Source organism: Camellia sinensis, chromosome 8 (assembly GCF_055761805.1).
Source record: "Camellia sinensis isolate YWXY chromosome 8, ASM5576180v1, whole genome shotgun sequence".
NCBI classification, from domain to species: Eukaryota; Viridiplantae; Streptophyta; class Magnoliopsida; order Ericales; family Theaceae; genus Camellia; species Camellia sinensis.
In genome coordinates, this window is record NC_138968.1 from 108,876,591 (window position 1) to 108,948,679 (window position 72,089).

The 72,089-nt window shown below is 39.2% G+C and overlaps 2 protein-coding genes and 1 long non-coding RNA gene across 5 annotated transcripts; 2 read left to right on the top strand and 1 right to left on the bottom strand.

Moving 5' to 3' along the window:
* The first annotated feature begins 16,355 nt into the window (after window positions 1-16,355).
* LOC114277472 (uncharacterized) lies at window positions 16,356-33,988 on the top strand. The gene is made up of 13 exons (XM_082883097.1): window positions 16,356-16,789; window positions 19,123-19,201; window positions 19,292-19,381; window positions 19,470-19,535; window positions 20,650-20,709; window positions 23,191-23,284; window positions 24,586-24,680; window positions 26,969-27,079; window positions 27,195-27,331; window positions 27,427-27,466; window positions 30,915-30,977; window positions 31,315-31,505; window positions 33,712-33,988. The coding sequence occupies exons 1-13, from the start codon at window positions 16,455-16,457 to the stop codon at window positions 33,860-33,862; spliced, it is 1,512 nt and encodes a 503-aa protein (XP_082739223.1). The 5' UTR covers window positions 16,356-16,454; the 3' UTR covers window positions 33,863-33,988.
* Window positions 33,989-34,494: 506 nt separating this feature from the next.
* On the bottom strand, window positions 34,495-47,122 carry LOC145797033 (uncharacterized). 3 transcript variants are annotated; one of them, XM_082883098.1, is made up of 6 exons: window positions 46,663-47,122; window positions 44,173-44,251; window positions 43,993-44,082; window positions 43,839-43,904; window positions 42,053-42,112; window positions 34,495-34,931 (listed from the first exon to the last, which is right to left on the bottom strand). In XM_082883098.1, exons 1-6 carry the CDS (start codon window positions 46,995-46,997, stop codon window positions 34,542-34,544), a joined length of 1,020 nt encoding a protein of 339 aa, XP_082739224.1. In that variant the 5' UTR covers window positions 46,998-47,122; the 3' UTR covers window positions 34,495-34,541. The 3 variants fall into 3 exon arrangements, with proteins under 3 accessions (XP_082739224.1, XP_082739225.1, XP_082739226.1); XM_082883099.1 differs by lacking the exons at window positions 34,495-34,931; window positions 42,053-42,112 and adding an exon at window positions 42,729-42,773 and having other exon boundaries at window positions 46,663-47,121; XM_082883100.1 differs by lacking the exons at window positions 34,495-34,931; window positions 42,053-42,112 and adding an exon at window positions 43,502-43,714 and having other exon boundaries at window positions 46,663-47,120.
* Window positions 35,478-36,276, top strand: LOC145797035 (uncharacterized). The gene is made up of 2 exons (XR_014337985.1): window positions 35,478-35,609; window positions 36,068-36,276. It is a non-coding gene; the product is annotated as an uncharacterized LOC145797035 (long non-coding RNA).
* Window positions 47,123-72,089: the final 24,967 nt, after the last annotated feature.

Below are 72,089 nucleotides of genomic sequence, written 5' to 3' on the forward strand. Positions count from 1 at the left end.
CCAATGAGTTAATTGACAGCGACTAATAATCTGTTCATTCTCTTATTTTCAGATCACATGGCAGCCGTGGGACACGATACCATCGGGGCTTCGATTCCAGTATGACACAGCTAGGGTCATCACTCGCCATCATGTCCTTCTCGAGGGCCCAATCTGTCGTGCCTAGTTCTTGGGCGAGCGTTTTGCGTGCCAGACGTTAGGACTGCCTGCCGCATTCATACCGATGGCGCCTCTAGTGTCCATAAGGGCGACGCACAGACTTTCTGCTGAGGAGGTGATCTAGTTCATGATAGGACTAGATGCGGACTATTTCCGTGTAGAGGGCGATTATGCGACCTTTATCCAAACACATCTGATGCCGCCTCTGACTGGCGTTCGTGGAGGTGAGGGAGCAGGAGCTCTAGCTGAGAGAGAGAGAGAGAGACAGAGGGCCTAGAGCGACTAGGACTTGTGGTAGGAGAGATTCTCAAATGAGGCAAAGAGCGGGATGACCAGAGCTGCCTACTTCACTGACTTGCTGGGGACGTTCTGGGAAGACCTATCAAATTCCCATTGAACCTGCACCAGCTGGTCAGCTTGTCGAAGTTCGAGGCTCGATTCTGATATGTACCATACTTTACATTTTGCACATTCAATTCATTTCAGTTATGCTTTATAGACCACTGATCATCTCAACACATTTACAGGCATCCATAGAGTACACCGGGCAGGCTCTTAAGCTGGCAGCTTCTCTGATGGGAATGGTACAGACGAGCATGAAGCTGCTCAGCCTCTACAGGATTCCGGTAACTTCCCTCAGTTTGCACTTCATGTCATCAAATTTTCTGCTGATACATTAGCACTTCAATTGTTCCACACTACACCGATCTGACACATTGTACTAAAACACTGCATAGATACACTGCTCTCATATACTGCATACATACACTGCATTGATACACTGCATCTGATATACACCACAACTAATGTATTCTGACAAACTGCCCTTTTCAGATCCCTTTCCAGACCCCAGCTCCACTGGATGTCCCAGCAGGATCCATAACAGGACCTTCGGTACCTCCTCCTGCAACATGGAAAAGAGGGAGACAAGCTCCGACATGCAGCCGAGGCAGAGTTAGGGGCACCTGCGGCGAGAGTGGCCCTTCAGAGCCCATTCTAGGCGAAGAGGATAATGAGACGAGCGAGGATGAGGGTGAGGCAATGAGCCTATAGTCAGAGTCATCTGAGGATGGAGACGATGATGCCGACTCAGATTCTTCTAGTGATGAGGCTGGAGAGATGGAGGAGGGCTCTGGTTCAAACAGTAATTCAGATTCAAACAGCGGTGCCGATGGAGATAGTGCCCCAGAGTCCGCTCCACCGAGGAAGAGGACGAAGAGAGCCTCTCGAGCTTGAAGCGGCTGGCGCCAATTTAGATGCTTTTGCTTTGTTTTCTTTTTGCTAGTAGTGTTAGCACATTGTACAGCTTTAGGCAGTTTTATTTTCTTTGTAAAACTTGTACTCTTTTGCAAAAAAAAAAAAAAAAAGAAACCATGATTAGAAAGAAAATTCAGCTTTTGGTTTAAAAAGTGTTGCATTTTGCATTCTAAGCATCGCATAACATCGCATAGCATGAAAAGGAGTGAGATTGATCTTTGTTGAAAACAAGGCATTCAGTTTTACATTGTCTTAATCAAGTAGTGAACCGACCAACAACTGAAAGAACAAACAAAGTAAACAACTCGATAAACAACACAAAGACTTGATAGACTAATCAAATGTAAATACAACTCGATAAGCAAGACAGGAACTTGGTAAACAACATAAATACAACTCAATAAACAAAACCAAATGATTACAACTTAAACAAACATACTCAAGTCCACAAGGACCAAAACAAAACCTCAAGAGATATGAATAACAGAATTCCACTGCAGAAAACAACTAAATCTTCACAAAGGAGGTCAGTGAGCCTAAAAGGGAGGCTGCTAGCCATGAAGGATGGCCTGCCGGCCATTATTTCCCCTCTGTCGGCCATCAATGTGCCCCTGCCTGCCATTGATGAGCCTGTGTCAGCCATCAATAAGCCCTGCTGGCCATCGATGAACAGAACCTCCAAAACGTTGACACCTGGCCTCCACTTACTGCCTTATCTTCTACAAAAGCTCCAGCTTCGTGGTTTCTTCATTCCAGCTCTATTTTTGCCCCAAATGGAGCCATTCTTTGTCGAAAAACTCTCAAATTGGATTGTAACTTTAGATGGCTCGAAAAAGTTAAATTTTCGAGGTTTCGGGCTAAACGCACTATTCCCGCTAAGTCATACCCCACTGTGTTTTTCATTCCTCCACGCCGCGACTAGTTGTTGGAACCCGGTTACGGACGTTTTCAGCATTGGCGGACAAGAGATATATCCCACAATTGGAGAATTCCAAGCTTTGATGGAATCCCAGCGTTACGAGGAGATCTTGCCCCAGTCACGTTTCAGCCACATCCAGGCTTTAGGAAGGATGTGTGGGCTCACTTTACACGATGCCCGGTCTCTGGTTCACAACGGAGAGCTGGACATTCCAAGCTTGATTCATCGATTTTCTGATGCCGGTGACCTCGATGATCGTCTTTGGCAAAGTTTTCGATAGCATGCCCTCTGCCTGTGTATGTTGGCCCATTTTCTACTTGCCCTTAGCTTCGGAGGGTCTAGCATTCGCTTGATCAAAGTTGCCCAAGGCTTGAAAGAGGGCAAGAGCTGCATTGGCTTGACACTAGCCGAGACTTTAATGGGTTTAGGTGCTTTCCATCGTCGGGAGACAACCAAGTTCGCAGGAAGTCCACTACTCTTGCAGGTAATGTTTCCCATCCTTCTCACATGTGTTTCTCACATCACTCGGCCTTCAGGCTCTATTTTTCTCTTAAAACTTTTCTTTCCACGTACACCTCTCTATTCTTTAATCTCCCTTATTTTTCATTCCTTCCCAGATATGGCTTATGGATAAGTTGAAAGTAGTGGACTCTTACCCAGTATATTTAGCGCGCGGCCATTTCTTTCGCCCACAGCTAGTTGATTTTCCAAACGAGAGATAGTGGTGCCACTGGATGTGCAACAGATCTGCTGTTGACATTGCACGGCGTTGCTCCTGGTTTGATCTGCCTGAAATGAGCTACAGCATGTCCCAGCAGCCTGGCATTCAGTTGATTGGCTTGACACACTGTGTCTTCTACTTTCTATTCTGATTCAGGCGCCAGTTCGGACACGACCAGACTTGCCCGAAAGAGGGGGTAGAGTACCCGACTTCCTTTCCAATCCGAGGCTCACAACTAGCTCGATACCCTACTGCATGGAGGAGGACAAGAGAACTTCTGGCTCCCGCTCCCAATTTCAGTTGCGCCCTTTATGGCGAATGCATAGCTTAGCTTGAAGATGAGGCACAAACCGGGCCTACTTTGGCATCTAAAACTTCCACAAGCTCTGGGAGGGGGCGCAGAAACACCTGACTCAACCATGTCCCAAGTTTATTGCTTTAATCTGTATTTTCAAGTTTTCCTTTCGAATGTAATAAAAAGCAACTTCAATTTGTATCAAGAGTCGGAGAACTCTGTATTGAAATCAATGAAATTAAAGATTATGGGTACTGAAAATTTTTCGTTTGGTCCAAAAATGGTCTAAGTTGTAAAAGATTAATTTGAACAAAATCAACTTTTATTAAAACTTTTCAAAACCATTTTCAATAAGGATCACAACTGGACACGCCTAGAAACTATCCTTGAGATGTACAACCCTGAATCCAATAACTGGAAAGTTGCCCATTGTTTGAATAACACTGCACTGGAGATTACAACCGAACTCTTGGATGCAGAAAAGACAAATATGACCAGAACAATCTCATGGATACAGTTGATTTGGAAGTGTTTGTGGCTGGACTTCAGAATGAAGTTGTCTACGTATCCCAAAGATGGGAATCAAGCCTTACGTAGTTTGGTTCAGGTCCACTCGGGTATTAACATTCTCCTTTTGCGCTCTAACTTTTGCCAAGGCCGCCCTTTCTGGGTTTTCAACCTTGTGAGCTCAATTTTTCTTTTTTATAATTTTTTGTGCTCTAACCTTTGCCTAGGTCGCTCTTTTAGGTTTTCGGCCTAGCGAGCCACTCAAGGGTAATATCTCTTCAACTTGTCCATGTTGATTGGTTGGGAGAATTCAAGGCCATCTAAGTCCATAAGAACGATAACTCCACCCGACTAGATTGACTTGATAATGTAAGGACCGTCCAATTAGGTCTGAACTTGCCCCTAGGGTCGTGAATGAGAGCTCGGTTGTCTTTGAGCACCAAATCCCCTTCTTTCAGATTCCTGGACTTAACTTTCTTGTTGAAAGCCCTAGCAATCCTGCGTTGATAACTTTCGACATGGTACAGTGCTTTTAGTCTTCTCTCGTCGAACAGCATGAGTTCCTCGAACCTGCTCTGCTGCCAATCCGCTTCTGCTATCTGGCACTCAGCCATAACCCGCAGCGACAGAACTCCAACTTCAATCGGCAGAACAGCCTCCATTCCATAAACTAGAGAATATGGAGTTGCCCCAGTAGATGTTCGAATCGATGTTCTGTAACCCTAAAGAGCAAATGGTAGCTTATCTGGCCAGTCCCTGTAGGTTTCCACTATCTTTTGTAAAATGTGCTTGATGTTCTTGTTGGCGGCCTCAACAGCTCCATTGGTTTGCGGCCGATATATGGATGACTTATGAAAAGTTAGGTTGTATTTCTCCAACAAGTCGATCACTTCCTTCTTAAAGTGAGAACCATTATCCGAAATAATCTCATTCGGGACCCTATAGCGACAGATAATGTTATTCCTAATGAACTTGGCTACCTGCGATGCTTTCAGCATTGCGTAGGATTTGGCCTCGACCCACTTTGTAAAGTAGTCTATCGTCACTAGGATGTACTCATGCCCGTTCGACCCCTTCGGAGTAACTGCCCCGATAACATCAATTCTCCAGACTGAGAATGGCCATGACGAAGTCATGTTGTACAACTTCGACGGCGAGATATTCATGCGATTTGCATGAATTTGGCATTTGTGGCATCGCTGAACAAAATCGATACAATCCTCCTCTATGGTTGACCAGTACTAACCCAATCTGAGAATCTTCCGAGCTACCATCACCCCGTCCATGTGCGACCCGCACTCTCCTCCGTAGATGGCCTCCATTAGGCGCTTCAACTCTTTTTCATCAACACACAGTTTATGCATTCCTAGATGGCCCCGTTTGTAGAATTTACCCCCGCAGATGATAAACTAAGCAGCCATTCGCCGTATTGCTCTCTTGTCTTTGGCATTTGCCCCTAGTAAATAAGCCTCATTTTCTAAGAAGTTCCAGATATCATGGTACCAGTGGTTCTGATCTTGTACTTCATCTATTGCGGTAATTAGCTCGTAAGCCAGCACATACCTCTGTTCAATAATGATCAGATGCATCTGGACTTTCAAAGGAATGTCTATCATGGAAGATAGAGTTAATAGAGCGTCTACGAACCTATTGCTCTCTCTTAACAGATGCGTGAAAGGTTAGCTTCTTAAACTTAGAAATCAGAACGTCCAGGGTTTGGCGATAGATTTTCATCATTTCTTCTTTAACCTTCCAGTCTCCTTTCGCTTGAGACACAACCAGGTTCGAGTCCCCAATGACGTCCAAGCGTTTTGCCCCTAGTTCCAGGGCGGCTTCTAAGCCAGCGATACACGCCTCATATTCTGCTTCATTGTTTGACACTCTAAATCGGAGTTTGAAAGCTAAGGGTATGTAGGAATTGTCGGGTGCTATCAGCAACACCCCTATCCCATACCCATATTGGTTAGACGCTCCGTTAAAGTACATAGTCCAAATCTCTTCTTCAACTTGCAGAATGGCCTCATCCAGGAACAGATACTCTACTGCTTCATCTCCCTCCACTGGGTGATCAGCTGGGAACTCCGCTACCGCTCTCCCTTTCACAGACTTGCCAGTCACATACTTCAAATCAAATTTGGAGAGAAGAAGCAACCAACGGGTTAGCCTACCCGTAAGTGCTGGTTTCTTGAAGAGATATTTGATGGGATCTAATCTCGAAACCATAATTATGGAGTGAGCTAACAGGTAGTGCCTCAACTTCTTAGTAGCCCATACCAAGGCCAAGCAAACCTTCTCGAGCGGAGTGTAACAGGTCTCATATTCCAACATCTTCTTGCTCAGGTAATAGATGGCCCTCTCCACTCTATCCTCAGATTCCTGCACAAGCGTATAGCTCATTGTCGTGTCGGTTATTGACAGATACAAAATAAATGGCTTCCCCGGCTCTGGCGGTGACAACACGGGTGGGTTCTGTAGATACTGCTTGATTTGTTCAAAAGCAACCTGGCATCGGTCATCCCATTGGAATTTCTTTCATTTCTTTAGGAGACCAAATAGTGGTTCACAAGTCAAGGTTAATTTTGCAATAAATCGTCTTATGAATTGTACTTTACCTAGAAAGTCTTGCGCCTCGTTTTCAGTCCTTGGTGGTGGCATTTCTAAGATGTCCTTGATTTTGGAAGGATCAACCTCAATGCCCCTTTGCGTGATCAAGAACCCCAGCAGTTTCCCTACTGTGACACCAAAAGTACATTTCTAAGGATTCAGTCGCAACCAATATTCCCTAATCTGTTGGAAAAATTTCTTCAAGGCGGTGTAGTGGCCTTTTCTTTCCTTGGACTTGACAATCATATCGTCCACGTACATCTCAACCACTTTGTGGATCAAATCATGCAAGATCGTGGTTGCAGCTCGCTGATAAGTAACCCCAGAATTCTTCAAACCGAACGGCATCACCCTATAGCAGTAGGTTTCCCACAGCGTGGTGAAGGCAGTCTTCTCCCTATCCTTGGGTGCCATCAAGATCTGGTTGTACCCAGAAAACCCATCCATTAATAATTTCTTTACCAACTATATTAGTGTTGTCACGCCCCTAACTTGCCCCTAAAAGTTTGGGCATGACCTAAACAGAAAAAGACACTTAACCTGGTTCCATAGAGGGGCCTGCTCGGAAGCTATAAAACATAATTGATAAAACCAGAAAATGTAACATCCATTGAGCTACTAAATCATGCCAGGATCAAAAACATTTCACAGGACAAGTACATCAAAAGCCAAAATACATTTAAGAGTTAGTTATTTACAGGCATATACAAAACCAACCCCGAGGTGGGGTATATACCAAAATCATTAAGTACATAACAACTTAAGCTAATAGCAAAAGTGTGAGTCATCATCTAACAACTCCACAAAAGTAGGGTTCGACCCCAAGCTTGGCTGTGCCTAGGCTGACAAAAGTATGACGATGCCGAGCTAAGATCGACCTCCTGGTTGATTACCTACAGAAACAGACATAACATAGGGTGAGCCAAGCTCAGTGAACAATAGTACTAGTATGCTTGTAAACATATATAATGCTGAAATCATGTAATTAGTCTGTCTCTGTACAGCTTGTTGGGACAACGTAATCGGTTATAATTGTCATAGTGTGGCCCCTGGCCTAAGAACTTCACATATTCAGAAAAGGGTCCTTGGATTCATAAATTACAGTTCATCACATAGACCTTTGGTTCTTTTTGTTTCATAAGCTTACAACAGTGTAAGTTCATATTTCACACATCGGTCCTTGACCTCATAAATTCATCATTCACAAACGGCCCTTGGCCACATTGGTTCACAATTCACAAATGACCCTTGGTCACGTAGTTTCACATTAGGCTCGTAGCCACATTGACTCACAAATGGCTCTAAGCCACATTGGTTCACAAATGGCTCTAAGCCACATTGGTTCACAAATTCACAATTGCCTTGATACATTTCATTAGTCACAAGCTTCCACATAAGATTGCCTTGATACATTTCATTAGTCACAAGCTTCCACATAAGATGTGTACAACTTCACACCATTTTTCAATGTTTCCACAATTTCGTATTGAATCACTTATAGCAAATATATCATTTCATGCCAACACGAGTTTGATAGTGGAGTTCGTAATGTCAAGATATAACGTCTATACATAATGTGATAAAACTTTCAACAAGGGTCACAACGTCAATAAAATAAATACTGAGTAGAGATACATTGAAGTACTATCACTCACTGTATTGTGTCGGTGCACTTCCTCTTGAGGCGTTTCCTACACACATGAGAAATTACATTAGTCTCTTTATCCTTGTTAAATCAACATTCGGTTCACTTACTTTAATTGATTTAACGAACATTCAAACAATATAAATTGTAGGTTTTGACAACATTAGAGGACCCAACACGCAAAACGGAGCATCCCGATTTTTCTGGCTTGAGCCGCACGTGCGGCTAGGATCTCCCGCACGTGCGGCACACCTCCCGCACGTGCGGCATTGAGGCCTCGCACGTGCTTTTTTTGCAGTGTTGAAAGCCAGACTTTTGCCATTTTCCCGCACGTGCGGCAGTGACTCCCGCACGTGCGGCTGAGGTTCCCGCACGTGCGGCCTTGGGCCCCGCACGTGCGGCGATTCTGCACTAAAAGTCCGAAATTTTTGCATCATTTCTTCCCCTAGAAGACATGTTTAGGCCTCAAAAATCTAGCTTTAAATTACCAATATATATGCTCAAAGCATGTAAATACATGTGAACAAAGGTCAAATTACAGCTTTCATTTGAGTAAAAACAAATCCAATCATAAATCCACAACTTAAATCTACTCCAATTCACAAGACTCCTACTTGTTCTCACATCTCAATTCATAACATAAAATTATATCACATACTTGAATTCAAACAAGTCAATTGAAGACATAGAGTGAGGTCTCCCATAGGGACTTCAAATTGAATCAAAACATGCATGGTAAGGTCATTTTATTCATTTACTTCTCAAACTTACAACACCACAATTCCAACTCTTAGGAATAAGATCATAGAAACATCTTCACATAAATTATAACAAGAAGGGTTGTGGATAGAAATTAGACAAACATGTACATACCTTAAGCCCAAATCTCAACCTTCTTGAGGATCTTCTTTCTCTATCCCTTCACTTCTCACTTCTCAAGTCTAGAGTGATGAGTTCTCTCACCCTTTTTTTTTTGTTTGTCAAATGACCAAGGTCATATATATATACATCTATAAGGAGAGAATAAGACGAAACTCTATCGTTTACACATCCGAAAATTGAAATTCCACAGAAGTGCTTAATATTACTTAAAAATTATGCTGGTTCCAAATATGTGAACAATTTTGACTTATTAAGCCGCTAAGGCCCTCAATTTCTACTTCATCGTTCTAATAGCAACAGATACATTTCTTTCCTAACAAATACAATTCATTTCATAAGGCATCACAACATAGTTACTTGAACTTATTTTCTTGTATAGCTTCATCTTAGTCACTTAATAGCACAGAATAAAGGACGAACATATATCACAAGCATATATGAGGGTCGGGTTGTTACAAGTGTGATAAAAGAATTTAATCAAATATTTCAATGTAAAAAGTAAAAGGATAAAATTTTTATTTTAATTATTTTTTAGAGTTTAGCTACTTGCATAGATCAAACAGCTTAATTGAATTAGTACTTAAATTTCAGTACATACCAAACAACTTTTTAGATTAAAAAATTCAGCATTCAATTTTTCATACTTAATTTTCAATTTTCAGTTTTATCAAATAGCACCTTAGAGCATCTCCAATGGAGCTGTCAAACAACTAGCCAAAACTATAATTTGGCAAGAGTGACAAAATGAGGGTCTCCAATGACCTGCTATTCTTCTTGTCCAAAAATAGCAGATGCCATTTCTATTCTCAAATTTGACAGGAGGTTTGGCATTTGCCAAGCACGCCACATCATAAAAAATAACAGATTTTGGCTTCGCAAATATTCGGAACAATCAGTCAATAACAAATTTCAGAATAGTCAGTCAATCCAAATTTCACAAATTTATATAAGTAACAAATTTGAGAATGATCAGTCAACACAAATTTCACAAGTTTATATAAATTTCTGAAGCAATCTAGTTCAAATTTAGAAGATAAATACCTTAATTCCAACATGATTGATGACAAATTTGGTCTGAATCTGTTGTATTTTTTTCAACTAATTTGGTTTGAAATAGACATGGATCTAAAAAGAAATGGGTTTGTCTAGACTTAGAGGTAGATCTTCGTAGCTCTACCTTCGTAATAGGCTCTGGACTTGAATGAGGCTCTGGACTTGATCAACAATAACAACAACAAAAATAAAATCAACATGGGGAGAGAGAGAGAGAGAAAGGGGGTAACTTAAAAAATGAAGATGAGAAAAATGGATGAACAACTGATTGGCTCATCATAGGCTCTGGACTTGATCAACCAATTGGGTTTACTAAAGATGGTGATATGGATGAGTGCGAGGGAGAGAGAGAGAGAGAGAGAGAGAGATATACTCAGCCGATGATTCCAAAATTCTCATCTCAGCCATTGGATTGTGAAAAAATCAACGATGTAGATGGTGTCTTGAAATGCAATATAACCGTCGCGCTCTTTTTTTCCTATAAAAAAAAATTAAAAGAAAAATTTGCAAAACAGAAAGAACAACGGCAATATTTTGTCTTAACTGTTATTATAAAAATAAAATTAAAAAAATAGTCATATACTTTTTTTCCGTAAATCCAAACTGTCAATCTCAATTCCATTACACAGCAAATAAATTACATTTATCTTCTTCTCCTCCCTTTATCTCAATTTCATTTCACAGTAAATCTCCCAAATTACATTTTTAGTTTTTTCACACAATCACTGTGGAAGGTTCATCAAAAAACAAAGAGAGGAAATCATTGACCATGGATGAAGATGTGTTAATTTGTAAATCTTAGTGTCACATTTTTAAAGACCCAATTGGTAATTCACAATCATATGCTCACTTTTAGTGGAGAATTTATGAAAATTATTGCTTGCTTTAGAATGATTAGTTAAGAACACATGTGTCTATCCAATCTCGATGGGGTATAATCATGAATGTTCCAACAAATTTCGTGAGTGTTTAGCACAAGTCGAAAATTTTCACCTAAGCGGGATGTCTCAAGTTGATATAGTGGGTGTTTGGGAAGTGGCTTTTCTTTTTTTGCTTTTTGGCTATTTTAGTAGGCTATTTTAGTTTGTGTTTGGAAAGTTTGGTTAAATTTTTGGGTTGATTTTTGTATTGAAAAATATGTTTGAAATGATGTTTAAAGTTGAAATGACAAATTTTTCCCTAACCTTATTTTTTCCAAAATTGACCTATAAGGGTAAAAGCGTCATTTCATTGTCTAAAGCCTACATTGTTTGTGACAGTGTAGGCTAATGTGTTGCTGGACAGCCACTGCTTTTCCATATTTTTCTTTTTTTTTTAAATCAATGGGTTAGGTGGGATAATTTAAGGCTAAAAGGCTTTTTTGTAATTTGGGGCTACAATAGCCTATCTTCCTTGTTCCCAAACACCACCATAGTAAGATTTCATCTTAATTTATTATGTTAGTTTTTTTATTTTGTATTGTATAAAAATTAACAAATTAATTAATTTAATATTTTCTCTATATAGATGCTTCAAGCAAAACTTTTATACTATCAAGATGAAAAGAAATATTTTGCTTTTGAACATCGTTGGCCAATCTTGCAAAACAATATCAGGTGGCAAGATATAACTCCTACGAACACAGTGAAGTCAATGATACATACACCGTTTTTCAGCCTCCGATTCCCCTATGGATAACTGTATTTCTCTTGAAGATGACAACAGTCCAAGTGTTGGTAACAATCCAACTGTTGGTAATAATCCAATCAGTGAAGGTAGTGTCTTTGTAAGGGATAAAAGGCCTATGGGTAAGAAAGTTGTAAAAGAATTATTTTGGAGAAATCAAGTCGTTGAAGCTGAAGTCCACAAATTTAGCAATGTGTTGGAAATATTTAATCAACACCTTACTGAAAAAGAAAAGAAAAAAGTTGAAAGATAAGAAAAAAGGATTCAAGCACTGCAGGAGATGAAAGAACTTGAGAACAAAAACAAGAACATGAGACCAAAGATGAAGAATATTTGATAATGACTATGGACATTTTTCATTTGGACCCTTAGATGAAAGCGTATTACATAATGCGAAAAAAATGAGATTTTTGCCAAGTGGTAAGTAAATGTCAGCAACCCAAACTATTATTTTTTCCTGCCTCCTGATAAATAATTACGGGAGAATGCATTTTTTAATTTTCCAATGATATTATTTTTTTAATGTAATTTGTACTCTTTATTTGCAATTTCATTTTTATTTTGCAATATAATGTAGTGGTCCATTTAATTTTGAGTATTTTTTATGTTCCAATGTGATTTTATTTTTTTGTAGTGGTTGTTTTTTGGTGGGGGTGAATTATATTTAATTTTTTTCAATTTATTTTTCATTTTTTATATTTGTTTAGTCAAGTATAATGTAAACATGTAATTTTTTTTTTACAAACAGTTAAAAAAAGGTCACAAAAGACAAAAAATAAAATAAAAAAATACTTAAAAACTTATATATGAACAATACCTACAAACTTAAAAGGGAAGTTGGTTGAGATTTGTCAAAATAGCATGTGTACTATTAGAACACTATTAGTGTATTTGATAAATTACTATTATTCATTGTCAAATTATATCAATAGCAATAGTATTATAATAAATACCATTGGAGATGATCTTGTATACCAAAATTTTAAATTTTTTATTTTTATTTTTATATATTATATAAAAGGGATTTTTATTGATAAGTCTAATTTAGAAGTGTTTTAACCCAAGAAGTCCATGAAGGAATTTTTTAACCCATTTAGTCCCATGTATGTATAGTTTTATTCCATAAAGTCCATTTTCTTGATTTACACTATTTTCTTGGACACTTATGCCCTTATATTTAATTTTGATACCCTTATAAATATTTTTTCAATGATTAGCAATTTAATGATGTGAACATTCATATTTTAAAATTCACATTTGTAGGAATGTAAATTGGCCAGTGGACAGCTTGAAACCCGCCCGCGAGCCAGGGCGGGCCCGACCCGTTGACAATGTAAATATTCACATTGACATGTTAAAATTCACATTAATAGGAGTGTAAAATTGGCCCCCATCCCGTGGCGGCGCGAAGCCCGCCTGCTGCCTATGGGCGGCCCGGGACGGGCCCGGTCTGACCCGTTGACAATGTGAATATTCACATTGACATGTTAACATTCACATTGATAAGAGTATAAAATTGGGCCGTGGCCCATGGGCGGCCAAAAGCCCGCCCGCAGCCCGGGGCGAGCCGAGCCCGGCCCGGCCCGTTGACAATGTGAATATTCACATTGACATGTTAACATTCACATTGATAGGAGTGTAAAATTAGCCCGCGCCTCGTAGCTGCCCGAAACCCGCCCACGGCCCGTGGGCTGGCCCGGCCTGGCCTGTTGACAATGTGAATGTTCACATTGACATGTTAACATTCACATTGATAAGAGTATAAAACTAGATAGCAGCTTAGGGCGGGCCCGACTCAGACCGGCCCGGCCCGTTGACAATATGAATATTCACATTGACATGTTAACATTCACATTAATAGGAGTGTAAAATTGGCCCCCGTCCCGTGGCGGCGCGAAACCCGCCTGCGGCCCATGGGCGGCCCGGGGCGGTTCCGGCCCGGCCCGTTGACAATGTAAATATTCACATTGACATGTTAACATTCACATTGATAAGAGTATAAAATTGGCCCGCGACCCATAGACGGCCAAAAGCCCGCCCGCGGACCGGGATGAGCCCGGCTCGGCCCGTTGACAATGTGAATATTCACATTGACATGTTAACATTCACATCGATAAGAGTGTAAAATTGGCTCGCAGCTCATGGGTGGCCCGAAGCCCGACCGTAGCCCGAGGCGGGCTTGGCCCGACCTGTGACAATGTGAATATTCACATTGACATGTTAACATGCACATTAATAGGAATGTAAAATTAGCCCGCGCTCCGTGGCTGCCCGAAACCCGTACACGGCCCGTGGGCGGCCCGGGGCGGTCTCGGCCCGGCCTGTTGACAATGTGAATATTCACATTGACATGTTAACATTCACATTGATAAGAGTATACAATTGGCCCGTAACCCGTGGGCAGCCCGAAGCCCGACCTCGGGCCAGGGCGGGCCTGGCCCGTTGGCAATGTGAATATTCACATTGACATGTTAACATTCACATTGATAGGAGTGTAAAATTAGCCCGCAGCCCGTGGGCGACCCGAAGCCCAATCGCAGCCCGAGGCGGGCTTGGCCCGACCCGTGACAATGTGAATATTCGCATTGACATGTTAACATTAACATTGATAAGAGTGTAAAACTTGTTCGCTGCCCGAAGCTCGCCCGCGGCCCGGGGTAGGCCTGGATCCAAACCCGGGCCGCCCACGGGCTTCGGGCCGCCCATGAGACGCGAGTCAATTTTACACTCTTATCAATGTGAATGTTAACATGTCAATGTGAATATTCACATTCTCAACAGGCTGGGCCGGGCCTGTCTCGGGCCGCCCACGGGCCGTGGGCTTGTTTCGGGCAGCCACGAGGCACGGGCTAAAGTTACACTCTTATCAATGTGAATGTTAACATGTCAATGTGAATATTCACGTTGTCAACGGGCCAGGCCCGCGTCGGCCCGGGGCCGGGCTTCGGGCTGCCCACGGGTCACGGGCTAATTTTACACTCTTATCATGTTAATGTTAATATGTCAATATGAATATTCACATTGTCAACGAGCCGGGCCGGGCTTGCCCTGGGCAGCGGGTGGGCTTCGGGCCGCCTACCGGCCAATTTTACACTCCTATCAATGTGAATGTTAATATGTCAATGTGAATATTCACATTGTCAATGGGCCGGACCGGGCTCACCCTGGGCCGCCCATAGGACGCGAGTCAATTTTACACTCTTATCAATGTGAATGTTAATATGTCAATGTGAATATTCACATTGTCAACAGGTCGGGTCGGGCCCGCCCCAGGGCGCCCATGGGCCGTGGGCTAGTTTCGGGCAGCCACGGGGCGCGGACTAATTTTATACTCTTATCAATGTGAATGTTAACATGTCAGTGTGAATATTTGCATTATCAACGGGTCGGGCCGGGCCCGCCCAGGGCAGCCCACGTGCCGCAGGCGGGTTTCGGGCTGGCCACAGGCCGCGGCCTAATTTTACACTCTTATCAATGTGAATGTTAACATGTCAATGTGAATATTCACATTGTCAACGGGCCGGCCCGCCCCGCCCCGACCCGAGCCCGGGTTGCCCACGGGTCATGGGCCAATTTTACACTCTTGTCAATTTTAATGTTAATGTTAATATGTAAATGTGAATATTCATATTGTAAACGGGCCGGCCCGGACCCGTCCCGGGCGACGGGCTGGTTTCGGGCCGCCCACGGGCCGCAGGTCAATTTTACACTCCTATCAATGTGAATGTTAACTTGTCAATGTGAATATTCATATTATCAACGGGCCGGGTCAGACCTATTTTTTTGGCTTGTGGGCCAGCCCGACTCGAATTTTTCCAGGCACTCACGAGGATCGACATGAGCCGGGCCCCTACACATTGACGATATAAACATTTATATTGACGGTGTGAACATTCATATTAAGGGTATTTTGGTAATTATGTCACCCATAGGACTTATTGAAATATAAGAAAATAATGTAAACTAAATTGAACATAAGTAGATGAAAATGATATTTTGGTCTTCTTATTTCAAATTAGACCTAATGATATAGTCAAAAAAAAAAATATAAATTAGATGAAATAAAACTCTTAAAAAATAGATTTATCAAAAAGACTCCCTATATAAAACAATTAACAGAATTAAAAAGATACAAAACCTAATTGAAATTGTCGAATGACATGACAATTCCTCCCAAACGGAGCATCCGTGTCACCCTTTATTGCCGTGTGGCTAACTATGGTGTTTTGAAAAGTCAATTAAAAATTAGTCTTTTAATTTTTTTTTAATTTAAATATATACATATATATATATATATATATAAAATGTATGAGATAGAGATGTAATTTAAAATAAATTAAAAATTAATAAAAATATTAAAAACTCTTAAAATTCAATCAAATATTCCACATAACCCACATAAAAATTCACATTATGGCGTCTCACACCACATTTAATAAAATCTCCAAGGTCTTTATATTATTTAAAAAGAATAATATTAAGGATACCAAATTTTTTACTAAATAAATGTTTAAATGTCTTACATGAGTGTGTGATCTACAATTTTATAGATCCCATACATATAAAAAACATTTAATCATTTATTTAGTAAAAAATTTAATACCTCTAACATTTTTCATTAAAAAATTAAAAGGTGTTTTAACCCACTTCCAAGCGAGGCCCGTATATAGCTGCTGCCGACTCCCTCCCTGTGTCTGTCTCTCTCTACTTTTCTTTCTACACTCTCTCTCCGTCTTCTCTTTTCTCCATGGCCAACCCCTTCCTGAGTTTGACTTCACATCGCGAAACTCACATTGCTAGAATGGGCAGAATTAGGGTTTCCCAGACTCTTCCTTCAGCCCCTGATCAACCCACACCCTCTGATCTTCCAACTGCGATGCTCATTGATGGAGAAGAATTACATATTGGCGGAATTGCAACGGTTGTAAACAATGAAGCTTCGCCGGCTTTGTCGACGAATGCAGATACTGAAACTGAAAAGAAAAGCTGTACAAAGAGGGATTTGAGTGAATACAATTTGGATGGCTTGAGTTGCCCTATTTGTATGGAGCCATGGAAATCCCAAGGCGATCATCAAGTTTGGTGAGACAAGCCCTTTTCATTATTGCTACTGTAGATATTTTTCCACTCATGATTTAGTTCAATCGTGTTTATATGCCAATTGGTGGTAATATTACTTGAATTACTATGCTGTTTGTTGTGTAATAACTAGAGTAGAGGTCAATTAGATTAATTAAGTCTAGGGGTGTTCAGTTTTGATGTTGGTTTTAGCTTGTCAAAAGAAGTTACGATGTTGTTTCTCGGGGGGAAAAAAAGAAAGAAAGGAGGAGGAATGGCTTCAGGGGTGAATGAATGGACACGTGATGCAGCGGAATATACAGGGGACTAAATATCATTCTAGTAGACAAAGGTACTCTTGAATCCACAAGAAAATATAACCTTGAACTCACAAGGAAGAGTAAAATATTTTAATATTATTGAACAAAATAGTCTTCACCATAAGGGTTACATAGCTATTTATAATAACCTAGACCTTGGAGGCCAAGTAAACTTGGACACCAAGAAATCTAACAATTTCTTGGGGCCATCGGATTGGGGGAAAGCTCTTGAATCAATTGTAGTGCACTTGCGGGCAAGGCCAGTGCACCTGAGGATTAGTCGGACTTTAATTTGAACACCCCAGTGCCAATCAAAAATAAAAAATAAATAAAATATTACAAATAAAGATATAGAATTTCTTAAAATCTTGTCCTACATCAGCGTGTCAGGACTAGGTGTAGTTCGGTGCAAAAATGGATTGTGACATCTTTTCTAGAGATTGTATGTTGTCCAGGGTGAAGATCACCTGGTTCTTTGGTTGTCTCAATGAGGACTTAAAATCTCCTAGGCATTTGAAGTGGAAAAGAAACGCAACGAGTGTGGAAAAACAATATTGCATTCAATGGATTGAATTACAATAATTGGAGCAAACTCAACTAATTTGGAAATGGAAATTACAATAGCTAATAAAACTAAAGTTGCTAAATATTGTTGTGTTGATTGGATGATTGGTTGTACTTCTGCAATCTGACCTTATATAACCAGTCCTCCCTTAGATGCTAGAGCCACTTTCTCAACCACTTCCAGTTGGTGGGATGCTAGGTTAACTATCTCTTGTATTGCTGAATTTGCTAACCGCAGGAGTGAACAGTTGTTGCCATCAGCTTCTGATCATTGAATGATGGGTAGTGGAGCTCCAAATGTGATGGATGAATGCCATGTGCCCAAACCACCAGGCCATATCCCAAGATTGTTGCTCCATGGTGGTTTAAATGGATGAATGCCTTCTTGACATCACTCTCACCTAGAGAAGTCAACGAGGTAGATAGGGACAGACCCTATTCTGACCACACTCTCTACATTTGACGGGTTCTGTACCTGTTCTCCATCACTAACTCAAATTATTACTCCAATCTCTTCAAATCTCATCCCAACCCATTTATCATATATACACATATGCTAAGGATTTTGTAGGTTCTAGTTTGAGATAAGTTTCATCTTGTGTTACATGGACTTTTCTATTTTTCCCAAAGTACATTCTCCGGATATAAGAAGGCTATGGGTGTGGGATATGTGGCCAATGCCCGTATCCAATGTACACACTTGGATTCTAACTTTGAGAAGATGAGAAAACTCACATTTGTTAGTAAGGAAACATTTCTAGCGTCACACATGGATGAGAGATGGAAATTTCATTTTTTTTTTTCTAAATCCTATTTAATTTCAAGAGCATTCCTAAATAATTTATCACATCACGTCTAAGAATATTATACAATATGCAATATATATGTGTCCATGTCCCTAGTTTACCATTGCACCAAGCCATGCCCCTCAAAATTGAGTTTTGGTTCCATAAAAAAAAAAAATCGGTAGTCTTTTCCCAGAGAGAGACTCCCAAAAATTAATTTGCACAGAAACTATATCCAACAATAGAAGACTCAGAACATAGTTTTGGTAAAAATTTGGACCAATAGCATTTTAGTTTTTGATAATGTATGCATTTATTGTCTCATTGGATGTTGTATTCATGATTTATTATAGAAGAAGTTCATTTAAAAGTTCTCTCTCTCTCTCTAGTTTTTTTTCTTGATTGATGCTTTCAATGGAACAATGAGATTCTAGATCAAATTTCATTAATATTAAACTGATATGCACTAAACTGATGGGAGCTAAGTGATACATCTGACCATTGGTAGTTGGTATCAAGCCCTTCAGCGAAAAAATGCTACTCAACAGAGAGTTGGTCTACACCCTATCATTTTTATTCGACATAGTACTGTAGAGTGGGATACATCTGATATATAAGAATATTGTCTGCATTTCTGTTTCCACTATGTCTTGCTTTGTTTTTTTATTTAGATATCTAATAATTGTAGTTGTCTTCCTTGTGGGCACATTTATGGTATGTCTTGCATCAATAGATGGATTCAACACTGTGGTGGATATTCTGCCAAGGTATTTTAACTGAATAGCCAATCCTGTAATAAGGCTGCACTAGAACAGATAGTGGAATCTCAATTTAACTTCTTTTTTTCCATGTTGTAGTGCCCTCAATGCAACGAAAAGATCACCTTGAAGGATGTTCGAAAGCTTTATGCATCACCAGTAATTGTGGTTGATGAAAATTCAGAAAAGGTCAACATCATTTCTTGTCTCATGGGATTGATGTTTGAAAGGAATTTTATAGGAACTTGTATTGATTCATGTCTCTACTTTTCTGCAGAAAGTTGAATCACTTGGTGCTGAAAATAAATCACTTGAGGCTGAAAATAGGTGTCTCAAGACTGAGGTTAGCATACTTACATGCAAAGAAACATACTGCTGCTGAGTAGATATTGGCTTGAGCAGGTTTTATGTTCATTTTTTATTGATGATATTTCTACCTGAATATAACATTAACTGAAATACTACAGGTCTGGCTATGATATCTTGGTAATCATTTCTCTGGTCTCCCTATATTGCTTGCTTTTGGGTTTAAAATTTTGGTGCAAGCTTAAGATAGTTCATGCAGATGGATATGGATTGAGTTATTGCAGAAAGTTGTGTTGGTTACCAATGGCTACCATAAAATTGGTTTCAAACTTAATTCTGGCTGTGTTTGGAGCAGTTTTGGAAACATGATTCCAGTGCATTTTTCAATGCTTTGTTCGGTTTAAGTTTTCAAAAATTGATTCTAATGTCGCATTCCAAAACTCATTTTAGATCATGTTTGGAGAGCAGAGAGTTTTTTGAATTTTGAATTTTGAAAAGAGCGAATTAGGTCTACGCGATCATCCTTCTGGATATTCAGGCGGTCGACCGGAACAGTTTTTTTTTTGGTGGACAATTGGCACTTGTTATTTGAAAAAAAAAAAAAAAATGGGGATTTGTTTATAATTTTTTTTAACAAAAAATAATATATTTTTTAATATTTTACATAAAAAATTTTAAATAAAAAAATTGTTTTTAACAATAATTATTTTTTTAATTGAATTTTAAAAAGAGTTTAGTTATGAGCTTTGAATAAAATTTTGACTTGTGTTTGGTTATGAATTATAAGTTTTTGAATCAAACAACTTTTCTAATTTAAAAATTCATTTCAAAAATTCAAAACTCAATTCAAATCTCTTTTCAAAACTCATAACCAAACAAATTTTCTCTTTTCAAATCATAATTCAGAAACTCACAAACTCAAAATACAACGCCACACTCAAATTATAATTCTAAAATTCTACCAAACGCTGCCTTTGTTTTTGCATAGAGCCAATCTACTTGATATTCAAGATTAGAGAATTGAGTCATAGTTGGGTTGTTGTGTCTGTCACATTTAGTTACTATAAAATTGGTTGCAAAATTTATTTCTATTTTTTGTAAGTCATTGTTTGCTGCAGAAATACTGTAATGCTTTCTTGTTGTCTATGCAGAGAGCTAATCTACTTGATATTCAAGATAGTTTGCTCAAGGAATTGCGTCATCTCAAGGAGGTTGGTTTGATCATAAACATAATTTAAGAGTTTACTTTCATTGCAAATTAAGTAATGCATAGTTTCTGTTGATTCAAAATTTATGCCTTTGGTCATGGATTATGGTTGTGTACATGAACGTGTAATTGTGTTGGCCATCAGATATGGAGCTAGGGTTTATGGAAATTAATTTGTCTTGATGGTCAAGGTTATTTTGCTTTTCCATAATCCTGTGCTCTAGATTTTCCAATCTTTAGTATTTCATTAGTTAAAAATTATATATCTTGTACATGCATATTTATCTAGTTCAGATTTATCAGACTACTTCACCAGAATGGCAAGTCACACTTGGATAACTGAAACAGTACAGATAATATTCAGCAAGAAACATGGTCCGAAAGCAATACAAAAACCATGAAGCAGGCAGGGGCAAAAGGGAGGCATGGCCCCTCAAATATTGTTGTGAACAAGAACAAATAGAAAAAAAGAACTCATGGCTTTTGAGATTTAGGATAGTTGGCACTCAATCAGATTTAGGATAGCTGGCACTCAATCTCCTAAAACACATTATAATATTGAATGCTTGCAAAATTTTGGCATCGAATCTGTCCTGCTGAGGTTTTGTTATTTTATCTTAATCTCTTTGATTAACATTATGACAACTGCCTTCTCATAGATAGACACTTCACTTGAGTTCTTTCTTCTTTGGAAACATTTTTATACAGAACTCTGCTCTAGATTTTAACTAGGGGTTGTACTACTTAGGTGAGAATTGCAACTAATAAAAGCTTCTCTCATAATGATCAGCAATCTTTCTCTCTCTCTCTCTTGCCAGGCTGGCATTGATGGATTTAAAACATTATTCATACCTTTAAAATACATAAATAGTACATAACCATGAGAAAACATTAAATATTTACTGACTTTATTAGTGTCAATAATATTTTGAATTCCTGCCATGCTTGGAAAGAGAGTTTGAGAGACACAACGTGCATTTTGGAAGGAGCAGATTTGGGTGCTCTTTTCAGGGATTTTTTGTTTGGTGATAGGGGAAGTGAAACCTTTCTCCTGATGCTATTTTGAATCATTCAGGGTGCTTCAATTCTTTTGTTTCTTCATGACGCTGCATAGGCTTTTTATTTTTATGACTCATTCTCTCAAGTTGTGTGTGCCCCCTGCCCTGCTGCTTTCTAATGAATTCTCTACATATCCAAAAAGAGAAAATATGAAGAAAGTAGTGGTTGCAATCTACAAGCATGGACACTCCAAAATCAGTGCCGTGGCGGTGTCCGACACAAGGATACGCCATGGACACGTACGGGACATGCCAGATGGTGTGTTCCTTTAACTTAATGATATTTTTGTAGGGGACACGGCAAGGACACAGGTGTCCATATAGGGACATGGCAGGAGACACGGCGGGGCTAATTTTTTTTTTTTTTTTTCTTCTCTTCTGCCTCTCTTATTTAGTGCTTTTGTGAATAATATTGTTAGATATTGAATGTTTTCCCCTTCTCGTCTTACTTCTTGTTATCATTTATTATAACTTTTTTGTGAATGGATGATCTATTAATTTATTTAAATGTAGTGGTTATATTTATTGAATTAATGTTACTATGTTAGTGTTTGTTAATTTTGATTTAGGATTAATGTATTATGAATCTACATAACACATAAAAATGTATAAAAATAAATAAAATAAAATTCGCCGTGTCCCTGCCGTGTCCGTGTCCCCATTTTTTGAAAATTGCCGTGTCCGTGTCCGTGTCCGTGCTTCATAGGTTGCAATAATGTATTTCTTGTTGGAATTCAGTAATAAAGCTTCTTCTTTCATCACTCAATTTTTTTACTGATTCCATCTATAACTAACATGGGATGTACAATGGTTTCATTTTGACATTCGAATATTACAAAATGTATTAAAAGTAAATGTCTTCATTGCTTTGCATGGGTCAATCACCATGGAAGGAAGTGGAGGGATCAAATTGAATCAATCAGGATACTTGTGGAAAGTTCAGTGATAAATTTCAGTAAAAATGAAGCAGTAGGTTTTAAAGAAGTCCTTGAAGAACAGTCATTGGATTTTTTGGTATTTTTTTTTTATATTTTTGAGTCTTCTAAAAGGCTTCAAAAACATTGAAGAACATACCAACGATGGACATATGTACATCAAAAGTTGACTAGGAAATTGGTAAGAGTTCATAACAAGATTCTCTTGCCTTTTTTTTTAAACTCTCGATATTCCATTGGACGCCTCCTTTCCTTTCCCATGAAATTTCCTGGACATTTTCTCCTCAAAAGACATGTCTTATTGGGACCAAATTTCATGGTACATATGGAAAAACTATCATTTGGTGGGAGTAATTGTTGTAACAGATTAGTCAAACTAAATTACATGTATATCAAGCATCTGATTTTTTTGACAAAGTATGTTGAGTTTCTAATTCTGTCTCCTCTCTTTTTTCTTTGCTGCCAAATGGGGCTTCACTTTTTGTTTTACAGAATCCAACTTGTATGCAGAATGTAGCTTTAGAATATATAAGGAGAAAATCTCATGTTTCTGATACTGCTGAGGGTGTTGAGGAAGGAAAATCTGGTAAAGATCTTATCCTGTAAATAAATTTAGTGAGACAGTATTTGTGTGTGCTGCTTCTGTTTTCTTGTCATTGATGCAGTTGCTATTGTTGTTTGTCTCTTCTTCTTATCTCCCTCTTCCCCTTTTTGGTGTAGAAAATTTTTCTATATGGTTGGGCTGGTTTACCCTCTGTTTGAGCTAGGATTCTTTTGCTTTGGCTGCAGAGCTGCATCTGTAGTAGGAAGGATTTGGTGGATTATATCTTGAGGGTGATATCTAGACACATATAACATGTGTAGAATTGTTTAGGCAGGTTTTTGGAATGTTTTTCTTTGGAGATTCTGAATTCAAATTCCGTAATGTAGTATAGAATTTCACATGTTGGTACAAAATTGTACAGATATAGTTGTGGAAGTGTCGAATTGGTCTTGATCAGGTAAATATCGAAAGGATTGCATAGAAGCCGCTGCTTTCCACAAACCAATTTTGGTTATTTATTTATTTGTTTTTAACTAAGCAAAATGATGGGGAGACTCTAAGGAGAGAGTGTGCTTATATATCTTGGTATTATTGACAGGAGAACTCTTTGTGCTTGGCCTATTGGTGGTTCAAATGTATCACCCATATAACCATATTTTGGAACAATTAATTCCTTGATTGTTGAGTTGAGGATTCTTTGATCCATGGGAACTGCTATTCTTGTAGGTTATCTGTTAAAGTGGATGATGGAATCTAGAGTCAAAGAGAGAGAGATTGTAGAGAGAGTTCTAGAGAGTTTTAGAGAGAGAAACTCTAATACAAGCTCAGAAAAATATATATTACAAATGATTCAAAAGTTGGTTTCTTGAATGCAGTATGTACACTTTTAAGAAATGCTTACTGGTGCCTAAAGTACTGGAAGGTCAACATGTTGTAGATACCTTTGTCATTTTCATCTTTTCTTGTTGTTCATAATCATAATAATCCATGCTAGCAGTTTGGTTGGCAATATGATGTCTTATAATCTGTTCAACTGCTACAGAGAACCTGTGTAGTGACTATTTGATTTATTACATCTGAAAGAATTGACTTGCTGTTTGTAATCATCTTGATATATCAACATAACTGAAATCCGAGCCAAAAGAAAAGTTAAAAAATAAGAAGATAAAATCACCAACTTGATTGAAAAACATACTTTATATTTTACCTTTTTGGTGCTATGAACTCAAATTGATTTGTATTTATCTTTCAGCTTTTTACTGATGATCTATTAACCTACTAAAACCTACTAATGTTTTATTTTGACAAGTTTGAGAATTGTGGCATCATTTACGTTTCTACAGATTATAATTTAGACTTGAATCTTGATTACACAGGGCTTAATTTTGGCACCAGAATTGATGGATGGGGCTCCTTTCGCTGCAGTTTTGTGTTAGAGGTGTGTCTTTTTGTGGTTTCCTTTTGGAAATTTTGTAGTAATATATACTTATAATGTAATTCCTCATAAATTAAGTTGCTTTGTTGCTTGGTATTGAGGCCTACGAGTGTCTTTTGTTCATTAGTTCATGGTAAATTTACAATCATGGTTATAGTTTTCTGCCTTATAATGCTTATGTATAGTTGACTGCCGTGCATGGAAAGCGTTATATATTGCACTTGAGATGCCTACCCTCGATGCTCATATATCAAACAAGTTACAAGATGAATTGTCTTCCACTTTGAAACTCGTTAACTTCTAGCCAAGAGTCCATTCTTGTTGAGAAGACCATGAGAAGAGGATACGATAATGTAGAGAAGGAAAAGGAAAGGAAAAGAATGGAATGAGACATTGGGGTGGAAATAGGGATTTCAATTTGAACCCGGCCCGACGGGAACCCGACCCCCCAACCCCGATTTGAGCGGTTTTTCTCCAAAAAATATCCCCCATGGGACGGGGATGGCATTTAAAAATCAATTCCTGATTAGTTTCGGGCCGGGGACGGGGATAAGTGTCCCAGTCCCGTCCCCGCCCCCACCCCACGTGCACGTTATCCCCGAAGTGAAGTTACCATTTTACCCCTCTATATATATATATATATAAGCCAAACCCTCCTCTCACACTCAGTGTTGCATCTCTCATCTCCCTTTCTCTTATTCTCTCTCTTCCTCTCCCTCATTCACTCACTCTCACTCAAAACCAAACCCTCCTCTCACACTCAGTGATGTGCCTCTCATCTCCCTCCCTCTTATTGTCTCTCTCCCTCTCCCTCACTCAGATTTCACCAAACCCACCGACGATGACGCCACCTCCGACTACTACGACGACGAAGACGACGGTCCGAATCGATGCCACGAGATCTGAATCGACGCCAACTCCGACAACGAGCAGATCTCTCTCTCTCCCGTGCCGTTACCCCGTATTATATATATATAATATATGTGTGTTTAGTTTAGAGTTTCAGATTCTCAACTCTCCCTCTCTCTCTTGTTCGTTTTTCTCCCCTCCATTTACTCTGTTTTCAGCTCTAATTTTTTTTTGTTTGTTAGGGTTTTCTTAGATTTGTGTGTGTGATATGAACAAACATACTAAATTGTTGATGATTGTTGAGTTATTTAAAAAAAAATTTGTTAAATTGTTGATGATTGAGGCTTTTGGGGGGTTTTTTCAGATCTGAATTTTCAGAGTTGAGTTGTTGTGGTTGATGATTGTTGGGGATTTTTCGGGGTCGGGGAAACCCGATCCCCGTTGGGGGCTGGGGCGGGGGGGCCGATGGGTTTCCCGCCGGGGATCAGGGGCGGGAACGGGGATATTTTGCCCTTCGGGAATCGGGGATGGGGAGTGCGATCCCTGGCCCCGGCCCGACCCGTTGCCATTCCTAGGTGGAAAATCAATACACATGTGTACACCCCCCCTACAAACGCACAGTTTTGGAGTTGGCGCTTCTTTTCAATTGAGATAAACATAAGACATATTAGTAGTGTTTTACCTGTCATACATTGGCCTACCAATTCATCCTTCTCACTAGTCTTGTGCCATTATATTTTATCACTGGGTTAGTTGCATGCCTTTAAGTCTTAGTTGTTTGATTTGCTGCCTGTTTATCTCAATCCATGCAATATTGTCGTACTAGTTTATGCTCAAAATAATCTGCCTTGAGAATTTTCTTATCCTTATTTCCTGTTTTGATTTTCTTTTCTTAGTTTAATTTTAATATCTAGGAAGCATCAACATGATACAAAACTTTTGAAACTTCCCTTCTTCAATCCGAGAAAAATATTATTCATGGTTGGATAATAAGGAAGAGAGAGAGAGAGAGAGAGAGAAATAGAAAAAGGGATAAGAAAGGGAGAGAATGAGGAGAGGCAGCTAACTTTGTGACACCCTGAAAATGAGTAGAATATTTCTTCTGAAATCTTTCGATCATGCCCTTCCCTTCCTCTTGCAAGTTGGTTATGGGATAATCTTTTGATGGCCCAGCTCACATGCACTGAAGGCACTGCCAAAATCCAAATAGCTTCCTTTGTAGGTTAACAAATTCATTAAGGACAGAAATAAATAGGAAGATGCCTTTTCATTATAGAAGTCTTTTCAAGACCTACATTTGGTTGTTGCCTTTTGGTAAGGTTTATAGTCCTGCTGTCACCTGCTTCGCCATTTACTGGTTATATCACTAGAATTATCCTCCCAAGAAGATGTCTTTTTTCAATTTGTCATGTGTTCCTATCTTGATATCTTTGCAATTACAGCATGAGATGGCAGTAGAGAGTGCGAGGATTTTTGATATGGATTGTTATTATCAAACTCTGATTTTTGCTAGAAGGATTTCTGGGATGGGTGGGACACATATGCTCAAGAAGGTAAAGTTCTTGCTCAAAGAAGTATACTTTATTTTGCAACATATACATTCATTGTTTATTCAGAACTTACACTTCACTCTTCTGTTCATAATCAGTTTTGAACGTGCTTTTCTAGATTAACTTGACTGATCCAAATCAAAATGAAGACATAAAACTTCCTTCAAATACAAAAGCTGTTAAAGATCTACATGTCTCCCCTTGTGGGAGACTTGTACTTTTAGCTTCAATGGGTAAAAAATTATCAATTATTAGGTATACTTACTGTCTTTTCTTTTTGTCAAGAAGATATTAGTTTTTCTACACTTTCTTTCGGAGTTTAGCTGACTCAGTTTCTTCTATTGTTTCAGCATGGGCTGCAACAAAGTTGTCATCAGTTATAGTTTACCGGTAAAAGTTTGTTACTTCTTGTTTACTTGTTTGTGGATATATCTTTACTCATGCTCCTTTTTTTTCTTTTTCTTTTTTTCTTTTTTTCTACATTTTCAAGTTGAGCATAGTTCTTCTGTTTTGAAGTTCCAATTCCTGTGAAAATAATGAACCCTTCCAGTTTATTTGGCAGTATTTTGCAAAGTGTCATCTTGTCAGTTGAAGTACTGTCTGATGCAGTACCTATTGCATATCAGTATAACTAGGGGACCATAAAACACCAGTCCCAAAAATGAGTAATTAGTCCTAGATGACACTGAAATTTAATTGTTACAAATTTGTCCTACCTATGATGAAAAGTAGGAGTGCCAAGATCCATTTTATTTACTTTTTTCATCTCCCACTTCTTATTCTTCAGTGGCTGAAACCCTTTGCCCTCAACTTGTTGGCAAATTTTATGGTTTTGGATTAATCTGGACATTGTCTGGAAAAGCTAAAACTAGATCAGCTAAGTTACAATAGCAAAATTTAATGGAAAATTTGGCGAGGTTGCTATTATGAGAGTCTGATTTATGGCACAAAAACTGGGATAGTCAAAAAACAATTCCTAGGATTGAGCTCAGGTGAACAGGAGGAATTTATGTGAATGAGTTCTATTACAAGAGAGCCATTGAAGAGATCATTCCATCCATGGAAGGCAACATACTAGAGCAATCATGGATGAAAGGGAAGCTAGTCATCTAGCATGGTTTACTAATGAAGAAGTGCATCATGAAGAAGTGGTTTGATGTATGCTGATGGAGTTGCAGGGATGGGAAGAAGAGCAAAAAAAGGTCAATACCCAATGTTGGTCGTGTCAATGCGGGGTGCTGGCACTATCAGCAATAGACTGAATATAGACATAACATTTTACAATATTTTCACACAAATGATCCATGCAGCTAGCCCCAAAGATTCTGGGCATTGAACACAATGGTCTGTCAGTCTAATTAAATATTGGTAATGTTCAATATAGTGTCAAAAAGATCAAATTACATAGGTTTGAAGCTTGGAAGTGTTTGGGTAAAAAAAGGGTGGCTTGGTTGACTAGGTTGTTTAGCAAAATTTTGTTGACTAGGAACATGCCATATGAGTGGAGGAAGAGTATTTTAGTGCCAATCTATAAGAATAAAGGAGATGTCCAGAATTGTAACAACTATAGATAAATCAAATTAATGTATCATATAATGAAAGTGTGGGAGAGGGTGATGGAACGCTGATTGCGAGATATAACAGAGGTGTAAGAGAATCAATTTGGGTTTATGCCTGGCAGGTCAACAATGGAAGCGATCTATCTGTTGAGGAGAGTAATAGAAAAGTATAGAGAAAAGAAAAGAGACATTCATATGGTGGTTATCGACCTTGAGAAAGTATATGATAGAGTGCCTCGGGATATAATATGGTGGGTGTTAGAGAAGAAAGGGGTGACAAAAGGTTACATTAATGTGATTAGGGACATGTATGAAAGGGTGGTGACCACTATTAGATCACCTGCTGGGGAGGCACATGAATTTCCTTTCACTGTAGGGTTATACCAAGGATCTACCTTAAGTCTTTATCTTTTTGCGTTAATTATGGATGAGTTGACGAGAAATATTCAGGATGACATGCCATGTGTATGCTTTTTGTAAGTGATATCGTGTAAGTGAATGACACTAGAGAAGGAGTTAACACGAAATTGGAGATTTGGAGAAAAACACTTGAATCTAAAGGATTCTGGATAAACAAAACTAAGACAGTACAATCCCAACTTATCAATCAGATTTTCACCTTCACCCCTTCCTCTTAAATTACTTTTTATCAGTGTCCACACCAATTTTAGGAGACTCAACGCTTTTAGCAACCCTTTATTGTAAACTTTGAAGGTTTGGAGGATCTGACATTTGGGACATGCACCCTTGCCAAGTTCATTTAATGTAGGAATTAACGGATTCATTGATTGAAATCAAAGGGCCAAAATTCCATGTAGATGTAAGGGGTGTACTGAATAATAGAAAAACCAACAAAAGAAGTAGCGGCTTCCTAACCGTCATGCCTTCCAATAAAAAAGTGCTTTTTAGAAAAAATATTTCAAGCTAGCAATCAACAAAATACCAATGATAGAAGTTGCAGAGCCTAACCATCTGATGGCTTCCAATGAAAAGTGCTTTTGAGCTTAACTGTTTCAAGCAACAATCAGAAGTTACCACATTCCTAACATTTGTACATTATGCAATAAAATTCTCCTGATATCTCCATTTTCTTAATGTCTGGTACTAACCTACCATTAGGGACCAACTTAAAAGCTGAAAATAACAATCTATCTGACATAGATGAGAGAGAATGAATGCCCACATTTCACTTACCAAGTGAATTAAAGAAGTAGATGGCTCACTTATTGCACCGTCTTTCATGCATTACGTCTATTTGGCAGCATGTCCATCAATTGGTTGATTGTCAAGCACTATATTTTCAAATACCCGCCCAATAGTCCTTCGATCTTCATGGTAGGACCTATCATTATACTTTCAAGTCACAAAATTTTTCTGCGGACTTCCTTTTTTTCCAAAGGAAACCTTATAGCCATATATGGTGTGATCCATAAGAGTTAGTAGTCTAATACCCATAAGAATCAGCAGTCTAATACCAGTGAGCCTACTCCTTGGGAATGCAGATGAAATTCCAATCTACTTGTTGGAGATCGAAGCTAAACTTACACTGGCTTATACATATTACTTATAAACCACACAAAAGACAAAACCTGAGAAAGGATAGTCTTCTAAAAGGAATTTTTTTTTTTTTTGGTTTGAAGAATTGTTGTAATTCCGAGGAGAATGGCAGCATTTAGAAATGAGTTACCCAAGCTGAGTAGGGACAAAAGAGATTAAGAGAGTTGTGATTGGACAGTGTCCTCTTCCGAGATGGCCTCTTTTCGGAAATAACAAAGCTAAACATATCTGATTTTTGTGGTGCACATAACCCCAAAAGAATATTCCTTCATGACTCTGATATTTGGTTATATTTATGATAGATAGAATGTAACTCTATAGAAATTTGTTGGAGTTCCTCATGATCTTTCAACTGCTGTTTAGATGAGTCTATTTTTTTTTTTCCTATATAAAAGAATTATGATTTCTTACACATAAGCATGCACACGGGTGCAGTTCTACTTCCGCAGCCAAAAAAAAGGAAAAAACATACGAAAACATAAATTGCTGAAGAGTTGATTCAGTCATTATTGGTCTGTGGTAGAACTACCCCTTCACTCGCCTCAAAATTGTTAAGAGCTTCCATATATTTACAATCTTGGAATTTTGAGAAAAATAAAAGAACGTAAAAAAATTAAAAAATAAAAAAGCAGTTGTATCAATTATTTTTTTTCTTTATTGTTGTCATTCTTTAGTCTCCACACCTGTTGTCTAGTTTTAAATTCTTAAATATTCTATTTCAGGGCCCAGCTTGGTCATGCTCATGGGATCCCAACAGTTCACATTACATGTATGCTGGCATACAGGTTTGATCTTTAACTCTCCGCATTGTTTTATATCCAAAAATATGGTTAGCCTGCCTTTGAAGTATGCTTCACAGGTCTCTGTTTTTACCATTTGTAGCTGCTTCGAGAGTTTTTAGCTGTTAAATAATTTTTTAGAGGACTCATCTTATGCATTATATTATATTGAAACTCAGGGTCTTGATAATAATTTCATCTCATTCCTAAAAAAATCCTTTTTTTCCCCCAGTTAATTGATTCACAATAATGATATGATTGCCATAAAATTTGATCATTTGTTTGGAACCTTGTAGGCTTATAGCATTTTCCAGGTCATTATTTTACCATTTTGGTTTTGCAGAACGGCATGCTTTTGGTGTTTGATATGCGTCAGACAGTACATCCTGTTCAATCCATCAATGGACTAAGCTCGCGACCCATTCATACTATACACTCTTTTGAACACAAACCCACTCTTTGTCACGGTGCTAGTCTCCTTACTGCTTCTGCAATTGGCCCATGTGTGTGGAACACTAGTGGTGCCAAAGAAAGGTTGGTTTATACAGACTTGTGGTATATTCTGTTAGTATTTACAAGTGATTTGTGTTTCCTCATTCCATTTAATTTTCTTTCTGATTTTTCTTCATATATTAATATTCATCAATTCGGTGCCATTCTTCAATGATGCAATATTGTTAGTTACTCCTGCCCCCGCGCTTGAAGTTTTCTGTTTGAGCTGTCTGACACCAACCATTGGGGAATAATCAGTGTCTTTTTGGCAAATATACTCCTTTACTTTTTGGTAAGTTAGCAACTGTATTTCAACCAAGGTGGAGGGGAATCACTGAACTGAAATGAAGTGTGGTATTGTGGAGGATGGTGCTTCAAGGGATCCACATCATTATGAATGTTCACTTGACATTGATGCCAAAGGTCTTTTATGTCTCAAAAAAAGGTTGATAGGTACACTCTTAAGGTAGAGAAACTCATTTTTAATTTTTTTTTACCAATGAGAGTATTGAACAGTTTGGAGATTTAATTTCAAAAGTGAAGGTTTTGGCTAAGGTTGATAAAAAGGTGGAAGAGAAGAGCTTTGATTGTAGTGAGCTTCCAGAGTTTGGTAAAGGGTAAGGAGGAGAAGTAAAAAGGGGAGAAAAAAAAAAGTCCTCCAGGAATGAGAATAAACTTAGTAGGCTTCAATGTTTGATTAATTATGATAAACAAAGTGGGTGTGAGGCTATAGAAGGGCAATGTGGGAAGGAATAAGTATTAGTACTTCTTTTTATGGGTGATTCTATTTGCACACTACACTTTGTCTCAGTACACACCATTTATGTTTTCGGATATCAACTTCTGAACAAAATGCAAATGTTTGGATTTCTACTTTCGAACAAAATACAAATGTTCAGATATCAACTATCGAACAGAATTTGTGTTCGATCAATTGGCTTTTGTTCGGAAGTTGATATTCAAACATTTTATTTTTGTTTGGAAGTTGATATCCAAACGGCACAAATGGTGTGTACTGAGATAAAGTATGGTGTGCGAATAGAATTACCCTTTTATTTTTTCTTTTTTTTAATCTTCATGGAAGAGTTCAGGAAGCAATTCAAAGGAAAAGTATCTTGATATCAAGTCTGTTGTTATTATCCTGACGGCAGGAGGAGATAAATGGAAATTAATGAAAGAAGATGAGAAAGCATTTTTTGTGTGAATTTAGCACTATTTTGAAATTCATTTGCTCGTTGTGGATGTATTTGGGATTGAATTATGGATCTGGTTTTACCTCTATTTTTTCATTTGTTTGTTGTGGATTCATTTGTTTGTTTTTACTTGTTCGTTATAAAGGTTGTTCCTCCTCAAAACGTTCTCTAAAGCAATTCCCTTTTTGTTGCTGATCGAAAACTATAGCTGCTATAATGGTCATGTTATTGTTCAACTAGAATATGTGAACACTAAAGGAACTTTCAACTAGAGTTTGCCTTACCTTGAGTCGAGTCCTACCTTCATCTGGGTTGAGGGATTCATAGGCAGGGAGGGCTACCCCCTACTCTGTATTCTGTTGACATTGGACCAAAGATGATGATAATAATAGTAACCCGTAGTAAAAAAATATATCTTGCAACAGAGCTGCAAAAAAAAAAAAAAAAGGGATAAAAAAAAGTGGGTGCACCTATAATTTTAAACGTGCCACTCAACATAACTTGGTAATACTAATATATCAATATAAAAAATGAGAATAGTAGTGCTTTATATGGTTGTTTATGTGAAATATGTTATGGTTTATATTCTTGTTATTTAGTTTAGTCATTAAGGGTAGTTTAGTCTTATTATCTGTAATTAGGCTTTTAGGATTTTGGTTGTTTTCCTATTTATATTGAACTTCAGTTTTTGGTTATTATTCATTCAATACATACGTATATTTTGCTCTCATCCTTGTATCAATTTAAAATTGTATTTATGTTAACATTGGGCTCATTTACATCACGCAGTAGAATCTGACGCATCTAGTTCAGAATGCATGAGGTTTCTTGTCATTTGGTGAGGGAAATAAAAAGAAAGAAGTCACATGTTCAATAGTGCGATAGCTTAGGTCTGGCCCTGGCGTTTTTTTTCTTTTGGATTCTGGCATGAAACCGTACAATGCTTATACACAAAGGACACCAACAATGATTACTTTTATTAACTGAATTGTGAGCTTCATTTGTGCCACAAACATTGATGATTATACTAACGTTTCTTTTTATTTTCATTGAAGGCCTTTTTGGCTCCCTGAATTGGACTATAAAGGCATGTGTACATCACTTGCTTATAGTCCCTCAAGCGATGACATTGTTGCTACATACTGTCCCAAAATTTTGGCAATTCACAACCACATTTACCTGCTGTGCTTGGACAAGAAGCACTGAGTTCTCAGATTCATGTCAAGAGGGTGGCTGGTAGCTTTTATCAGAAGTTGGGGTCTGCATCTACCCATGTGGGCAATTTTTTTTTGGCAAAATCTGCAATTATAAATGTTGAGAATTGCCTACCAATGTTTGCATATGGCGATGATGTGACATGTGGATTGACATTGCGAGACCTACCAAGTTTAATTGTGAGCCACATTCTTAAACCACATCAGCATCCCATTCGTGATGTGAAGTATACTTATTCCAAAGGGTCTAGTCTGCTTGGATGCATCAGTGTGATGATCGGTAGATCGGCGGATGGGCTCCGAGTAGATAGGTCCAAGCTGCCTCCCACTCACCCATGTCTAAGTCATATGGGATCGGCCGACCTCCCGCGTCGAGGCCCGTCAACATAGCAAAGTCATATGGGGTCATCGTCATGTCTCCGGTAGCTGAGAAATGGAAAGAGTTGGTGGTGTCCCACCATCTCTCTACTAGTGCACCCAGGAGGGTCCTACTCGCCGCGAGACGTGATAACCCCGTGCAAAATAGGCCAAACCCTGCCTCATCAACAACCTGTGGAACACTTCTGGGAGCTCCGTGTACCACTCCCTCGCTATGATCGACCCATATCCCGGGATAAAGCGGGAAGCCACCTGTGTTCAGAATGAGCAGAAATGCAATATGTGAGCTGTGTTTAGAATAAGCAGAAATGCAGTGTGTGAGTTGTGTTCAGGATGAGCAAAAGTCCTGTGTATGTAAATGTGCTCAGAACGAGCAGATAAAATACATAACGAAAGCATGAAATGTGCAAGAAATGCAAAATACATCGTAGAAAATGTAAAAGTGCAGTACGCACCTCGCGCGCATGGTGAGACAGGTGAGACTCCGACTCCCGTAGTAGCAAGTCTGCGGGTGCTCGTCGCGCAAAATCTGTGAAATGATGAAAAGTTCTCGGTGGTAGTATGTGCTCCTGAGGGTGGTACCTCTCTGGGTCGAAAGGCCGAATCCTGGGCGGCAATAGCATGATGTCAGGCTCGTCCTCTACTTGTAGAGAACCCCCATCGTGTGGGATGTGGTCAGCCATCTGAAAAAAGGTACAAAATTGAGCAAAAATGAGCGACATAAGCTAAAATTGCCAAAAGTCAACTCTCGGGAAGAGAAAAAGTCAAAGAAAGTCAAAAGGTGCTAAACTTCGAGAGAAGCATACCTCAAGTGGTGAAAATAGAGAAAGAAACTCCGAAAACAAATTCTGATTGGTTCAAAACGAAGAGAATCGAAAGTTTTTCGCGAATCAACTTCACGTAGAGTGTTAGAAAACGCGTGCAAAGCCCGGATCTGAGAGGGAAAAGGGCTTAGGAAGGAAGGGGAGTCAATTTCGACCTTGAGTTTGTGAGCAAATGTGTTTTGGAGTTGTGTACTTAAAGGGCCGAACCTCAAAAGACTAAACTGCCCTGGATTCACTAAACTAGTCAACTAACCAGTTTTTCAGGTCGTCCGACCACTTAGGTGGTCTACAGGTGGTCTGCAGATGGTTTAGGTGGTCGGCAGCCCTCTTGGGTGGTCTTTAGGGTCCCATTGTTCTCCCTTTGTGTTTTTATGCTGATTGGAGTCCTCATCTCTCGAGAAAGTGCAAGAAAAGTTCACTATTTTCAATTCAAAATGTCCCCGCGGGAACTTCGATTCATGTCTTCGATGCACGACGCATCGTCACTCGTCAAGAGCAAGGTGTATCCTTTTATGTACGTTGTGACCCCTTCAAGAGGTAAATCGGAGGTTGCATTTGAATTGGTCTCGTTAAGGCATGTATTTCCTTATTCGACATTTTACTTCAAACATGCTGTTGATGTTGCACTGAAAATGTATTGTTGTTATGCATGGAATGTGTGTGCTATGTTGCATTGCACTACACAAGTTCTTATGTCTCCACAGAGTATGCACGTCACATCGTATTGCATTTTGCATACTTTTACGTTTGTGTAGGAATTGTCCATACCTGTTTCATTGCATCGAACATGCACTCGTTTCGTAGAATACGTATATCAGTTTTGCATTGACATGTAGCTTTCTCCACGTGCATTGTTACGCACTTTTCACTTGCATTGCTATGTACCACTTGCATTGTATATGCACGAGTTTATCTCGTATTAGAATTGTGTCTTGATGTAACGTTGAACATGTGTTACTACTATATTGTACCTATTGAGTTTCTTTCTTATGCAGGCACAATATTGTATGTACGGTTCATTTGAAGCTGGCGCAACCAAACGATATTGTATGTATGGTTCATTCAAAGAAGTTCCGTTTCAAATTGCTCACTTTGTGTATCTATCACACTTCGTTCGCTTTGTGTATCTATCACACATGCTCACTTTGTGTATCTATCACACGTTTGCTTTGTGTATCTATCACACATGCTCACTTTGTGTATCTATCACACGTTTGCTTGGTGTATCTATCACACCTTGTTCATATAGTGTATCCATTACACTCTCTTCACTTTTGTGTATCTATCGCACATGCTTGCTCACTTTGTGTATTTATCGCACTTTGCTCATTTTGTATATCCATCACATGTTCGCTTTGTGTATCTATCACATATGCTCGCTAAAATTGTATAATTTTCTTACATCCTTTCTGCATGAAATGTAATTCGATTTGTAATTCCCACGCGTGGCGTGGTTACTTATTTGCTTGTGTACGAGTTTGCTGTAGCATTTCTTTGCATAACATTTGAATCTAGATGTTTCATTATAGCCCTCTTTGCATAATCAAAAGTTATGTTCGGCATTGTGCATGTCATTTGCATCTTGCCCCTGCCTGCAGGCGCATCTTTTTGTTATTTTGCCTATTTGTCTAAGTCTTTAGCCTTGTCAAAAATGGGTCATCTCTAGGCTTTGACATTCACTCCTGTTATTTCTTGACTTCTGAGTTCTGTCAAAAAGGGACAACTGTAGACACTTCATTTTTGACCGACCTTAAGACTCAGACGTCATCGTTTGAGCGCTCGATGATCGCGCATGTTTGTGCTCGTTTCGAGTTTTCGGAGTCTTCAGCTGAGTGCCTTGCCTCCAGGCCTCTGAACTCTTTGTGTTTTGGCTTGGTTTGTGGACCATGCCTTGTTGACCTTGCCTGGAAGGAGAAAGAGACTTGTAGGCCACTTTTCATAGTCATAGATTACTATTCCCTCTTGTAGGCTAGTTTTCGATTTCCGCAGCCTTCGGCCGAGCGCCTTGTCTCGGAACCTCTTAACGTTCTCCTCTTGACTTGGTTTTTGGACCATGCCTTATTGCCTTTGCCTAGAGGGAAACAAAGATCTGTAGACCACTTTTTGTAGTCGTAGACTACTTTTCCCTCTCGTAGACCACTTTTTGTACCTGTAGACTAGTTTTCGGAGCTTCCGGTTGCGTGCCTTGTCTCACGGACTTTTGTCTTGCTTCTTTTTAGGTTGGGTTTTGAACCAAACCTTGTTTTCCCTTGCCTAGAGAGTGGAACAGGGGTGTAGACCAGTTTCCCCCCTTGTAGACCACTTTTCTTCCATGCCCGCCAGTTTTCTGGTCGGCCAGCTAGGGTGGTTGGTCTGTGGACCACCTAAAGTGGTCGGCAGCCATGCCACAACCTTCCTCTCCTTGTGCAGACCCTCTCCCTCCCCCCCTTGTCGACTAGTTGTTCTCCTTGCAGACCACTTTTTTCTGGTCGGTCGACCACTTCAACTGGTCGGCAGCTTTTCTGCACTTTCTGCAGATATTTCCATGCCAGCTGTGCCAGCTGTTGGGCACAGAAAGCATCCCCCATACACGTGTATGAAGGGATTGCACCAAGCTTCTAGCTTGTTCAACAAGCTTGAAGCTTGGAATTCTATAAAAGGGAGCCTCCTCCCTCTTGTCTCAGGTTCAGAAAAATTGGCTGAGGGCTATACATATCATTCTATCTCTATATTTCTCTCTCTATATATATATGTGTTGTTTTGTGCTCAAAAGTGTCATTTCTACACACTTTTGCACACAAACACCTAGTGATACACCTTCACTCTTGAGCTGAGGTTCTTGGAGGTTGTATTTGAGTGGTTTTGGTTTGGTTTTTGCGCCTGAAGTTGCTGCCTTGTTCTTGTTCTTCAAGGGTGAGTCAATACCCTTTTTAAAGCTTTGTTTTCATTGCTTACTTAGCCCTATTTGCATGCTTCTTTTGGCTTAACTTTCAACTGCAAAAAGCTTCATTTTTAAGTATTTGAAATGTTTGTTTGAGGCTTCTTTGGTGCTGGGGGTGGTCTATCCCCTTTTGTGCCTTGTTTGGCTTTGCTTTGAGCTATCTCTTTAGGCTTTTGAGATCACCTTCTCTTGGCCTTTTAACCACTGAAATCCAGTGAATTTTCAGTGGTAGAAAGTGTGTTTTGAGACCTCAAATGGGTGGGGGTTGTTCCCCCCCCTCTTCTCTTATATGCTTGTATTGATGGCTCACCAAGTTAGCATGTTTTTCTACCTCATTAAGGCTCCATCTTAGCATGTCTTAAGCCTTATCTCAGCATGACATACCTCTGTTTTGGCTTGGTTTGATCACCTCATGCATGCTTTTTACACTTGTAGTGTAATCTTGCCATTTAGCCTTTTGTGCTCAATGCTTTGGTCTATCATGTTAGCCTATTTTGGTTCTATCTCGGCATGTTTTTGGTGTCATTTTAGCATGCTATAGCTTTGTCTAGGGTTGGTTTGATTACCTCTTGCATGCTTCATAACCTTGCAGTGTAATCCTCCCTATAGCCTTAACATGCATCATGCTTTAGACCACTATTCTAGTATTTTTTGGCTCCACTCCAGCAAGTTTTTATTCGTGTTTTGCCATGTTTAAGCTTTGTTTTAAGTGTTCTTGATCATCCATGCCTTGCTTTGTATAGTCATAGTGCAATCTTGCTCACTAGCTTTGTGTTTTGAGTCCATTAGCATGTATTGCTTGGGCTATTTGCATGATTTAGCATCATTTGATATATGATTTCAGAGTATGTTTCATTGTCATACACTCACATGTGTCACTCTTTCAATGCTTTGGAGGGTTGGTGCTTTATGCCTTAAGCATGAGCTAATATGTATGCTATCTTGCCTAAGCTTTTGGGCTACCTTTTCAGTGTATTTTTGGTGTTATTTTGCTATGATACAACTCCGTTTTTGGTTAGTTAGAACATCCCTCATTTGCTTCTTACACTTGTAGTGTAATCATGCTCATTGGCCTAGCTTACTTGGTGTTTTGGCACTTCATGCTAGTTTGTCTTGGCTATACTCCATACATGTTTTAGCATTATTTTGACATACTTTAGGACTGTTTTAGGTGTTCTTGGCCTTTTGGGGCTTGCTTTGCATAGCTATAATGCAAGTGCCTATGCTAGTTTCAAGCTTTGAGCCTCCTAGCATGCTTCATTTATGACATGTGCATGATTTGGCATCATTTATCATGATATTTCAGAACATATAGCATTGCCATGTCCTCACTTCTTTCACTCTTTGAGTGCCTTTAAGAGTTGTGCCTTTGTGCCTCGTTTATGGGCCAATGCGTGTATGCATGCTTGTCTAGGCTTTTGAGCTCCAACCCCAGTATGTTTTGGTCTTTGTTTTGACCCAATTGAGCTCTGTCTTTGGTTGGTTCAATCGTTTGTGCCATGTATTGCATGCCTCTTGTGTAGTCCCCTTTAGTAGCCTTGTGCCTTAGACCTTCTAACATGGTATGCTTGTGTTGTTTAAATGATTTGGCATCATTTTACACATGATTTTAGTGCATATAGTGTGGCTACATTCTCACATTTGTCACTTCTTAATCATGTTTGAGAGTTGTGCTTCTTATGCCTTGTTGATGAGCCGTTACATGAGCATGCATATCTTGTCTTTTTGTGCCTAAGTTTTGGTGTACTGGCCACTGTTTTGGAGTCTCTTAGGTCTGTCCATATTTGGTTTAAGTCCATTGAGCATTGTATTGCATGCATCTTGTATGATGCTCTTTACTTGCTTTGATGCTTTAGCCTCCAAACATGCCATGCATGCATTGCTTGCATGATAGAAATCTTGTGCATGCCATTAGCATTGATAGGTTGATCATGTTGTATGTGTTGCATTGTGTTTGGATCGAGCGTTAATCCAAACATGAGAAACGAGGGGCGTTTCATACTTGAAGTGATGAAACGTGCCTTATTTCTCGATCGCTGACCCTTTTGATCATGCATGATAGAGGCGGAGGCTTTTATGTGTTATTTGTGCATTCATTGACATTGAATTGTGCAAACTTGGCTTCTCGGCCATCGTGCATTGCAATGCTCAATTGGTGGCCCCAGAGTCGAGAACCGCACTCCCTTGAACTTAAGAAATGATAGGGAGGGTGGTTGTGCACATATACCTTGCAAATACACTGCTGTGCCCCTTCTTGTTCTCTGTTGCAGCAAAACTGGTGTGTGGCAGAATTTCTGGTCGGCAGACCAGCAAAAGTAGCTGGCCGACCACTTTTTCTGGTCTACAGCAAACTTTTCTGGTCTACAGTTGGTCTACAGCCTCCTTTTCTGGTCGACAGCCCTCCTGGAGGTCTCCATGTTGGAGTAGAAGCTATTTGGAAGTTTGTGCAGTGTTCTGAAATCAAATGCAAATAGAGACAAATCTGGGCATAGTAATGGATTTCTGAACGAGGCGATCAAGCATGCATACACCTTCCACCTTCTTGAACAGAGCTGAGGCAGCCTCATTTACAGCTTTGCTTGTTGTTTAGTTTAAATTTGTAACTTAATTAATTTTTTGATTAGTTAAAGTACTGTAATAACTAGTTGTAGCTAGTCATTCAATTTGTGTTATGTAATAACTAGTCTAATTCGCTTTATTAGATTAATTAGTTAACTTAGCTTAGACTAGCTAGTTAACTCATTATTCGAACCCTCCGTCGAGAGGGCATATTGTTGTAATAAGTGTGCGTAAGTGTGTGAATGTCTTCCAACCTCACGTCTTTCTTCCTTTTATTTACCCGCTTTCAATGGTTAGATTATGGCATATTTCGATCAGCATACCTTATGTTTGCATGCGTGCATCATTCATTTGTCTTGCATGCACCGGGGCTCGGCGCATCATTCAAAACCGCATTGTATTTTAATACACCTACTTGAATACGTGTTCAACAATATGTTATCAAGTTGCATTCACATGGCATCTTAGAATAGCCGAGCCTATCTTAGTTGCATTTTGCATGTGTTGCATTAGGCATCCTTGACATAGCTAGGGTCATGCATTGATTTCTAACATAGCTTCTGTTTTGGCTCGGAATATACTGTGAGTGTTTATACTTTAGCATCCTTTCATGTGTGTTAGTGACTGCCATGATAGCATACTTGCCATGAGGCTATTTGCTTAACTGCTATAACTGTATGAATGCTTGTGGATGAAGGCTTCATTACTTGAATTGGAACAATTCATCAAAATGTGCGTATTAAGCCCACTTGTTTGTGGCAAATCATGTTTTAAGCCCACTTGAGGGTGGCAAATCCGCATTTTAGCCTACTTGAGAGTAGCAACTTCAAACCATTTTCGAAAAACAAATATGAGATGTTTAGTTCCAAATTGAGTGATTTAATTTATACTTGTGTGTTGTGCGCATCAAATAGTAAGTTAGCTAATTAATCAGAATAAGAACACATGTTTTTTCAAAATAAACATATTATGTTAGTAGAGGCCGATCCTTTGATCAGGCGAGCGGAGGTGCTCATTTCAGGACCTTCCCCTCTCGTACTCAAGTTCCCGCGCCGAGGCAACTTTGGTGATGACGGACACGTGACCTTAGCCACGAGTTAGAGTTTCCTAAATTTCTTAAAAACAAAATATTTAAATGGCGACTCTGAAATCTCGCAAAGCAGTCCATGTTTGATGCTTTTTGTTTCATAATTGATTTTCCAAAATCAATTGTCAGATTTGGACTCTTTGGTGATTTATCAGTCTTACATTGCATTTTTTGAGATTAGATTCAGAACCGTGACAGGAGTCCAAACTATAGTAGCTAGAACTACAATTCGTGCCCTCGCGCGCGGAGCAAAATTCGGGCGGTCTACAATATCTGATGGCCAACAAAATTACACGTTTATGTACACAACCATGGTCCATGACCAAAGGCATAAATTTTGAATCAACAGAAACTATGCATTACTTAATTTGCAATGAAAGTAAACTCTTAAACTATGTTTATGATCAAACCAACCTTCTTGAGATGACGCAATTCTTTGACCAAACTATCTTGAATATCAAGTAGATTAGCTCTCTGCATAGACAATAAGAAAGCATTACAGTGTTTCTGCAGCTCAATGACTTACAAAAAATAGAAATAAATTTTGCAACCAATTTTATAGTAACTAAATGTAACAGACACAACCACTCAATTAGAGCATCTCCAACGGTAACTCAAATTTTTCACCAAATTTGAGTAAAAAATGACTTATTTTACCAAATTTGATACCACTCGCTCCAACGGTTCACCTTTCACCAAATCTATCCCGGGACAACCGGGTTGTCGACCGGCCGGTTGACCGGTTGGGCAAAATTTTTTTTTTCGCGAATTGTCTGAACTTTTTTTTGAACTTTCTGAACTTTTTTGGGACGACCGGGGTGGTCGACCGGCCGGTTGACCGGTTAGGCAAATTTTTTTTTTTTTTAACGGTTTGAACTTTTTTTCCTGAACGGTTGGTTGACCGGTGTACCACTTTCAACAGTCAGTAACAGTGACTTGGTAAAATCTGTGTCTTGGTCTCAGTTTGATGTTTTGTTTGCTGAATTCTCATTTTGATATGACTTTTGTGCAACGATTGGAGCTTGAAAATATAGGTTTTTCATCAAAATTGGAATTTGATGCTGGGTTTGGTTCACCGTTGGAAATGGTCTTATGACTCAATTTTCTAATCTTGAATATCAAGTAGATTAGCTCTCTGCAAAAACAAAGGTAGCGTTTGGTATAATTTAGGAATTATGATTTGTATATAGAGTTATATTTTGAATTTATGAGTTTTCAAATTATAATTTGAAAAAAAAAATTTATTTGATTATGAGTTTTGAAAAGAGATTTGAATTGAGTTTTGAATTTTTGAATTAGAAAAGTTGTTTGATCAAAAACTTAACTCAAAATTCTATTCAAAATTCATAATCAAACTCTTTTTAAAATACAATTAAACAAATAATTATTGACAAAAACAATTTTTTTATTTAAAAAATTTTATGTAAAATATTAAAAAATATATTATTTTTTTGTTAAAAAAAAATCAAAAAATAAATCTCCATTTTTTTTTTCAAATAACAGGTGCCAATTGCTTACAAAAAAAAAAAAAAACTATTCCGGTCAATAGGTAGGCCGGCCGGATGTCCGGGGGACGTCCGGGAGGATGATCGGGTAGACCCAATTTGCTCTTTTCAAAATTCAAAATTCAAAAAACGCTCTGCTCTCCAAACATGATCTGAAATAAGTTTTGGAATGTGACATTGGAATCAATTTTTGAAAACTTGAACCAAACAAAGCATTGAAAAATGCATTGGAATCATGTTTCCAGAGCTGCTCCAAACATAGCCAAAATTAAGGGATTGTTTGGGATGACCTAAATAAGTACACATTTTGTCTTTTTACGAAAAGATATGCAGAAAAGTAGAGAGATGATGTGATGAAAAAAAGATAAAAAGATGAATTATTTTTGAGTAAACTTGGCCTAAGTTTGAAACTAATTTTATGGTAGTTATTGGTAACCAACACAACTTCCTGCAATAACTCAATCCATATCCATCTGCATGAACTGTCTTAAGCTTGCGCAAAAACTTTAAACCCAAAAGTGAGCAATATAGGGAGACCAGAGACATGAGTACCAAGATATCATAGCCAGACCTGTAGTATTTCAGTTAATGTTATATTCAGGTAGAAATATCATCAATAAAAAATAAACATAAAACCTACTCAAGCCAACATCTACTCAGCAGCAGTATGTTTCTTTGCATGTAAGTAAGCTAACCTCAGTCTTGAGACACCTATTTTCAGCCTCAAGTGATTTATTTTCAGCACCAAGTGATTCAACTTTCTGCAGAAAAGTAGAGACATGAATCAATACAAGTTCCTATAAAATTCCTTTCAAACATCAATCCCATGAGACAAGAAATGATGTTGACCTTTCGTGAATTTTCATCAACCACAATTACTGGTGATGCATAAAGCTTTCGAACATCCTTCAAGGTGGTCTTTTCGTTGCATTGAGGGCACTACAACATGGAAAAAAAGAAGTTAAATTGAGATTCCACTATCTGTTCTAGTGCAGCCTTATTACAGGATTGGCTATTCAGTTAAAATACCTTGGCGTAATATCCACCACGGTGTTGAATCCATCTATTGATGCAAGACATACCATAAATGTGCCCACAAGGAAGACAACTGCAATTATTAGATATTTAAATAAAAAAACAAAGCAAGACACAGTGGAAACAGAAATGCAGACAATATTCTTATATATCAGATGTATCCCACTCTACAGTACTATGTCGAATAAAACTGATAGGGTGTAGACCAACTCTCTGTTGAGTAGCCATTTTTAGCTGAAGGGCTTGATACCAACTACCAATGGTCAGATGTATCACTTAGCTCCCATCAGTTTAGTGCATATCAGTTTAATATCAATGAAATTTGATCTAGAATCCCATTGTTCCATTGAAAGCATAAATCAAGAAAAAAATCTAGAGAGAGAGAGAGAACTTTTAAATGAACTTCTTCTATAATAAATCATGAATACAACATCCAATGAAACAATAAATGCAAACATTATCAAAAACTAAAATGCTATTGGTCCAAATTTTTACCAAAACTATGTTCCGAGTCTTCTATTGTTGGATATATTTTCTGTGCAAATTAATTTTTGGGAGTTTCTCCTTGGAAAAGACTATGGATTTTTTTTTATGGAAGCAAAACTCAAAATTGAGGGGCATTGCTTGGTGCAACAGTAAACTAGGGACATGGACACATATATATTGCATATTATATAATATTCTTAGATGTGATGTTTTAAATTATTTAGGAATGCTCTTGAAATTAAATAGGATTTAGAAAAAATATGAAATTTCCATCTCTAATCCATGAATGACGCTAGAAATGTTTCCTTACTAACAAATGTGAGTTTTATCATCTTCTCAAAGTTAGAATCCAAGTGTGTACATTGGATACAGGCATTGGCCACATATCCCACACCCATAGCCTTCTTATATCTGGAGAATGTACTTTGGGAAAAATAGAAAAGTCCATGTAACACAAGATGAAAGTTATCTCAAACTAGAACCTACAAAATCCTTGTGCATTGCATAGATTACAAGTAGCATATGTGCATATATGATAAATGGGTTGGGCTGAGGTTTGAAGAGCTTGGAGTAATAATTTGAGTTAGTGATGGAGAAGAGGTAAGGAACCCATCAAATGTAGAGAATGTGGTCAGAATAGGGTCTGTCCATATCTACCTAGTTGACTTCTCTAGGTGAGAGTGATGTCAAGAAGGCATTCATCCATTTAAACCACCATGGAGCAACAATCTTGGGATATGGCCTGGTGGTTTGGGCACTGGCATTCATCCATCACATTTGGAGCTCCACTACCCATCATTCAATGATCAGAAGCTGATGGCAACAACTGTTCACTCCTGCAGTAAGCAAATTCAGCAATACAAGAGATAGTTAACCTAGCATCGTACCAAGTGGAAGTGGTTGAGAAAGTGGCCCTAACATCTAAGGAGGCCTGGTTATATAAGGTCAGATTGCAGAAGTGAACGGCACACAACCAATCATCCAATCAACTCAACAATATTTAGCAACTTTATCTTCAAGACCTAGTGTCTTTAGCTCTAATTTCAATAGCTTTTATTAGATATTGTAATTTCCATTTCCAAATTAGTGTAGTTTGCTCCAATTATTGTAATTCAATCCATTGAATGCAATATTGTTCTTCCATACTTGTCGTGTTTCTTTTCCACATCAAACGCGCAGGAGATTTTAAGTCCTCATTGAGACAACCAAAGAACCAGGTGATCTTCACCCTGGACAACATGCAATCTCTAGAAAAGATGTCAAAATCCATTTTCGCACCGAACTACACCTAGTCCTGAAACTCTGATGTAGGACAAGATTTTAAGAAATTCTATATTTTTATTTTTAACATTTTATTTATTTTTTATTTTTTATTGGCACTGGGGTGTTCAAATTAAAGTCCGACTAATCCTCAGGAGTGCACAGGCCTTTGACAAGGAGTTTCCCGCAAGCGCACTACAATTAATTCAAGAGTTTTTTCTGAGTCCGATGGCCCCAAGAAATTGTTAGATTTCTTGGTATCCAAGAGTATTTGGCCTCCAAGGTCTAGGTTATCGTAAATAGCTATGTAACCCTTATAGAAAAGACTATTTTATTCAATAATATTAAAGTATTTTATTCTTTCTTGTGAGTTCAAGGTTCTATTTTCTTGGGATTCAAGAGCCCCTTTGTCGACTAGAATGATATTTAGTCGCCCCTGTGTATTCCGCTGCATCACGTGTCCATTCATTCACTCCTGAAGCCATTCCTCCTCCTTTCTTTCGTTTTTTCCCCCGAGAAACAACATCATAACTTCTTTTGACAAGCTAAAACCAACATCAAGACTGAACACCCCTAGATTTAATTAATCTAATTGACCTCTACTCTAGTTATTACACAACAAACAGCATGGTAATTCAAGTAATATTACCACCAATTGGCATATAAACACAATTGATTGAACTAAATCATGAGTGGAAAAATATATACAGTAGCAACAATGAAAAGGGCTTGTCTCACCAAACTTGATGATCGCCTTGAGATTTCCATGGCTCCATACAAATAGGGCAACTCAAGCCATCCAAATTGTATTCACTCAAATCCCTCTTTTTACAGCTTTTCTTTTCAGTTTCAGTATCTGCATTCGTCGACGAAGCCGGCGAAGCTTCATTGTTTACAACCGTTGCAATTCCGCCAATATGTAATTCTTCTCCATCAATGAGCATCGCAGTTGGAAGATCAGAGGGTGTGGGTTGATCAGGGGCTGAAGGAAGAGTCTGGGAAACCCTAATTCTGCCCATTCTAGCAATGTGAGTTTCGCGATGTGAAGTCAAACTCAGGAAGGGGTTGGCCATGGAGAAAAGAGAAGACGGAGAGCGTGTAGAAAGAAAAGTAGAGAGAGACAGACACAGGGAGGGAGTCGGCAGCAGCTATGTACGGGCCTCGCTTGGAAGTGGGTTAAAACACTTTTTAATTGTTGAGAAACTATGCCAAAAATTGTAGCAAATGTGGTGTGGTATCAAATTATATGGTCGGGTGTTGTGGATATTTGATAGAAATTTTAATAAAGTTTTTGAAAGGTTTAAGTTTTGTTTGTTTACGTTTTTAAATTAGTTTTTTAGACTTTGAATATGATATTTTTTTTTTGAAACAACAACGAAATATATTTTATGATATTTGTTTAGTATTTTAAAATCATATTTCAAAAGTTTTGCGAAGAGCTCTGTCTCAGCCGTTTTTTCAGTCGCGCTTTTCAGAATATTTTGTTGAAAATTTTACTTGACGGGAAGTCCGGCCGATTGACCAGTCGGTTGATCAGAATAGTGCATTTTTTTTTTTTTTTTTGCAATTGATATGTTAATTTTTTATAATAAAAAAAAACATTTTCTAAAATTTTTAAAATTTTTTATGTGCTTTAAAATAATTTTGAGTTGTATGTTTAGTTATGAGTTGTAAATTTTTGTATCAAGTATCAAATATCAAATGTCACATCAACAATTCCCCACTCAAATCAAAACTCTTTTCAAAACTATTTTCAAAACTCTTTACCAAATAAATTTTTTACATTCAAATCATAATTTCAAACCCCACAAACTCAAAATACAACTCATACTCTCAAATCATAATTACAAAACACAACCAAACGCAGACTTAATATTTTTATTAATTTTTAACCTATTTTAAATTACATTTCATCCCATACAATTATATATATATATATATATATATTTTAAAAATTAAAAAAATTTAAAAAGTTAATTTTTAATTAGCTTTTTAAATAGGGGGTTTTTTTTTTAAGGTCCCTGATATTAAGGTTGTATAGCATAAAGGACATTCAATATTTTCATAATGTCTAAGGTCCCTCAATAATTTTTCATAATGCCTAAGGTCCCTCAACCTTGATCCAGAGAAATTTCAGTCCAGAGAAAATTGGTCCAGAGAAATTTCAACCTGGAAAGTCTAATTATTCTCAGAATTTCTCTGGCCCAATTCTTCCTAGAATTTCTCATCATTTCTCTAATGCATTGGTTGAGTCTAGAGAAATTTTGAATTTCTCTGGTCCAATTCTTCTCAGATTTTTCTGGCCCAATCCTTCCTAGAATTTCTCTGATGCATTGACTGACTGGAGGAGTGGTTGATGGAGAAAATTCAAACCAGAGAATTTCTCTCCAGAAAAACTTTTGAAAATTTCTCTGTATTTCGAAATTTCTCTCTAGAGAAATTCTCTGGATTCTCTGTCTGTGTTTTAGCCAAATTTCTCTGGATTTCAGAATTTCTCTCCAGAGAAATTCTTATACCAAGGCTTCTAGATCTCAACAGTTACATCCAAGGCTTTAACTTACATCTGGAGAAATGGTCTTTAACTTACATGACTGATAACTTACATTCTCTGTAGTATCATGACTGGATTTCTCTCCAAATGGTCTTTAACTTACATCCAAGGCTTCTAGATCTCAACAGTTGAACCAAAAGGTACAGAGAAGAAAAAAAGCATCTAAGATCAAGGCTCTACCATATATATATATATATATATATATATATATATACATAAAATAGAAATTTCAAATAAACAACAACGAAGAGAGAGAGAGAAAGAGAGAGAGAGAGACCTGGTGAGAGATAGCGTGATAGTGGAAAGAGAAGTGAGATCGGGAGCAGAAGGAGAAGACTGACACCGGCGGTGGCGATCTATCTTCTTGAGTAGATTTTAAAGCTTCATCGATGCAAACTTTCATCTGCAGAGTTCCAAACTAGGTTGGAGGTAGATAAAGAGGCAACTTTGTTTATAAACCACTCAGAAACCTCTCGCCAACGAAGCCGACTCCGTTCCCCAGGGCCACGAAAATGTCACTACTTTGATTGACTTCTTCCAAGTAGACGGTAAGTGTAATATAAGGGTACGGGGTGAGGGACCTTAGACTACAACAGAACAGATTGTGGACCTAATCTATTACTAAAAGTTGGATAGGGACCTTAGACCGATTTTCCCTTTTAAATATCTTTTCAAAACAACCATAGATAGACATTTGCCAAAAAAGAGTGACACAGATGCTCCGTTTGGGAGGAATTACCTTGTCATTCGACAATTTCAATTAAGTTTCGTATCCTTTTAGTTCTATTACTTATTTTATATAATATATAGGAAAAAAAAAAAGTTGGTATCTATAATATTATTGTCATTGCTATAATTTGACAATAAATAGTAGTGATTTGTCAAATTATTATAATGATGTTTCTATTTTGACAAATCTCGCCAACTTTCTCTCCAAGTTTATAGGTATTGTTCGGATATAAGTTTTTTAGTATTTTTTTTGTCTTTTGTGACTTTTTTTAACTGTTTATAAGAAAAAATATATACTTACATTATACCCGACTAGACAAATATAAAATATGAATTTTTTTTTTTTGAAGAATTAAAAAAAAATTAAATATAATTCACCCCCACCAAAAACAACCACTGCAAAAAAACCAAAATCACATTGGAACATAAAAAATACTCAAAATTAAATGGACTACTACATTAGAATACCTCGAATCTCTCACCATAAACGTAGTGCCTCCAAATCTTCAAGGCAAAAATTACTGCTGCTAGTTCTAGGTCGTGAGTAGGGTAATTCCTCTCGTGAATCTTTAACTGACGTGAGCCATAGGCTACCACTTTCCCCTCTTGTATCAACACACAATCCAAACCCTCTCGTGAGGCATCACAGTAAACCGCGTAACCCAACCCTTTCTCAAGAATAATCAAAACCGGAGCGGTGGTCAATCTAACTTTCGACTCTTGGAACGACTTTTCACAAGTCTCACTCCATACAAATTTGACCGCTTTTCGCGTCAATCTAGTCAACGGCGAAGCTAGTTTGGAGAAATCTTTCACAAACCGGCGGTAATACCCAGCTAATTCTAAAAAACTGCGGATCTCAAAAACACTCTTAGGCTGTGCCCAATCTTGCACTGCCTCAATCTTGGATGTATGAACAGACACCCCTTCCTTGGAAACCAAATGGCCTAAGAATTTGACCTCTCCTAGCCAGAATTCACACTTTCCAAACTTGGCATACAACCTATGGGCTCTAAACAACTCAGGCACCACTCTCAAGTGTTCCTTGTGCTCCTCCTCCGAAGGCGAATAAATCAAGATGTCGTCTACGAAAATGACTACAAAACGATATAAGAATTCCTGGAATATCCTGTTCATCAAGTCCATAAACACTGCCGGTGCATTGGTGAGCCCAAAAGGTATCACCAGAAACTCATAGTGGCCATACCGCGTACGGAATGCCGTCTTCGGAATATCCTCCTCCCTGACCCTCAACTGATGGTAACCCGATCTCAAGTCTATTTTAGAGAAACAACGAGACCCCTTCAACTAGTCAAGCAAATCATCTATACGAGGCATAGAGTACTTATTCTTAACCGTAGCCCGATTCAACTTCCGGTAATCGATACAAAGTCTCAAGGCACCATTTTTCTTTTTAGCAAAGAGGGCTGGTGCTCCCCACGGTGAAACACTAGGGCGAATGAAGCCCTTATCCAGTAACTCCTGGAGTTGAATCTTCAACTCACTCAACTCGGCTGGGGCAAAATGATAAGATGCCATGGAAATCAGCGCTGTGCTGAGCACTAAGTCAATAGAGAACTCGATCTCTCGATGTAGTGGCAAACTCACAAGATTCTCGGAAAAAACGTCCGAGTACTCACAAACCACTCTTGGCAATACAGTCTGGGTCTCATCATACTCACCACTCATAAAGCTAGCGCGAAGACCACTAAGCTCACTCCGCCCTCGTGGATCATACACTGGTGGCAACACACTACCAAACTGATCCCCCAAGAAATGAAAACAATCTCCGCTCAAGGTACATACTGTGACCCATTGGCGGTAAGAATCAATAACTGCCCGGTATGACGATAGCCAGTCCATACCCAAAATAATATCAAAACCCGACATAGCCATAATTGCAAATGAAAATGGAAGTCGGCGGTCGGCGACCTCTATATCGCACTCTCTACACCCTTGTTTCAAAATCAATTCACCCCCAACAAGTGATACTACACAAATAAGAGATGCTAACTGTGCCAACTCCAGCCCCAAAACAGATACAAATGCAGCAGATATAAAGGAATGAGATGCACCCGTATCAATCAACACATTGGCAACCGAGTTGTAAAACAAAAAGGTACCTCTCACAACAGATGGAGTCCTAGATCCTGCGTGGTAACAGCATACACACGTCCTGTAGGCCCCTGATCTACCTACTCTCCTCTCGAAGCAAAAGACTGCTGTACAGACTGGGACGATGAAGCCCCCTGATTGGCCCTCGAGGCCTGAACTGACTGAGCTGGATGAAAACTCTGCCTAGACCTAGATGCACTAGATATACCACTCAACTGTAGGCAAAACCTCTTTAGGTGCCCCGCTTGACCACACTGGTAGCAAGAAAGCGGCTGGCCTCTGCCTTGACTCTGGCTCTGAGGTCGAGTCGAAGATGAAGCTGCTCTCTGATCTCCTTCCCTCTGCGGGCAAGCTGGAGACTTGTGGCCGAGCTGACTACACTTGTAATAGGTAATGTCTCCTAGACTGCCTCTCTCAGAGCCTGCACTCGGCACTGGAAAGGTCGATCTAGCAAAAGCACCCTGGGACTGCTGAGGGTTAGGACCCCTCTGCCTCCTACTGTCCCCCTGACCATCTTGACTCCTCTTGGAGCCCCTCTGTCTTTCTTCCTCCTCCTGCATCATAATCTCCATATAGGCCGTAGCATCCACAAGGCGCCTATAGTGCTGGGTCATAGAACCCCCAACTCTCATCTTGAGGCCATGCCTCAACTTCCTCTCAAACTCGATATAACGGCATTCCTCAGACGCCACAAGCTCAGGTGCGAACTTGGATAAGCTAGTACATGCGGCCTAAAACTCGGCCACTAATAATCTCAGTTGCTTGAGCTGACAAAACTGGTCCCTCAGCTTCTCCCTAACAGCTGGGGATAAGAACTTCTCTTGGAAAGCATCTACAAAAGCCTCCCATGTACCACCAACACGACCTCTCATGAACTTCCACCACTGACCCGCATCCCCCTTAAGCTGGAAAGATGCCAAGGTCACCTTTAACGCCCCGTCTTCGATGCCAGGCATCTCAAACGTCTTCGTCATCTGCTCCAGCCACTCATCAGCCTTAAGTGGCTCCTTAGGATCCCCAACAAATTTATCCGGATTAGACCGGAAGAACTCCCTCTTCAGAAAGGAAGGCCCTGCATCAACAACCTGGGTCTAAACTGGATTCTCAGCTCTGAGAATGCCTATGGATTCCCTCATAGCTCCTGCTATCTCGTGGGCTAAGGCACACATGGCCTGCTAACCTACTAGCACGGCCACATTGGCCTGACCAGCCCTCTCCTGCTGCGCCGGAACCTCCTCCGGTATAGGCATCTCCTGCCTACCACGCTTACCACGCCGTCCTCGTCCTGACATCCTAATAAAAGTAACGAAGATATTAGCACATTCACAAATGTGCCGAAGCTATAACACTCGCGTCCTAAAACATTGGACAAATGTAATTCATTCCACGTAAGCACATAATCACATAAGCACCTACAAATTTCGTTTCTGGATAATGATAGTCTCGAGGCGTTACTAGAGTTCCTGTTAGATACAGCATTGATCAAGTGCTTTTCCAACAAGACTCACAGAAACCTAAGGATCCAATCAGCATCCTAGAAATTAAATCCCATACCCAAATAGTCACATAAACATGTTATCACATAAGCATATAACACTACATCTAAGTCTCTAACAAGCGAGACAAACCCATTGTGATACTAATCAATTCCCACATACCCAAAGTATTCGAACCCGGTACGCTTTGATACCAAGTTGTAACGCCCTCAAAATAAACCCATAATATCATATAATCACGATAAAGGAAAGAGGATTCATATTACAATCATCAGAGTATTCTTACAAAAGGTATTACATGTTGACAACAAAAGTAAATGCCCTATAGGCTTGCAACTTTCTAAGTTAACACTTGGTTACAAAAAGGAGAGAGTACTAGCTCTACACAAATAAGCTCTTGGCTTGATATACATGTAATACAACAAAAATAACAAAAAGAGTCTAACAGCCTCAAGCCTTCCAAACTACGTCCTTGGAGGTGACATAATACCTGTACCTGAAAATGATGTCCCATATAGGGTAAGCCAATGCCCAGTAGAGATATGCTAAACATAATATGAGCAAAAACTAAAACATTAGCATTTAATAAATGTTTAACCCACATAAATCAATTCATAACCCAGTTCAATTACATGACAAATATGTCCATGTTTCATTCCCCTTTCCTTTACTTAACCGATTTTCAATTGATAGACATGGCTCAGAACCTGGCCAAATAATTCCCATGAGACCACAGCTCACATCAATAATACTTCCATAATTCACAATAGATACACATATTTGCTGTGTCAATAACACATTTAAACACTTCCATACTTCACAATAGATACACATATTTGCTGTATCAATGGAGTCCATCCCCTATCGCCTCCCAAATAACATCCGGTTTAGGAGTCCATCCCCTATCTCCTCCTAAACCGTGGAGTACATCCCATATCTCCTTTCACACAACACAATGTATATAAACACATATCATATACATAATCAATCAATACATAAATTTAATGTATTATTCCAACCATCATATTCAGTGACATATTCCATTGATTAGTTTTAATTCGCCTAATCATCATGCATTGTCTACAACAATCAAGACTATCCTCCACCGATAGCCCAAAGCAATTTATTTCTAAACAGATAATAAATGCATTAACAGGTAATTTGACAACAATTTCATAAGTGAGCGATTAATAAATCCAACTCCACCATTCTACCTCATAATGAGCCAATTTCATTATTCCCACTCAATTTCATATTTCCATAATAAATGTCATTAATTACACTAATGACCCAAATATACCCAAACATGGCAATTTCTCCATTTTTCCAACATTGACCTAAAGGTCCAAATATTATCAACAACCTCAATAACCTCATTTTTAGACCCAAAACACAAATGTTTGATATATATATATATATATATATATATATATCCATATGGAACAATTTGATTCCAAATCAAAACTATAATTATAATTTATGGATTGAACTGTGAAGTACAATGACCTTTTTGGGCAAGTTTGAAGTACAATGACCTATTTTCAAAGGTTTGATCGGATTATGCATCAAGAAAATCAAACCACACTGTGCAATTTGGTTTAGATTGCATTCACCTTGCTTGTTTCCACTTTTCAAAAAATACTTTTCAGAAAATTCTGGGCTCGTTTGGTTTGATTTTCTGAAAAAATTTTGGGAAATTTTCTCTACAAATAAGTTTTCAAAAATAATCAAACCAAACAAATTTTCTCAAAAAAATTTCTCAAAACTTGTAAACCAAACAAGTTTTCCAAACAAATCTCTCTCTCACACATATCAAATCAATCACTTTTTCCAAAACTCTATCTCAAAATAATTTTTCAAAACATCTTTTAAAAAAAACCAAACCAAACATGTTTTCGTACTTTTTATCTCTAAAACACATCTCTCAAACACAAACCAAACAAACCCTCTAATTTCTTATTTTTCGTATTTTTTGTTTTTACTGAATTTTTTTAATATTTTAAGTAATTTTTTTACTTTTTACACACACCTAACATAAATACACCTAAAAAGTAAAAAAAATTGTAAAAAAAATCTTTTAAAAATTCACCAAATACCAAAAATACAAAAAAAATACAAGAATTCAGTACACTTTTTGTATTTTTATGTATTTATTAATTTTTTAAAATATTTTTTCACAAATTTTTTAATTTTTAGACACATCTAAGTAAGGTGCATCTAAAAAAAATAAAAAACATGCTTAAAATTTTAAAAATATTCACTAAAAACAAAAAAACACGAAAATCAAAAAAATCAATTTTCAAAAAACTTAATCCAGAAAACTCAAACCAAACACATAGATTGGTTTGCAATTTTTTCAATTCTTTTGCCCAATCCTAAGGGTGTCAGTGCCAAATAGAATTGATGTACATATGTGTAATAAAATAAAACCAAATAGATACATATTCAAGGATGTAAATTCCAGAACAAAGAAACATGTTGAAAATTACAAGTAGATTGAACGGAAACACATAATAAAATAAAACATGGCAAAAGAAAGCAAACTGAAGCTTACACTAGATAGTTTCCTTAAAACAGATTTACCGCCTCACCGATTGGGGTACTAGAGGTTGTTTGTGTAACGCCCTCAAAATAATAACATTAAACCCATCAATATAGACATGAATTGATAATAAAGATAATTATTCTTCTATTCATCAGAGTAGTTTCTTACAAAAGTGTTACATATTAACAACAAAAGCAAAATGCCCTACGGGCTTACAGCTTTCCAAGCTAACACTTGATTACAACAAAAGAGTACTAACTCATTTACACATTAAGCCCTTGGCCTGAATATACATGTAATACATCAAAAGGGAAAAGACAACAAAAGTCTGCCCGCCTCTAGCCTCCAAAGTTACGTCCTTGGAGGTGGCATGCTACTTGTACCTGAAAATGATATTCCCATATAGGGTGAGCCACAGCCCAGTAGAAATACACTAAACCAACCATGAACAATGACTAAAAGATTAGCAATTGATAGATGGCCAACACTGATACACCCACATCAATCACATTTTTATGTCATACGACTTATGAGTCCAAGTTACTTTTCATTTTCCCTTTTTCAACGGATAAGCATATTGGCTCTGTCATCATCTCAACAGATATGTATAAAAACTATATCCCACATTCACAGATAAGCATATAAGCTATATCCACATTCTCAACAGATATGTATAACAACTATATCCCCACATTCACAGATAAGCATATAAGCTGTATCTACACTTCACAAAGATAAGCATATGAGCTCTATCTTCACTTCTCTAGACAAACATATGAGCTGTATCTACGGAGTTCATCCCCTATCTTCTCCCAATACTATCCGGTTTAGAGGTACATCCCCCATCTTCCCCTAAACCGCGGAGTGCATCCCCCATCTCCTCCTCTCTACACAATGCATATAAACACAAAGGTTCTATACACAATCAATTAATACATAAAATTAATGTATTCAATCCACCGTCATACTCTATGACACATTCGATCGATTAGTTTTAGTTTGCCTAATCATCATCCATTGTCTACAATAATCACGACTATCCTCCACCGATAGCCCAAAGCAGTTATTTCTAAACAGAAAATAAATGCACACATGGATATTCAATCAACATTTCAATTCGGTGAGTGATAAATAATTCAACTACACCCTTTAACCCCATGCATTCCCAATCTCAACAATTCCATTTCATTTCCTCATTTCTCACAATTAATTATCCCAATTAATCAAACAATGTAATTAGGTCATTTTCCATAATTAACATTACAACCCTTAGGTCCCATTTTCATCAATGATTCAACATTTATTCCATTTCTCTATGCCAAACATGCATCTAGGTTTATTATAAATAAAACCCCAACTTTTGTAAAATAACACAAAAGCCCCAAACTTGCACAAAACTACCAAACCAACCCCAACATCTCAAAATACTAAAATTTAAAGACAAAATCCATAGAGAGGAGTAGGATATCCCTACCTCAAATCCGGAGCCCCAAGGGAGAAGATGACAAAACCCAACGTGCTCCAACTCCCGAGATTTTCAGATTAAAATGTAGCCCTCGACGATCAACAACTTTTTTGTAAAGGCCAAAGATGAGCAAATCACTCCTACTAGATCAAAACCTAGAGAGAAGGTAGAGTTCTAGAGTGAGAGGCTCAACAATGGTGTTTTTGGGAAAGTAGGAGAGAGAAGAGAAAGTGAAAAAGTGATTTGAAAAGTCAAAACTCGGAACTTAAACCCAGTCGCCCCGCTCGAGCGTCAAACTCCCCGCTCGAGCGTCACTCACAGACTCCCGCTCGAGCGTCAACAATCCTGCTCGAGTGGCGGATACACACTCCCAGAACTTTTGCAGACAGGTCTCCCGCTCGAGCTTCCAACTCCCCGCTCGAGCGGCACTCACACAATCCCGCTCGAGCAGCCAATCCCACGCTCGAGCGTCGAACACTGCACAGGAAATACTGGATGGGTGAAACTCCCGCTCGAGCGCCAAAACCCCCGCTCGAGCGGACAGGTCAAAATCTGGGCAACTAGTTTTGGTTTCTAATCTCAACCAACCTGTAACAAATCTGCCCAACACATCCTATAACTCAAATACGAAGTACAAAGGATGTAAACAAGATAATAATCAACTACCAACATCCACGGACACATGTCCGGATCACTGTACAACAAGGGTAAATCCGGGATCACTATAACCTCCCCCCCTCAAAGAATTTCATCCCCGAAATTAAGCACAAGTTTTCAAAAACAGGTTTTCCTCCATTTTAAACAATGTTACATTTTAACATTCAACAATTCGACCCATTACCGGTCATCCCATCCCTTTAACAAGAGGCATTTCACGATATGTAAACAACATATGTACTTTCAACATGCATCAACATTACGCATTTCCTTTCCAATTTCAACAATATATTCAACATATTTAATGTTACATTCAACTTCCATATAAGGCAAGTTCCAAAACATACTTCCAATAAACCAAAACATTTTCAATGTTTCACAACTTAAGACATATATAAAAGCTCTTAAGTTCAACAATAGTTCAAAATCTAAATACAAGATTACACATCAATAAACATGTCCGGATATTTCTCGTGGACCTCCAACTCACGTTCCCAAGTGTCCTCCTCCACTCCGTGATGTTTCCACAAAATCTTCACTAAAGGGATGGTCTTGCCACGTAGGACTTGATCCCGTCTATCCAAGACCCAAACTGGTCTCTCCTCATACGAGGCATCCTCATCTACCTCTAAGTCGGTCCAATCTAATACATGCGATGGATCCGGCTCATACTTCCGAAGCATACTAACATGAAAGACGTCATGCACTCCGGACAACTGCGGCGGCAAGGCCAAACGATAAGCAACCTCGTCAATCCTCTCAAGGATCTCAAAAGGCTCAATAAACCGAGGGAATAACTTCCCACTCTTCCCGAACTTCATCAAACCTCGCCTCGGTGATATTTTCAAGAAAACATGATCACCTACCTCAAACGCCAAAGGCCTCCTCCTACGGTCGGCATAAGATTTCTGACGACTCTGGGCTGTAACCAGCCTCCTACGGATAAGTTCAACTTTCTTCGTCGTCTCTCTAACCAACTCCGGACCCAACAAAGGTGCGTCACCCACCTCGGCCCAACAAACTGGAGATCTACACGGTCGGCCATACAAGGCCTCAAACGGTGCCATACCGATACTAGACTGAAAACTATTGTTGTAGGCAAACTCTACCATGGGTAAGTGCCTCTCCCACGTCCCACTGAAGTCCAGGACACAACCCCGAAGAATATCCTCAAGGATCTGAATAGTACGCTCGGACTACCCGTCAGTCTGCGGATGATAAGCCGTACTAAAGGTCAACTTAGTGCCCAAGGCACTCTGCAAACTCTGCCACAACCTAGCAGTAAAACGAGGATCTCTATCTGAGATGATCGTCACTGGGACCCCGTGCAATCTCACTATGTCCCAAATATACAAGTCGGCAAGATGGTCTACCGAATCTCTCGCGCGCATAGGAATGAAGTGCGCCGACTTGAGTTACAACCACCCAGATAGCATCACTACCCCGCTGAGTCCTCGGAAGACCTACAACGAAGTCCATAGTGATATGCTCCCACTTCCACTCGGCAATAGGCAAGGGTTGTAACAAACCCGCTGGCCTCTGATGCTCGACCTTCACTTGCTGGCAAGTAAGGCACTTCGATACGAAAACAGCCAAATCTCTCTTCATATCTCGCCACCAAAACTGGCGACCCAAATCCCGATACATCTTAGTGCCTCCCGGATGCACCGCAAGATGTGAATGGTGAAACTCTCGGAGTACTTCCTCTCGGCAAGACTCCGGCACAAACAAACGGTCTCGGTATCTCACACTCAGGTCGGGATACACCGTCAAACCCTTCTCAACCTTCCCACCTGAGATCTTCTCTCGGAGGGATTCTACCTCAAGGTCACCTCTCTGTGCCTCTAACACTCTAGTCACAAGTGTAGGCTGCGCGACAACGGAAAACAAGGCCGCAGCCTCAACAGATTCGCCCAGTAACAAATCAAACTCACCAAGTGCTCCCAACATCTCCCATTCTCGGATGGCAATACAAGCTACATCACTAATGGATCTCCTACTAAGGGCATCGGCCACAACATTGGCCTTTCCCGGGTGATAATGCAACTCAAAGTCGTAGTCCTCAATGAGCTCCATCCATCTCCTCTGCCTCAAATTCAAGTCTCTCTGTGAAAACAGATACTTCAAACTCTTGTGGTCCGAGAACACCTCGAACTTCTCACCATAAAGGTAGTGCCTCCAAATCTTCAAGGCAAAAATCACTGCTGCTAACTCTAGGTCGTGTGTGGGGTAATTCTTCTCGTGAATTTTTAACTGACATGAGCCATAAGCTATCACTTTCCCTTCTTGCATCAACACACAACCCAAACCCTCTCGCGAGGCATCACAATAAACCGCATAACCCAACCCTCTCTCCGGAATAATCAAAACCGGAGCGCTGATCAATCTACCCTTCAGCTCTTGGAACGACTTTTCACAAGTCTCACTCCACACAAACTTGACCTCTTTCCGCGTCGATCTAGTCAAAGGCGAAGCTAGCCTGGAGAAATCCTTCACAAACCGACGGTAATACCCAGCTAATCCCAGAAAACTGCGGATCTCAAACACACTCTTAAGCTATGCCCAATCTTGCACTGCCTCTACCTTGGATGTATCAACAGACACTCCTTCCCCGGATACCACGTGGCCTAAGAATTTCACTTCCCTTAGCCAGAACTCACACTTCCCAGACTTGGCATACAGCCTATGGGCTCTAAGCAACTCAAGCACCACTCTCAACTGTTCCTCGTGCTCCTCCTCAGAAGGCGAATAGACAAGAATGTCGTCCATGAAAACGACCACAAATCGATCTAAGAATTCCCGGAAGATCCGGTTCATCAAGTCCATAAAGACTGTCGGTGCATTGGTAAGCCCGAATGGCATCACCAGAAACTCATAATGGCCATACCGCGTACGGAATGCCGTCTTAGGAATATCCTCCTCCCTGACCCTCAACTGGTGGTAACCCGATCTCAAGTCTATCTTGGAGAAACAACGGGAACCCTTCAACTGGTCAAACAGATCATCTATACGGGGCATAGGGTACTTATTCTTAACCGTAGCCCGATTCAACTTCCGGTAGTCAATACACAATCTCAAGGCACCATCTTTCTTCTTAACAAAGAGGGTCGGTGCTCCCCACGGCGAAACACTAGGGCGAACAAAGCCCTTATCTAGCAATTTTTGGAGCTGAACTTTCAACTCAACCAACTCTGCTGGAGCAAAACGGTAAGGTGCCATAGAAATCGGCGCCGTACCGGGCACTAAATCAATGGAGAACTCGATCTCTCGATGAGGTGGCAAACTAACGAGATCCTCGGGAAAGACGTCTGAGTACTCACAAACTACCCTCGGCCAAACAACCTGGGTTTCATCACACTCACCACTCTCAAAGCTAGCAAGTAGACCACTAAGCTCACTTCGCCCTCGCGAATCATACCCCGGTGGCAAAACACTACCAACCCGGTCTCCCAAGAAATGGAACCACTCCCCGCTCAAGGTACATAACGTGACCCTCTGACGGTAGCAATCGATAACAGCCCGGTATGACGATAGCCAGTCCATACCCAAAATAACATCAAAGCCCTTCATGGGCATGACAACAAACGGAAAAGGAAGCCTATGGTCGGCGACCTCTATATCACAACCTCTAACACCTTGTTTCAAGATCAGTTCACCCTCAAGAGGTGACACTACACAAATAGGAGATGCTAACTGTGCTAACTCCAATTCCAAAACAGATACAAATGCAGCAGATACAAAAGAATGAGATGCACCCGTGTCAATCAACACACTAGCAACCAAGTTGCAAAACAGAAAAGTACCTCTCACTACCGATGGAGCCGGTACTAAATCCTGCGCGGTAACAGCATACACGCGCCCTGTAGGCCCCTGGTCTACCTGCTCACCTCTAGGAGCAAAAGACTGCTGCACAGACTGGGATGACGAAGCTCCCGGATTGGCCCTCGAGGCCTGCACAGACTGAGCTGGCTGATAACTCTGCGTCTGCCTAGAACCAAACGCTCCCGAAGTAGCACTCAACTGTGGGCAAAACCTCTTCAGGTGCCCAGGCTGTCCACACTGATAACAAGACAAGGGCTGCCCCCTGCCCAAACTCTGACTCTGCGGTCTAGCTGAAGAAGAAGCAGCTCTCTAACCCCCACCCTTCTGCGGGCAAACTGAAACCTTGTGACCCAGCTGGCCACACTTGTAACAAGCAAACTCCCCCTGATTGCCTCTTCCCGAGCCTGCACTCGGCACTGGAAAGGTCGATCTAGAAACTGCACCCTGAGGCTGCTGAGGGTTATAACCCCTCTGTCTCCTACCATCACCCTGACCATCCTGGCTCCTCTTGGAGCCCCTCTGCTCTTCCTCCTCTTCCTGCATCATAATTTCCATATGAGCAGCAGCATCTACCAGGTGTCTATACTCTCGGATGTAAGACCCACCAACTCTCAACTTGAGGCCCCGCTTCAACTTCCACTCAAACTCAGAGCAACGGTGTTCCTCAGACGCCACCAGTTCAGGTGCAAACCTGGACAGACTGGTAAAAGTAGCCTCAAACTCGGCCACTGACAAGCCCTGCTGTTTAAGCCGGCTAAACTGATCCCTCAGCTTCTCCCTAGCTGCTGCAGACAAAAACCTCTCCTGAAAAGCATTCACAAACGCCTCCCATGTACCACCAACATGAGCCTTCTCGTACTTCCACCATTGACCCACATCTCCCTTCAGTTGGAAGGATGCTAAGGTCGCTTTCAGTGCTTCGTCCTCAATGCCAAGCATCTCGAACGTCTTACTCATTTGCTCTAGCCACTCATCAGCCTTCAGTGGCTCCTTCGGATCCCCGATAAACTCATCCGGATTAGACCGGAAAAACTCCCTCTTCAAGAAAGAAGGCCCTGCCTCAGCTGCCTGATTTCTAGCTCTAAGAATACCCAAAGCTCCTGCTATCTCTCTGGCCAAGGCACCCATGGCCTGCTGACCCGCTGGCTCGGCCACATTGGCCTGGCCAACTCCCTCCTGCACTGCCGGAATATCATCTGGTAGGGGTACTTCCTGCCTCGCAGGTCTACCACGCCTAGCACCTCTTCCTCGTCCTAACATCCTAATAAAGGTAATACAGAACGTTAGCACATTCACAAATGTGCCAAAACTAAACACTCACGTCCTAATACATGGACAACTGTAATTCACTCCACGTAAGCACATAAACACATAAGCACTTACGAATTTCATCTCCGGATAATGATAGTCCCGAGGTGTTACTAGAGTTCTGGTTAGAAACGACATTGATCAAGTACCTTTCCAGCAAGACTCCCAAAAACCCAAGGATCCAATCAACATCCTAGAAACTAAATCCCATACTCACATAGTCACATAAGCATGTTATCAATTAAACACATAGCATGCAACACTATTCCGAAGTCTCTATCAAGCGAGACAAACCCATTGTGATACTAATCACTTCTCACGTACCCAAAGTATTCGAACCCGGTACGCTCTGATACCAAGTTGTAACGCCCTCAAAATAATAACATTAAACCCATCAATATAGACATAAATTGATAATAAAGATAATCATTCTTCTATTCATCAGAGTAGTTTCTTACAAAAGTGTTACATATTAACAACAAAAGCAAAATGCCCTATGGGCTTACAGCTTTCCAAGCTAACACTTGATTACAACAAAAGAGTACTAACTCATTTACACATTAAGCCCTTGGCTTGAATATACATGTAATACATCAAAAGGAAAAAGACAACAAAAGTCTGTCCGCCTCTAGCCTCCCAAGTTACGTCCTTGGAGGTGGCATGCTACTTGTACTTGAAAATGATATTCCCATATAGGGTGAGCCACAGCCCAGTAGAAATACACTAAACCAACCATGAACAATGACTAAAAGATTAGCAATTGATAGATGGCCAACACTGATACACCCACATCAATCACATTTTTATGTCATACGACTTATGAGTCCAAGTTACTTTTCATTTTCCCTTTTTCAACGGATAAGCATATTGGCTCTGTCATTATCTCAACAGATATGTATAAAAACTATATCCCACATTCACAAATAAGCATATAAGCTATATCCACATTCTCAACAGATATGTATAACAACTATATCCCCACATTCACAGATAAGCATATAAGCTGTATCTACACTTCACAAAGATAAGCATATGAGCTCTATCTTCACTTCTCTAGACAAGCATATGAGCTGTATCTACGGAGTTCATCGCCTATCTTCTCCCAATACTATCCGGTTTAAAGGTACATCCCCCATCTTCCCCTAAACCACGGAGTACATCCCCCATCTCCTCCTCTGTACACAATGCATATAAATACAAAGGTTCTATACACAATCAATCAATACATAAAATTAATGTATTCAATCCACCGTCATACTCTATGACACATTCGATCGATTAGTTTTAGTTTGCCTAATCATCATGCATTGTCTACAACAATCACGACTATCCTCCACCGATAGCCCAAAGCAGTTATTTCTAATCAGAAAATAAATGCACACATGGATATTCAATCAACATTTCAATTCGGTGAGTGATAAATAATTCAACTACACCCTTTAACCCCATGCATTCCCAATCTCAACAATTCCATTTCATTTCCTCATTTCTCACAATTAATTATCCCAATTAATCAAACAATGTAATTAGGTCATTTTCCATAATTAGCATTACAACCCTTAGGTCCCATTTTCATCAATGATTCAACATTTATTCCATTTCTCTATGCCAAACATGCATCTAGGTTTATTATAAATAAAACCCCAACTTTTGTAAAATAACACAAAAGCCCCAAACTTGCACAAAACTACCAAAGCAACCCCAACATCTCAAAATACTAAAATTTAAAGACAAAATCCATGGAGAGGAGTAGGATATCCCTACCTCAAATCCGGAGCCCCAAGGGAGAAGATGACAAAACCCAACGTGCTCCAAATCCTGAGATTTTCAGATTAAAATGTAGCCCTCGACGATCAACAACTTTTTTGTAAAGGCCAAAGATGAGCAAATCACTCCTACTAGATCAAAACCTAGAGAGAAGGTAGAGTTCTAGAGTGAGAGGCTCAACAATGGTGTTTTTGGGAAAGTAGGAGAGAGAAGAGAAAGTGAAAAAGTGATTTGAAAAGTCAAAACTCGGAACTTAAACCCAGTCGCCCCGCTCGAGCGTCAGACTCCCCGCTCGAGCGTCACTCACAGACTCCCGCTCGAGCGTCAGCAATCCTGCTCGAGCGGCGGATACACACTCCCAGAACTTTTGCAGACAGGTCTCCCGCTCGAGCTTCCAACTCCCCGCTCGAGCGGCACTCACACAATCCCGCTCGAGCGGCCAATCCCACGCTCAAGCGTCGAACACTGCACAGGAAATACTGGATGGGTGAAACTCCCGCTCGAGCGCCAAAACCACCGCTCGAGCGGACAGATCAAAATTTGGGCAACTAGTTTTGGTTTCTAATCTCAACCAACCTGTAACAAATCTGCCCAATACATCCTATAACTCAAATACGAAGTACAAAAGATGTAAACAAGATAATAATCAACTACCAACATCCACGGACACATGTCCGGATCACTGTACAACAAGGGTAAATCCGGGATCGCTATTGTTTGACATCTGTCTTCCAGGATACAATAGTTGGACCAACTACAGCCAAGCACCTACGGTGTAGCTTCGGCGAACAAAACTTAAGCAGCACTTTCTCTCACTAGGAAGAATATAAAATTGAGAAACTTTGAAACACAAAGAGAGACAAATTTTCTAGGTAGAAAACTGAAGGAGAGGGATCTCCTTTTATACACATGGAAGGGGAGAGAGAAAGAACTTCCTCCAACAAATGCAGAAATAAATCTCTGCAAAACTACCCAACAAATGCAGCAAAACTGATGGGACTTTAAAGAATATAAAATTGAGAAACTTTGAAACACAAAGAGAGACAAATTTTCTAGGTAGAAAACTGAAGGAGAGGGATCTCCTTTTATACACATGGAAAGGGGAGAGAGAAGGAACTTCCTCCAACAAATGCAAAAATAAATCTCTGCAAAACTGCCCGACAAATGCAGCAAAACTGACGGGACTTTAAGTGTGTGAGTTATACACTCTTTATATACATGAGCGTATATCTGCAGCCACCAACCTGGCTTGACCCAAAAGATTAGGTTGGTGGACTACCAACTCGGCCCAACCCACTCAAGCCCCAAGATCCACGACCCATGGGTCACAGACTCGGACTTGGCTCGGTCCGAGTTGCAATTTTTGCATAACCAACTTGGTTATAGTCTTAGCTCCAGTCCATCCTTGAAGCATCTATAACTCCCTTCCTTTAGAAAATTTGAATGCCCTTAAAGGCTCACACCCTTAGGCAAAAGATGGGATTTAAATACCCATCAATGCTTTCTTCTATAATCAATGTGGGATAGAAGGTTACATGCATTTCCCAACACCACGAGGCCAACTTAATGAGTTAATTTCTCTTTGAAATCTTAATGGTTTTTGGTCATTCTTTTTGTGGTGCAAAGATTTCATTACAAAGAATTTAAACACACTTTAACCCACCTCAATAGAGGATAAAAACCTACTTTAATTTCACATTAAAGTCACCAAAAACTATTATTTTCCAACAAGAATGACTATTCAAAAAACAAAATTGGTCCAAATTTAGGGAAATTCAATGGTATACACTCCTTCAATATGCACCCGTTATACATTTTTTTGTGATAAATGCTACGTAATATTTTTGGTAGAGTTATGATAATTTGTGATTCATAAATGAAGTCATGAATTTTGCAATAATTATACACTTTTCATTCAAACATTTTCTAATTAAAAAAATGCGTAACATTTTCACAAAAATACGTAACTTACCATAAAATACGTAACTCTATTTCTAAATAACTAATTGTCATAACTCTATCCAAAAAAATATATAACATTTACTACAAAAGTACTTAACAGATACTACAAAATTGTGTTACAAATGGTGCACACTGTATATAGCATTACCCCCAAGTGTATAAATTTCTCCTCTTTTTTTTTTTTGTTTGTTTTGAGCTCAATTTTTAGTTTATGTTGTGAATGGATTAGATATTCATGTAGGATATATTTATTTTTGGTTTATAGTTTTGAAGTGTGGACTATATTTTGCAAACATGTGTAATATATTTTTTTAAATATTAGAATTGTTTTTTAAAAATTGTGTAATAATTTTTTTTAATTGATAAAATAATAAAAGAAAACATGTTGCAAATCTCAACCAAAAAATAAAATAATAAATTGTCAAATTTAGCATAGTCATTGCTCGGTAAACAATTTAAAAGAATAAAATAATCTTTTATGCAGTTATACTTCTTTATAATTTTCCAACTAAAGAATCAAATACAATGTTCTCCTTTGTAGATCTTGTTCAGGTTCTCCATTATCTATGTGGTTGCTGAACTGGTGATTGGAGCATATTGGGTTTGTTTTTTCAGCAGGTGGCTTGTGGCTCTTGCAGCCTTTGGTCTTCAGCTGCTGTTCTGTGTGGTTGCTGGGTGGCTGTGTTGGGCTGCTGGAGCTGCATGTCTCCTGCTGTCTTGTTCTTTGTTTGGTTTTGGGCTGTCTTAGCTTTGGCGTTTTTTTTTCTTGCACTACAAAAAATTTGCTTTTTTGCGACGGTAAAATACCATCGCAAATACCCAAAACCCCGTCTCAGAAGTTTTTTTGCGACGGCAGCGAGCTTTTAGCGACGGTAATAGGGGGTCGCAACAAAGGGGGTTGCTAAAGGCCTTCAGCGACGGTATGACGCCGTCGCAAAATATAGGCGACGGCAAAAGTGCCTTTTAGCGACGACAAAATACTATCGCTATTAATGTGTAGAAATTTGAAGTTTTTGAGACGGCACTGTGGTGCTGTCGCTAAAAAGGTTATTTGCGACGGTAAAAATACCGTCGCTAAAAGTTTTATTTGAGACCAAAAAAATGCCGTCGCTAAAATGGTTATTTGCGACGGTAAAAATACCGTCGCTAAAAATAGTATTTGCGACAATGAAGGATACCATCGCTAAAGGCCTTTTGTTTCAATTAACTAATAATGCCAATATCTTTCGCGACGACTATGCTACCATCGCAAAAAACCTTTTTTGAGACAATATGATACCGTCTCAAAAAAAAAAAAAAACTGCAACACAATTATTAAAAATATGAAAATTACCTGTATTAAATGAAAATAACTAAAAAAAACCGATAATTATATAATAATATAAAAATTCCTGTATATAAATAAAAATTCATCCATAATTAAAGTATTCTTCCATTCATAACAACACATCATCAAAATTATCCCATCACATAATGTTGCATGATACATACATAATGTTCACAAATCTAAATAACGTAAATCAAAAATAAAAGTATTCGTCATGATTCTTCCGTGGGTTACAAAAACAAAAGTTTGTCACAATCTTCACACGCTTGCATTCCACAAGAAGCAAACTGCTACTCAGGAAATATCTGAAAATAAAAATAAAAATAATTAATGACAATATAATTATGTGTTAATATTTTAATTACAAAAAAACATAAAAAAAAATTAACTACTATATAATTACAAAGATAGTTAAGTAAATAATTTTGGCTAGACAGAAATCTGACCCTAACTCCCAAACCGGGATCCTAATTCGAGCCCTGTCTTCTCCCACAAGTCTCTCGTGCCTAGGCGGTCGTGTGTGTCAAGTTTCGTGCTAAACCGACGTCGTTTGGTGATTTTGGGGGGTCAACACCTCGAATTCAAGTTTCTTAAGGAACTAGTTTGCCTAGACCGAAATAAGGTTCTAACTCCCAAACCGGGAACCCCATTGGAGTCCCATCTTCTCCCACAAGTCTCTTGTGCCTAGTCGGTTGTGTGTACCAAGTTTTGTGCCAATCCGACCCCGTTTGGTGATTTTGCGGCGTCAACACCTCGAATTCAAGTTTCTTAACGAACTAGTTTGCGTAGACCGAAATACGGCTCTAACTCCCAAACCAAGAACCCCATTGGAATCCCGTCTTCTCCCACAAATCTCTCGTGCCTAAGCGGTCGTGTGTGCCAAGTTTTATGCCAATCCGACCCCGTTTGGTGATTTTGGGGCGTCAATACCTCGAATTCAAGTTTCTTAAGGAACTAGTTTGCCTAGACCGAAACAGGGCTCTAACTCCTAAACCGGGAACCCCATTGGAGTCCCGTCTTCTCCCACAAGTGTCTCGTGCCTAGGCAGTCGTGTGTGCCAAGTTTTGTGCCAATCCGACCCCGTTTGGTGATTTTGGGGCGTCAACACCTCGAATTCAAGTTTCTTAAGGAACTAGTTTGCCTAGACCGAAATATGGCTCTAACCCCCAAACCGAGAACCCCATTGGAGTCCCGTTTTCTCCCACAAGTCTCTCGTGCCTAGGCAGTCGTGTGTGCCAAGTTTCGTGCCAATCCGACCCCGTTTGGTGATTTTGGGGCATCAACACCTCGAATTCTAGTTTCTTAAGAAACTAGTTTTGCCTACACCGAAATAGGGCTCTAACTCCCAAATCGGGAACCCGATTGGAGTCTCGTCTTCTCCCACAAGTCTCTCGTGCCTAGGCGGTCATGTGTGCCAAGTTTCGTGCTAAACCGACCCCTTTTGGTGATTTTGGGGCGTTAACACCTCAAATTCAAGTTTCTTAAAGAACTAGTTTGCCTAGAGTGAAATCCGTCTCTAACTCCTAATCCAAGAACCCGATTTGAGTCCCGTCTTCTCCCACAAGTCTCTTAGCTTACAATGCAAAGAATTCAAAGATACATTTTAGCTTAGAATGTAAAGATACATTTTATACCTGATCTTCTGGTGGTGGTGTATATGGATTCTCGTCTTCTGCAGATTCCCTAAATGCCCGGTGGCCACTCGATGCATCAGGAGCCTATGATAGTCAATGCATAATGTGTTAATCATATTCGAATTTTATACATAATGTTGTGTGAAAATTTAACAATCAAACAATTTAATTTATATCGAACCTGTCTGTTGGGATCCACACTTGCCCCCTATGGCACAAAGGCCATCATCTCAGCTCTCAGCTGCTGTAAATATGTAGAGAACTTTGCTCCCAGCTCCTCCCTCAACTCATCCCTTAGCTCCGCACGAACCTGCTGGGTGATCTGAACAATAGTCGATGACTGGGGTGCTGACTGTGATGGCCCAGCACCATCTTTATACACTGCTCTCCGAGGCACAGTTCTCCCATATGTGCGACAATATCCATGATTGTCATGACCTATCAACTCATGGAAATGGCATTCCTAGCCTCCAAAGTCTGATAATCCTCAAGTAGCATAGAGAGTTGGCCATTAAACTCATCCTGTATTGAGTAAGACATACAAATATATGCCAAATTAAGATGGTTGACACACAAAAAATAAAAAATAAACTTTAAATACAATCAAAGGTGTTTGGAAACTACCAAGGTCTGGATAACCTCTAGGTCGTCTGCTCTACGTGTCATAAGCCAAACATTCATCTTATCAATAGACTCCCCCTTATTGGTCATGTACATTTTTTTTAAAAATATGAAAATTAGAATCCAAATAATTTGCAAATATACAATGCTTATGTATATAAAAAAATAAAACAATAAAATATAAACCTCATGCCGTATCTAAGCGAAAGTAGTACGCCCTGTGGTATGAGCTATGCCGTGAGCTCGCCGATTTTTAGTGTTCCTAGTTGCAATTTTCTATAACAGGTTCAACAAATGTAAGTATATAAATATGAATTGTATGTTTACATATCATACATATAACTTATTTGTATACCTCAGCGTCGGAAGTATGCCAATACTCCACAAGTTCTTCCCACTGGCTTGGCACAATGCGCAAAGGAACATCATCCTTCAGATTAGGATCTTCGCTTCTAAGCTTGAAATACTTAGACTTAATCTTATTCTTGTGATACTTCCATATGCTGTTACAGTTTTTCATGCAGATTGGCTTGTACTTCTCTGGACATATATTCAAATTGTTCTATAAAATACAATTTCAAAGTTTAAATAATAATAACACAATTTTGGAATTTAAATATTTGGACAAAAATATACTTTTACCTTCACGTCCTTCCAGATAGCATCAAGAATGTCATCAGGCACAATGTTCCAGTCAAGAAAAGTAAGAGGAACAATGTTACCATTTTGCACAATAATGCCAAGTTGAGTAGTTAACTTAGACACATTATCCCCTATTGGACAGTAATTTTCATCAAATTGTATGTCCAACTTTGTACCAGTACCCCACTCCCTAATGTCCTTGGCACATCCTCTACCACGCCTACTCGAGGTTGATGAAGAACTAACATGATCTGCGAGATACAATAAGAATAAACAATATGCAATGATAATAAACAAATGCAAATTTAAACAATGTCAATACAAATCAATTTCTTATACCTGAGGGAGGCTCTAAAGAAGTCGAAGGGCCTAAAAAATACAATGAAAATAAACAAGTTATATGTAATGAGAACAAATGAATATATATTTAAATAATTTTCATACAAATCAAAGAAAATTTATATACCTGTGGATGGCTCATAAGCCGATGACTCTAGTCGGGATGATAGCTGCTTCGGTGCCACTGATGGAGGTCTAATGGCCCCTCTGATGGTGCTCGCTGTGATGCCTCCTCTAATGGTGGTGCCACTGATGGTGGACACACCAATGGTAGGCGTGGAGGCTGAGTAGATGATAGCTGCTGTGGTGCGACTAATGGTTGTCGATGCAGTGGCACTAATGGTGCTCGTTGCGATGCCTCCTCTAATGATGGTGCCACTAATAGTGGTCGCTGCGGTGGCTGGTCAGATAGTGGTGGCACTAATGGCCCTTCTGATGGTGGTCGATGTGATGCCTCCTCTGATGGTGGTGCCGCTGATGTCCTCTTACGTACCACATCGGACATAGTGATAATGGGCACTTACAACTCCAATGGAGAAGGAGATAGCTGATGGAATCAATAGGATAAGAGATGAATGTCTATTATGCAGTTCTAAAATCCAAAATATACATATAAATTGAAAATAAAAAATAAAAAAAAAATCCCACTATAAAAATGTTGTATTTAGTCATAAATGCAAAATTCACTGATTGGGAGAACAAAACAACAACCCATAAATTCCACCAAGCAACTTGCCAAGCATTCTATTAATGGAAGGAAACACCCATCAGAGCCATTGAAGTTACCTTGCCTTTGGAGTCTGCATATTTAACAACTTTCCTGGCCACGAAATTCAAAAGCAGTGTATGTTATTCCCTACTACTTCAATGCTCCCTAGCCCACAAATTCTGGAACAATTCAGAGAAATCACAAGGGGAGAGAGAGAGAGAGAGAGAGAGAGAGAGAGAGAGAGAGAGAGAGAGAGATGGGAATCCAATGTGAATGAATACACTACAATGAAGAAGATATAAACAAACCATGAACATAGACAAAATGTGTACAAATACTGATAAGATTTTTTGAAAGTGAAATACACGAAACCAACCCTATAAAAGCTTGTTCATTCTTGTGTATTCTGTGTCCGACTATGTGATTAATGTTTCATAGCAGAATTTAAACAAAATATATACTTTTACAAACCATAA

Excerpts from the sequence above, each read along its gene's own strand:
- LOC114277472 (XM_082883097.1), top strand. The coding sequence starts at position 16,455 with ATGGCCAACCCCTTCCTGAGTTTGACTTCACATCGCGAAACTCACATT. Across the intron at positions 27,332-27,426 it reads AAAAAATTATCAATTATTAG|CATGGGCTGCAACAAAGTTG; the intron begins GTATACTTACTG and ends CTATTGTTTCAG. Across the intron at positions 31,506-33,711 it reads ACTAGTGGTGCCAAAGAAAG|GCCTTTTTGGCTCCCTGAAT; the intron begins GTTGGTTTATAC and ends TTTTCATTGAAG.
- LOC145797033 (XM_082883098.1), bottom strand. The coding sequence starts at position 46,997 with ATGGCCAACCCCTTCCTGAGTTTGACTTCACATCGCGAAACTCACATT. Across the intron at positions 44,252-46,662 it reads CAAGGCGATCATCAAGTTTG|TTGTCTTCCTTGTGGGCACA; the intron begins GTGAGACAAGCC and ends TAATAATTGCAG. Across the intron at positions 44,083-44,172 it reads GTGGTGGATATTACGCCAAG|TGCCCTCAATGCAACGAAAA; the intron begins GTATTTTAACTG and ends TCCATGTTGTAG.